Source organism: Nymphaea colorata, chromosome 5 (genome assembly GCF_008831285.2).
Source record: "Nymphaea colorata isolate Beijing-Zhang1983 chromosome 5, ASM883128v2, whole genome shotgun sequence".
NCBI lineage: Eukaryota > Viridiplantae > Streptophyta > Magnoliopsida > Nymphaeales > Nymphaeaceae > Nymphaea > Nymphaea colorata.
The window spans coordinates 7620977-7692519 of NC_045142.1; the positions used below are offsets into that span (position 1 = coordinate 7620977).

The 71543-nt window shown below is 37.8% G+C and overlaps 4 protein-coding genes and 1 long non-coding RNA gene across 12 annotated transcripts; 4 read left to right on the forward strand and 1 right to left on the reverse strand.

Moving 5' to 3' along the window:
* Positions 1-1701: 1701 nt before the first annotated feature.
* LOC116254086 (dof zinc finger protein DOF2.1-like) lies at positions 1702-3957 on the reverse strand. 2 transcript variants are annotated; one of them, XM_031629163.2, is made up of 2 exons: positions 3754-3957; positions 1702-2800 (listed from the first exon to the last, which is right to left on the reverse strand). In XM_031629163.2, the coding sequence occupies exons 1-2, from the start codon at positions 3850-3852 to the stop codon at positions 2039-2041; spliced, it is 861 nt and encodes a 286-aa protein (XP_031485023.1). In that variant the 5' UTR covers positions 3853-3957; the 3' UTR covers positions 1702-2038. The 2 variants fall into 2 exon arrangements, with proteins under 2 accessions (XP_031485023.1, XP_049933925.1); XM_050077968.1 differs by lacking the exon at positions 3754-3957 and adding an exon at positions 3244-3708.
* A 10611-nt stretch (positions 3958-14568) lies between these two features.
* LOC126410109 (uncharacterized) lies at positions 14569-19100 on the forward strand. The gene is made up of 4 exons (XR_007573497.1): positions 14569-14696; positions 18159-18218; positions 18305-18372; positions 18980-19100. It is a non-coding gene; the product is annotated as an uncharacterized LOC126410109 (long non-coding RNA).
* Positions 19101-21621: 2521 nt separating this feature from the next.
* LOC116254105 (arogenate dehydratase 2-like) lies at positions 21622-34655 on the forward strand. 7 transcript variants are annotated; one of them, XM_050077796.1, is made up of 14 exons: positions 21622-21955; positions 22621-22790; positions 28869-28956; positions 29050-29135; positions 29213-29280; positions 29490-29582; positions 31971-32171; positions 32596-32676; positions 33170-33265; positions 33424-33501; positions 33723-33812; positions 33898-33965; positions 34132-34213; positions 34333-34655. In XM_050077796.1, exons 3-14 carry the CDS (start codon positions 28904-28906, stop codon positions 34396-34398), a joined length of 1062 nt encoding a protein of 353 aa, XP_049933753.1. In that variant the 5' UTR covers positions 21622-21955; positions 22621-22790; positions 28869-28903; the 3' UTR covers positions 34399-34655. The 7 variants fall into 7 exon arrangements, with proteins under 7 accessions (XP_049933753.1, XP_049933749.1, XP_049933751.1 ...); XM_050077794.1 differs by having other exon boundaries at positions 21623-21955; positions 29041-29135; XM_050077792.1 differs by having other exon boundaries at positions 28869-29135.
* A 4675-nt stretch (positions 34656-39330) lies between these two features.
* On the forward strand, positions 39331-46146 carry LOC116254822 (protein NRT1/ PTR FAMILY 2.7-like). The gene is made up of 4 exons (XM_031630423.2): positions 39331-39491; positions 39568-39785; positions 43673-44211; positions 45023-46146. Exons 1-4 carry the CDS (start codon positions 39380-39382, stop codon positions 45837-45839), a joined length of 1686 nt encoding a protein of 561 aa, XP_031486283.1. The 5' UTR covers positions 39331-39379; the 3' UTR covers positions 45840-46146.
* Positions 46147-59478: 13332 nt separating this feature from the next.
* On the forward strand, positions 59479-66081 carry LOC116254732 (protein NRT1/ PTR FAMILY 2.6-like). The gene is made up of 4 exons (XM_031630282.2): positions 59479-59605; positions 59687-59904; positions 62936-63474; positions 65157-66081. The coding sequence occupies exons 1-4, from the start codon at positions 59497-59499 to the stop codon at positions 65971-65973; spliced, it is 1683 nt and encodes a 560-aa protein (XP_031486142.1). The 5' UTR covers positions 59479-59496; the 3' UTR covers positions 65974-66081.
* Positions 66082-71543: the final 5462 nt, after the last annotated feature.

Below are 71543 nucleotides of genomic sequence, written 5' to 3' on the forward strand. Positions count from 1 at the left end.
CATGGTTTAGCTAAATTATAAAAAGTTAAAGGGTGACTTATAGAATGAATCGTATCTATGCGGCTCATTCGAGTCTACATGACTCGCCTGTGTGTGTAGCTTTGACACCGCACTGGGTGCAGTCACACCTTGTCGATATCATTCTTAGAAATGATGCTTCTGTTATTCAATTTTTTCCTGTTTTATTGCATCTGTTATACTGTCTTAAGATTTTACTGCATACTTTTACAGTTGAATACCAAAAACTATATGCTGCTCATAACTTGATATACTGCACATGTCATATGGTCTTATAGGTATAATGTGCATAATTTTTGTTAATCAGTTATATATATATATATATATATATATATATATATATATAATATCTGTTACATATTTATACAGTAATAAATTTATAATACTAAATATGTAACAATTACTTGTTTAATGTCTACTTATGTTATGAGTAAGATTGAAAAATCTGAAATCAGAATCCAAGTACGTATCTTACATGGAAAAGTAAAATTCAACAGATTGTATAAATATGATGTGACTTTGTTTTATATTATACACAGACACCCTTGCTGCACTCGCACCCATGTTTTTTTGAAATTACAGCATCCCTTACCAGCACTCTCACCCGCACCACCCACACCCATGTAAGTTAACATTATATATAATAAAAAGAGAAGAAAGGTGGTATCTGGCATTATTCGATAATACTGCCATATGAATCATATGAATCAACAAAAACTGTATCTTGGGTTCTAAGATACAAAGTTCTTCAACGTCAATTAGAAGAAAAGCAGCAAAGAAATATCAAGGAAAGACCACCACATGCATGCCATTCTCCGCAGTCCGTGAAAATTATTCTCCCACGGTCTTAGACACTAGGATATGCTTGCTAATTACTATCACTTTGAAAGTTCCTGATATTGTTCTTCCCCAAAGATGACATCAAAAGAGAAGTTGGTCGGACCAACTTGCCAATTTGGGGGACAGAATAAGAGCTAATCTTCTCCTAACAGATCACATGGGCAGGCGAGCCCGCACAAACCATGCAAATTTCAAGAAACTTTACCAGACAGAGCCTTTTTCTCCATATACATTTGAAGAGCAAAATCTCCATTTCAGAAAGGACATGTGCACGTATACTTTCCGCTTATAAAGAATTGATAACATCAATAAGGAGGCAGGCTTCGGGTAGAAAGAAAAGCGGAAAATATATTTCTGGTTTCACCTTATCGATGGAATCTCTCTTATCAGGCGTCATTGTCAAGCTTATCTGCAGTTTTTCAGGACGAGAGAAGAAACTAGAGCACGAGAAGCACAAAGCCCAAGCATTTCTCTTTCCGGGATGCGCTGTACGTCCATATTACATGGAAAAGGAAGCAGTAATTGGTATTCAAAGTAGAACTTGGTCTGAAAAGCAGAAGTTTCTAAGCACCATGAATTATTTTCAGCAAACATCAATCCCCAAAGATACAAATGCCTTAAAACACATGTTAAAAACCACAATCCTGAACCATAAAAACTGTTGGGTAGGGAACTAATTCTTTTCTAGAGATAAACAATAGAGAGAGAAAGTGGGAGAGAGAGGGTACATACAAAAAAGGAAGACATTCCCATACTTAACTCATGATCAGTTCAATACGGCCGACTGTAAAACTCTTGTCATGCACCATATTTGGAAACCGATGCATGATCTCGTATCAGCGGTAAGAAAAAATTCAAGACTTCACATGCACTAGCTAACATATATGATGCCACATCCAACACAAAATCAAAACAGATCTTAGAAACCACAACGTTTTCTGTCATATATAAGTTGGAGAAAGAAAGATGCACAATTCAAGAGAAAAGGAAGCAACCAGGTGTAAACTTTTCTTTTCTGGACACTCTCGACACTATCCAGGCAAGTTGCAAGGTTAAATCAACTGCCAATTTGGTGAAGATGCACGAAGCGAAACTCGAGAACAGAAACAAAACCTTGAGGAGGAACTTGGGTAGTTCATTCCTTGGTGAGAAGGAGATCACATAGTTTGCATACTTCTAGCTAAATAAATGGGCTTAGGGAGGAAGGTCCACAATTATTCACCATCCCATTCCATGTTGCCCCAATTGCACCCCAATAATCTTTTCCTTCTTCAAAGGCGCCCTCTCCTCCACTATTCTGCTGCCACTGTCCCCCAAAAACTCTGGCCTCCCCCTCTCTAGATTTGGAGCTCGGATCCTCTCTAAAACCCCCCAAATTCTCCACTGCAGGCATCGTCATCTGCCGGCCGCCATTGCTTCCGCTGCTCATTCCTTCAAGATTCGCATGGCTGAATGTCGAGCAAGAGTTGTGGAAACTAGACGGAAGGCTGTACAGGGACAGGTCGGTGACCATTCCTGGGAAACCACTTCTGATCGGATCAAGTTGACTGAGGAAGCCATTGTTTGCAGCAGGCTTGGCCAAGAGATCTTGGGCAGCATGTGGGTTGTTCCCCAATAGAGGGCCATATGTAAGGGGCAGGAGAGAGGGAACTGAAATGGGTTGAACTTGAACTGGGTCTTGTGGTTTCTTGGGAGTCGGTCTCTTGTTCTTTCTGCAGCCACCTCCAACTGGAACATTCCTCAGGGACCCTCCTTTGGTCCAGTACCTCCTGCAGGCCTTGCAGAAGTATCTTGGCTGTGAGAGACTGTAATTGTTGTAGTAGCAGAACTTGGTGTTCGTGGAATCACATCTGGGGCATTTTAGAGCTTGTTCTGGCTGGGGTTTCATTCTTCTCTCAAGAATTGATCTTGGGCAGCTCACTATTTCCTCCAAACCCATGGCCTAGGAAGACAAGAACAAAACAAGTGTACAAATGCGTTACATCATGAATTTGTCAAGACTCAAAAGGGACAGGAGGTAAAAAAATATATATATTAAATCTTGTAGAATTCGGAAGATTGAGAATGCATGATGATAGCAAGACCAAAAAGCTTGAAATTATCTAGCTAACTAGCTAGAATTGAGGAAGGAATAGGCTTTGAATGGTCACATGCAAGAAAAAGGTTGGTGGAGAGGAGTCCTCCACCTGCGGATTTTTTCACATTAGTTGAAGGAAGTCAATTGCAAACCATCAGAAAAACAAAACCTTTTGTCTGTCTGTGATTTTTGACTTGCCTTTTGAGAACCCTAAAGAGATTGAACACTGAAAAACTAGCAACACCACCCACAAATAGAGAGAAAAAAAAAAGCAACCAATAAACCGTATGAAGAGAGATCCATGATACCTCCTTTCCCTTATTTTGGGACATATATGAAACACGAACAACGAATCAACCTTTCGCCAACATCTAAATCTTTTCAATGAAGGTTGAGAGCCAAGAGATGGTTCACCAAAGAGGAAAAGCAAAAATGACTTCAACTGTAGTGCAAATGATATCCACGATCTACGACAACTTCAAACATGAGGCTAGCTAGCAGAATTTGAAATACTTGCAACTTCGTCGCCAGACCACTCTCGATGAACTTGAAAAAAGAGGTATCACACACTTTTTTCTTTCAAAAAAAAAACGCATAATGTTCTGCAGTTCAGACTTTGTCACCAAAGAAAAACACTATTTACTCCACAAAAACCAATTATTTCAACTTTTGTCCCATCACTAGAATTACGACCACTCAAAAACCCTCACAAAATCAACTCCGGAAGAGTCTCCTCAGCAAGAGAAAGAACACTAGTTCCAGACAGAAGAACCCAATAAAAAAACTGGGACACAAAGGAGGAAGCCATGACCCAATACCTTGAGCTGAGCGTCTGGGTGATCCATGATGGCTTTGCCTGGAAGGAGAGGCCACTCAGAAAGAGAGAGAGAGAAAGAGAGAGAGAGAGAGACTCTCATGAATGGCAAAAGGAAAGAAGACAGACAATAAATAATTGAGGGACGTCTCCATCGCACGAGAGAGAGAGAGTAGTGTCGGGAGTGAGGGTGGTGAAATCATTACTTTCCGTACTGGATGAACGTTCTCTTTGGGCAGAGCATGGAGAATTCGAGGCCACCTGAAACTGATACATGAGAATGTGCGGACCCCTTTTCATGGACCTACTCCGACCCACTTATTCGCCCAATCTCTCTCTCTCTCTCTTCTCTCTCTCTGGTCTATAGTTGGACATTTCACTAGGAAAATGCATAATACAAGTACCAATCATCATGGCGCTGATAGCCTAAAATTGGGACTTGTGTTCATAATTTAACAATCATTTAAAGATTGCCATACTTGGGCAGGCCGTTTGGCTTGAAGTTGGCCGGCCATGCTCTTTCCTGCAGTGCCTTCAAGGACTCATCCAACATAGGCTCCATGAACTTGGTTGCTCACGTGTAGACTTACTTGGTTAAGTTTTCTTCAAGGGTTGCTAGAAATGGATGTTGGTGCCACTATAAGTCGAGGCTTAATGGAGAGTATAATAGATCACTAAAAACTTCCTTAGAACACATAGTAGAAAGATGTGAAATTGGTAATGTGTTATTTGAACAATAAAACAATGTGTTGTGTATAGTTCGATTGTAGATATTGTGAAGCATTGTGATCCATAGTTCATTCTTCAGCCAACCTTGAGTTTACATGGAGTTGGCTCCATTCCACCATTAGCTTATGCATGTTACTATTGTTTTATTAGCCATGAAATTACAAAAAAGCTAAGCATCTTCTTTGTAATTAAGTTGTGGTACAACAACACATTTCTTGTGAGATTGTCATATAAGGAAAATGAAATCTACATTAATTAAGATAATACACGTGTTATGTGCTATCAATCTCGCATTGATATATTTGAGACAACCGAGGGTAACTCTTCGTTTTCTCATGAAGTAACGCTTACGTTCAAATTCAAATGCATGCACTTACGATCCCCTGAACAGGCCAAAACTTGACCACTGCGGTTATCTGACTAAAAAGTCCGTTACGAAGTACACGTTTTAGGCAAGTAGTTGCAGAACAGTAACAAATGTAAAATCATTGAAGCACCATTCACATGTCTTGCAAGGATACTACATCTATAAATTAATGTTAGAGGAACGTCACACTAACTATATGTTGGTTATAAGTAGTACTTTCAGAGCATTTTGTTTTACTTGCTCTATTTGGCATGTGTGAGCTTGATGTTGAGTTTCATTACCTTAGTATGTGGTTCTACATTGTCATTCTTTTGATACCATGGCTTTTGTTCACTCTCATCATAGTTCACATTTTTGTTTTGTTATAATTGCCACATATTGTAATGTTAATATATCATTTTCTTTCTTAAGGAAAAAGAAGGATATTGGAATGATTGAGATCCATAAGGTATATTTGAATCTTTGGTTTGTCCCATCACTTTAATTTCTTATTATCTCCCTTCTTTTTTTTTTTTTGGTTTGATTTCATCAACATAAAAGGTACATTTGAGATACAATATGAAAACTTTTCCACATTGAAAAAAGGTGGTCATGTATGCAACTTTTTCATAGCACATTTATGAATTTCATGTTTTCATTGACCTAAACTGAGAATGGAGCTAGAAACTTTCGCTACCAAAAGCCTCTAAGGGCTTCAAAGTTGCATTTCCCAAGAGAAGAATTTTTTGGAAGTATGAAACAACATGCTTTTGAAGCTTTAAGGGTAACATAACTTCAATAAATATAAAGCTTGCTCATTTGATTGCTCAAGAAGATTCCTTGAAATAGGAATGTGCTTTCCTTACTCAATAAGCTATTCTTTTTCCTTAGATAGCAAGCTTTTCTTATAGAATTCACACTTTTTGAGGCAATTTTTGGGCAAAGGAGTAAAAAATTACATTGGGTTACAATTCCAACTATTTTTTGATGTTGCTCTTTACTTACATAAATACTTCCTTATCACCTTCTATTATCTACTAATGATTGTCAAAGCCCCATTGTAGGATAAGTTTGAAGAGAAAAGTTTCTTCCTCAACCACTAGACACAAACACACACATATGTCATCTTCTGACATAAATTTTACATGCAATCTCATTATGTTTTTTGAAATGGTTTCATTATGTTTGCAAGTCTAACCCTACCAATGCTATAGGATTGACTTATTGGTGAGTAGCATTTGAATAACTAAAATAAGATGTGCAGCCAGGTTATTTAAGTGATTTAAAACCAACCATTAAAGTCAAATCCACCTGAAAAAAACATGTTCTTTGTTAAAGGACAGAAAGTTCAATATATATTTTTATGATGTATGTTACACCTGAAAAGTTAGATCCAGCCAAACAACTATGTTTAGGAAATCCAAATTAGACTATATGATGTGCAACAAATATATAATAATTTGAAATAGAATTTTACATATTTTAGACCCCCTTTTAGCAAGAACATGATGTATGATATCAATTACTCATTTTCTTTTCAAAGATTTCTCTTGTCATTCGCATGGTCCTAAATGACTTAAGCAACACATTTTAATTTGAAACACACAACTTCTTTCCTCACTCTACATGCATGACTTTTTTCTATGAAAATTAATCATCCTTATAAATATCAATGATGAACAAAGTTATATTGTTTAATATTGTTGTGGATATAACATAAACTTGGTTAGATTTTTTTTGCATCCAAATGCTTTAAGTGTAAAAGCAATACAATTTTATCTTCACTTGTGGCATTGGTGCTTGAAAAGATATTGAAAGCACATCCAAAATCGGATGTTCGACATCTCCTATTTGTTTGTTACTTAAAACAGCAATCCCTCAAAAGTTTCCTAAATGACAGATAAAAACACTAGGGCCATTAAATTTGCTTTAGTTGAATTAACCATGTCTACTAATAAGCTATACTAGGAAAGCAAATTTTGAGTTCACCTCCGGTTTTTTTTATCTTCTTATAATTGTGAAGCATTTTAAACCTATGCATTAAACTCATATAAACAAAAGCCTAGATTTAATAAATATGAAAGTCACATATACTTATAGTGCCTAATTGGCAATGACATATAATCAGAAGGCTTTCTAAATTCTTCACCTTTTTTTTGGACTTTTTCTTCAGTCAATAGTGCCAAATATTTTGTCATCAGCTATATATGCCTTGATGTTGTGAATGAATTGTCTCAATGAAATTGAAACTTGAGCTGGTTTGTAGAGGATGTCCACAATCCTCTCCCTTAGCAAGGGATTGGATGGCTACTTGCCATATGAGGGAGCTAGATTATGTCCTTGATTTGCAATAGGCAGCAGTTGCCTAGATCATCTACAATGCAGATGCCATGTGCTAGATTTGCCTTTAGACTGGAGAGAAAAATATCTTGGTATTCGAGAAAGGGGGAAGGAGAAATTTGGACTTGACACGTCTCATTCACTCCACAATATATTTGGGACTCCTCTTGAAAAATTGTCCAAATATTACTTCGAAATTTATATGGTAGTGCATGCTACTCCATGAGGCAAGATATGACACAAAAATCAAAATTTTGCTGCTCTCAAAGGGGGCTATGAACTTAATGCGTAGTACCCCAAGTTTGAGATATGCAAAGTGGGTTTCATATAAGACTTTAATGCGGTGGTTTTATAACTAACTAAGTTGTAACATTGAATCCTGATCAGTAACAATTTGGTGGATCTAACAAATTCTTTAAAAGTAGCTACATTAAGCAAAAACATGTTAAACCTAACCTCACTCTAGGTTGTGTATCTTGAACCTTCATAAACTGAAGTGCAATTGCATTCTTCAAGAAAAAAAGAGTATTTGGCCTTTCATGTTAGACTACATCCATGATTCTCCAAGCTCTCTCTCAATCATGTCAAAGAGCACTAACTTTGACATGTCTTACTGTAGACTAAAGAGATTTTTTAGATATTAGAACTTTTGGGGCAAAAAAAAAAAGTATTAACTTAGTGAAGGGAAAATGAGTGCATAGTGATGGGTGGTGCCCATTGATCAGAGTGATGAGAAAATTGGATAAGTTTCGTGTTGCACTCACCATGTGGAAGAGAATGGAGCTGGGAAATACAGTTCAAAGAATTGTGAACCAGAATTTTTTCATGGGGGGCCGAATTAAAACTTCTAAATTTTGACTAGGGCCGAAATATCATCTTTTAAAATTTTATATAGAACAAGTGAATTTTTCTAAAATTTTACATGTAACATTTTTTTTTTTTAAAAATTGAGGTGGGGCCAAGGCCCATGCGCCCCCGTGGCTCCGCCTCTGAGCTAGATTCGAGCTAGCTGGTGGAAGTGGATGAGCAGTATAAACAAGTCCCGCATAAAGAGTTGGACCTCACTTTAGCAGATGAGAAAGCAAAAAGCGAAAGGTAGGTGGCTGGCAAAGCACAAACGCAAAACATGGTTTTTCCAAGCTGATGCCAAAGGCAAACAAACTAAAAATTAGGTCACTCAAATTTGTGATGGTCCAAGGCAAAAATTTTGACCCTTCCTTGATTATCAATATCTGCAAAGATTTCTTTATGAATATTCTTGGCTCAGTGGGGGCTCTAAGTAGATGCTAGATGGCATGATAGAGGGTGCTCCAGTCATGGAGGAAGAAGTGAAGAAAATTATAGACAGATGGAGTGCCCAGGGCTTGACAGGTTTAGTAAAGGTTGCACGCGCCGTTATGCCTGCTCTGCTTACTTACCTAAAAGAAAGGGAATGTTTTTCTAATAAAAAAACATATCTTTTGTAGTCATTTCACTTTTTTTATTTTTATTTTTATCTCACCAAAAAACTTGTTTTTTTTTGTATGTGAACGACAGGTACTTTTGTCATTAACCATACTGGCACAAGAAATTTCATGCACCAGTATGACACATATAACCAGCTTTGTGACAAGTTCCATATAAGGTTCTGTTAGGACCATTAGTGTATTTGTAAGCCCGGATATCTATGAGATCATGGATAACTTCCACAAACATGGGGAAAAGGATCAAAAGCTTGAATAGCACGGTGATGGCGCTCATTGCCAAGAAGGAGAAGTCAAGGTTAGTTAGCGACCTTAGACCAATTAAATTATGCAATTTATTGTACAAAATCATCTCAAAATTTTTGGTTGAACACATGAAGGGTATCCTTAATGAAATCATTGATCAAAATCAAGTAGCCTTCATACCAAGGAGAAATCTAGTTTGCAATGTCATACTTAGTCACGAGACAATGTGAAATCAACCCAAATTCTTCAAGTCTATATTCAACATTTTTCAAACAATTTGCAGCAAATTTACAACAATTTTAAGAATTTTGAGCCTCAAGTGTTTTAGTTTTCCTTAATTCTGATCAACTTCTCATCTGATTTCATTGTCGACTCTATTTGGAACTCATGTAGATCTAACTTTAGACTCTGGACTGAAGCTCAACCCTAATTTAGGCTTATTTCATAATTAAGACCTAAATTCAGACCTGGATCCAATCCTTAAACTCATATAGAGCCCCCTCATCCGAGTTCTAGATCTGAAATTAAGCTTCAGATCCAAAACTGGATGCAAATCCCAACTCTGGATCCAAAATCGAGCAAGCTCTAGACCTAAAACCTGAGTGTTGGATCCAAAGAGCTTTAGATCCAAAATCATACACCAAACCCAAAAAACCAGTCCAAAATCCATAATTAGATCCAAATTCAGGATCCAAATCCAAAATAAGACCTAAACCCATATCCAATTTGAGACCCGAGAGGTCGATTCAGACTCTTCCCCATTCCCAAAACAAGCCGAAAATCATTGAAAAACTGGAGCCGAACTTAGGATGAAACCCTTGTGGGACCCACCTAAGTGTGGCACTTTGCCCACTTATTGGCCCAATGGGTGGGCACTTTGCCCCCCTTGGCCAACCCTTGGCAGCGAAATGTTGCTGAGTCCTGGCCGCACATGCCATGCCGTGCCCGCCACATACCTGCTCACCCCTTTTGGGCAAAGACAGCCCCTTTGAGCCCCGTGTTGATCAGTTGGGGGACGTTTAGCCATGCCAGGGCTAAGGGCTAATCTCCATGAGTCAAAGCTTACAAATTAATACTATAAACAAAAAATATTCATAAAAAGTTAGAAAATTCGTAATATGTCTTAAAATTTGATTTTTTCTTCATTTCTCTCTATTAATACCCCTGGATCTTCACGGTTTAGTATGTGCTCACTCTTAGAGTACCCCTTAAACCCTCAAACTAGAATTCTTGAGGATTCCTAGCCTCTCTCTCTCTTTCCTCTGCTCTAATCTCTCTCTCTCGCTCTCTCTTCATCACTTCTTCATTTTTAGCCATGGCGTTCTTAAGCTCTTGGAGACTTTCTTCAACTCTTTGAAGTCCTCATTTGGAGGCCTTATTGATCAGGTGCTATCTTTTCTTTGACTGCACGGTAACACAAGGTATACAGTCTCTTTTTCCTTTGCTTTCTCCTTAGTTTTTTCTCATGGCTGTTTTATCGTTAGTTTTTTCCCATGGCCATGTAAGAGGGCTCTTGAAATCTCATCTTTAGAGGTAAAAGCCACTTTTGAGTGCACTGAGAGCATGAACAAGGTAAAGCTAAATAATCGTTTCTTTTTATCAATCCCGACATGCACAATACGTGTTCCTTTATTTCTACCTCTCCTTGAATGCTTGTTTTACTTATATTTTTACGAAATAGATGGTGTGCAGGTATGGATGGCTGATTGTTCGATTCATAAATGAATGAATGACGAGGGTGCGAGCTTGGAAATAAGATTTACTTTATTTTATATCAAATTTTAAAGTTGGTACTTACCCAACCCAAGGAAAACCCTATGAATGTATACATGTTAATATGCATTTCCATGTCATCTTTATGGTTCTTTTTTACTACATCTTTAACTACTTTGTAATCTTCTTTCCATTGAGAAATCACCCAATGACCATTCTATTATTAGTCCCAAATGAGTGATTTTCCTTGAGAAGCACATCTTCAATGGGATTGGAGCACAACAAGAGCTTTCTTCATTAACTTCCTTTAGAATAGATGTTTGTTCTTCATAGTTTAGGCCCCGTCCCATATCAAACAGTGGGAGGGACATATTTTCTTTTCTTGCAGCTGATAAGATTAAATGGAATATTTTCATTTATGTCTTATATATCTATATATATATATATATATATATATATATTATCTGTGTGTGTGTGTGTTTTCCTTGATTTCTTTTGAATATTGCAAAAATATTTTAAATTAAGCTCTTGAAGAGGCTTTGAAGACTTAGCAGAGGCCTTTCAATGAACTCAAATTCCTCTCCAGCCTCATAAAAGTAATGAAGTTGAAAGTTTTCTAAAACTGTATCTTAAAACTTTATTTCTATAAAAAATTAAGGTATCTTGTTACTAAAGCAAAATTTTTTATTTAATTTATTTTATTTTTATTTTTAATTTTATTTCAGAAATGACTAAGTCTTGTAACGACAGGCGCTTTTTCACTTTGAAAACAAATTTTGTTTGAAAAAACCAAAATTAATTTTGAGATGCAAACACAAAATTGCACTCTTTTGGGTGACTCAATCAGGGTTTTCTTTACCTTAGCCTTGATATCTCCAAGGCTTATAATAGCATTAGTTGAGTTTTTTTTGAGTAGGTACCTCTTTACTCCTTGGCTTTAAAAAGGACTAGATAGACAAATTTATGGTGTGTGTCTATTGCTTCTGTCTCCACTAGTCGAGTAGCACTCGTAGTGAGTTCCTTCTTATGTATAGGGACCTATATGAAGGAGACATTTTATCTCATTATTCATTCCATATTGTTATGGATAGGGACCGAGCCAGGGGGCATAGGGGCCCTGGATCCCCATCAAAAAGAATTTTAAAAAAATTACATGTAAATTTTAGAAAATTTTACTTGTCCTATATAACAATTTTGAAAAATGATATTTTGACCCTTATCAAAATTTAAAAACTTTAATTTGGCCCTCCTCATGAAAAAAAATCTGGCTCCCGTAGATCATTTTCAGGCATTACAGCGGTGGCTCCCCTACAGCCATAGGGCAGCGCAGGGCAGTATGACTCCATGGATCCCACTAATTGGTTAGGGTCCTTGTTTGTTGATGTTTGCTGATGATGTGCTTCTCTTTTGTAGGGCAGAGAAGAGGTCGATTGAATCTATTAAAAGTTCCCTTCTTCATTTAATAGATTGTGCAGCTCATGTTATGGTTGGCATCAAAGCTTACTCAAATGAAGTGTCCAACCAGTCCTCTATTCTTAGATGGGAAATGAGCAAGTGATCCCCAATCAAATATTTGGGACTTCTGCTATTGCAAGTAACCTAATTGAAAACTATTGTGAGAAACTTATTTTTAAGCATAGTCACAATAGACTTTCTTGCATTTTAAACAGCGAGGTGTCTTTCGGGTCTAATATGGTGAGCTTGAAACAACAAAAAAAAATGGTAAATTAAAACAAAAACATTGGTAAAATAAAACAAGCAAGAAACTAATAACACAAACATAAAAGAGAAGTAAATTTACAACAAATTAAAAATGTGAAAAAATGTATAAAATAAAGAGAACGGGAAAAATATGAAAAAACATGAAAAATTCATTTTTTTCAATTTGTTTTGGCTTGATGTAACAGCCCAACTTTGGGACCTACTACTGCCCTAGATGGCAAAGTGCCGACATCGAGGTGCCAAACCTTCAAACTTCTAAAAAAAATCACAACCAAAATGGTGATTTTTTTTTAAAGTTCTAAATGGCTAACTTATTTATCCTTTTCTTTTTGCGTTTTTTCAAAAAAAAAAAAGTGTTTTTTGTGACTATATTTCTAAGATGAACAAATGCCATGCTTCATTTCCTTTGGGCAAGTATTTTAGATATAACAACATTGGGACTTTAAAAGACTTGAAAGAAGGGTCTTGGTTTATCAAATGCTTCTCTTGAGCATTGGATGGTGTTACGCATGATGCCAAGCGGAGAATAGGTAAAGATAACATGAAGTCTTGGCAGGATAATTAAAAAAAATAATAACAAAAAAGTTTTAAAAAATACATGAAACCAGAACTATCCAATTAAAAGATGGAAGGTTCTGCTTTGATGTCTCATGATATCAGGTAAAACCTAGAGTCATGATTCAATGGCTATATATATATGTGTGTTTTCAAAAAAAGCATGAGAAGAGCAAGATTGAATCGAAGCGCATGCAAGCAAGGTTGTGAGGGTAGAAGAAATGCCCACCAGAAAATGCCTCCAAATTAGTATGTGTGTGCAACATTTTGTAATTTGTTCTTATTTATGTGCCTTTTCGTTGGATTACTATAAATCAATTGTTTGAAATACAAGTGCGTACATTATTTTATTCCTTCTCCATCTTTCATTCAATTTCTGATGGCAAAAATGCACAAACGGATGGTAGACCGCACTAGCACATAGCCAACATGACTCTGGTAAGAAGCAAAATGCATGTCCCCCTTTGTTGTGCACAAAAATGACAATTAAGTTCTACGTGTCTACGCAATTTGAGCTAATTCATAAGTCTTGTAACTAGGATGTCAAATTTAGTTTTGATTCATAATTTGGTATAAGATATCAGGATAATGGGGGTGGTAATATCGCCCCACGCTATAAAAAAGAAGGAGGTTTTTAGCGACGGGAGAAAAGCGTCAATAAAAGCATGACCTAGAACAACTAAGCACTAATAAAAATTAAGCAAATGAGCAAGTTTAGGATGCAAAAATATGTAGGCATGCTCTTAGGTTTTTGATGTAAACCACCAATGCATCAAGACGTAGGGCAGTGCTAGCACACTGTAGTCTTGTTTAAGGGTGGGCATCGGACCGGTGAGCCCGGCCGGCTCGGCCCAATAGCCCGGGTCTCGGCCCGGGCCCGGCCCATTTAAAATTAAAAAAAATAAAATTTTAATTATAAAATAAATTTTTAAATATAAATTATATTTATTAATAATAAATACATATTATTAAAACAAAAAAAATTAAAAAAATAATTTTTTAATCTAAACGGGCCGGCCCGGTTTTTCCCAGCCCAATCGGGCCGGGCCGGCGCCTAGCCTTAGTCCTGTTGCTGGGTGGGGCTGCCCCTTGATCTTGTTCATGCCCATGGAAGTCTATAGACATAGTGTTCCACCTTGTCCGATATAAATGATTAACGAAGTGGACAAACCACCCATGCTGGTTAGCTAGTTGTTGGGGTCTCCAACAAAGTTGGCAACTCATGAATTGGATCAAGATTCGTACTAGCTAGGTCCCAGCTGGTTAGCTAGTTGCTAGTTGATGAATTCGGCTACTCGTTCAACTCATTTGACTTACATGGTGTACTTTGTACTATCAAATTAATGAAGAAGTTGAACATATCCATAAAGATTACACCCTAACATGACATGACATGATGGTTAGATTCCTTCTTCCCTTTGCATAGCTCACATACTGTCCATGGTGAGCAGTCTCCCGTAACTTGCAACGTACATGCAAGTTAAATTAAAAAGATTTCAGTGTGGTAGTGCAAGTCAATGTCGGGAATATATATATATATATATATGCCTGGCGTCGGGCCGGGCCGAGATCTTAACGGGTCGGGCCCGGTTATCACTTCTATAGCCCGGCCCGGCCGACGGCCCGTTAGGTCAATCCTCCCGCGCCCTCTCCCCTTGTTTTGCATTTTCCATCGAGGGAGGCAGAGCCGCTGTGCCGCAGAGACCGTGTGCCCGCCACCATCTCCACAGTCCATACCCAGCCAGTCCGCCACCGCCACCGTCTCCACTCCACCACTAGGCCACCGTCGCCCTTTTGCCGCTCCGCCACTGGTCCACCATCGCCCTTTTGAAGGTACACGCTGCTCTCTGAAAATCCTAGGCCTCTTTCGTGCTATTAAGGCCAACAGTTCTGTGAATAATGCAATGGGTGCTTAACAGCTTTTACAAGATACAGGGATAATGGGGGTTATTGCCTATGGTTATGCACCAGCATGATTTTGCTCATACTAGGATTTTTGTCTTACTGATATAGGCTCACCTATCCTAAGATTTGGAGTCCTAGATACCATTCTCACATGATTTTGGTTTCATTTTGTCCATTCATGCTGTGGTACCTCTCAGTAGATTAACTGTCTTGTAATTTACAGCTTGTGGATTTCTCTGGAATTTACAGCTTGACTATTACCTATTCTTGTATCATATGTAACCTGTTCTCTCTGCACTCCTTTGTGACATGCGTCTTCAAAATTGTGGTTTTCTTTGAGATGTGCTCATGGTTTTCTGTGGAATTTACGTGTTTAACCTGTTTCCTGCACTCCTCTTATCTTTAGCTTGTGGTTTTCTGTGGAATTTACTGTTTGACCATTACTTATTCCTGTATCATGTGTAACCTGTTCTATGCACTCCTGTATGAATTCCTGATACCTATGTGTGTTGTGTGCATGTGTAGGTTGAGCTAGGGAGTTACTGATATACATATATACATATGTGTATCATTAATATTTCTGCTAATTTCTTCATTAGTCATTTTCCGCTAATCACCATTTCGGTTTAAATTATTTTCTGGGATGTCGAATGTGGGTGGATGTCATTTCCGTTTATCATTAATATTTAGGAGCATAGATTCCTTGGACATTCCTACTCTCTGGACCACTGTGATAAATTTATTTGTTTACAGTTAATACCATTGCTTTGTGATCCAATTCACTAAGATACCCACCCAATCCAGGAGCATCACAAACTCAGATCTCAGTTTTTTGCTGGCTTCTCCCTATTTGGCTCAAAAAATTGTTGTGTTTAATCAAAATTTCTTCTACTTTGGATTAGTTGCTGGCTATAGGCAGTATTTTCTGATCCATGGCTACCAATCTGCCTTTATCTTTCCTGGCACTTCTTTTTTTAGTTGTGAGAAATATTTAGAGAACCAAAAAACCAAACAGTTGAGCATGTTTTGAATAACTTGTGTAGTAAAAGATAAGTTGTTTGAATGATTTTACAACTCGAACAAGAACAACAAAGCCGAACCATGAATCATGTTTAGAGTCGAGACATGAACATTTTGAGTTTCTATCATTGGTAAATTGAGTGAGTCGATGGAAGGTTGATTAGTAACATTCACATTGCCAATTCTATGTTTTCATACTTTTGCTTTGCTGTTTTCTTATTGCAATTTTATGTTTTCAATTTTTGAAATGTATAACTTGTAAGAGCCTCTAGTTTATGGGAAGTTTCTGTGAATCCCTCTTGTGAGAATTTTTGTAATTGGTTTTCCTATGACTATATGTTTAGGTTGTTATGATTTCATTCAAATAATAAGTCATGTCATATAGCATTGAGAATGAAGAATATCATCTGATGGCAGATATAGAGGAAGATGAATCTTTTACATGTACTGAAAAAGACATTCAATCCAAGAGAAAAGAACTTCAATAGTATGGAATGACTTCAAATTAGTAGAATTTAAGGGAAAAGAGTTGGCGAAATGCAAACATTGTGGTGAACCATTTACTGCACATAGTAGCAGTGGTACGAGCCACTTAAAAAGACATAGAGATACATGTGTCAGAAAACAAATACTTGATGGAAAACAATGAACGTTGTCATTTGAAGTTGGTGAATCTACTGCCACAAATTTAGGTCTACATTGATATGGACACTATAAGAAAAGTTATGACTAAGTTGACAATAATGCATGAACTTCCTTTCAGTATTGCAAAATATGAATATCTTAGCAATCTTCTAAAGATTTGCTATTCAAGGTTTGTGCCAATTTCTAGGAAAACACTTACAAAAGAGGCACAGTCAATGTTCTTGACTGAAAAAAAGAGATATCAAGAAGTTTTAAATAACCAAGTGCAGCGGGTATCATTGACATTTGATATGTAGTCCTCACAATAGACATTAGGGTACTTATGCTTGACAACCTCTTATATTTATATAGATTGACAATTGCACTTTCACATACTTAATTTTATACATGTGCCTCCACCACATAATGCAATTTGTATATGTGACATTTTATCAGAGTGCATTACTACTAAGTGAGAAATTCATTTGAAGTTGTTTTCTGTTGCTGCTGATAACTGTTCAACAAATGATAGTGGAATAAGTTTATTGAGAATGATCATAGAAAGAAAAAATAATATTTCATTTCCATTGAGAGGAGAGTACTTTCATATTCGTTGTGGTGCACATATCATAAATCTGATAGTTAAAGATGGTATGAATGATATGGATGATACAATTTCAAAAATTCGTGACAGTCAAATATGTAAGGGGATCACCAAAACGACTACATGCTTTCAAAGAATGTGTAAAGGCAATGAGTTTGAATGAGAAAAAATGTTTAAACTATGATGTTCATACTCGATGGAATTCTACATTTATAATGTTGAGAGATGCATTATTATTTAAAGATATCTTCCAACATTTGGCATTGTGTGATCCTAGTTATACATGTTCTCATGCATCTGATTCATGTCAGTTCTTAAAGGTCTTCTAGATGCAACAAATCTATTCTCTACCACCAAGCAGGTAACAACTAATCTTGTTTTTGAAGAAATCGTATCAATGAACCATCATTTGTATAGGTATCGTGGAACATCAAATGAACATATAAGGACATTGACATGCAAAATGCAAGAAAAGTTTGACAAATACTTTAAGGGCTATAATATTGTCTTTGCAATTACAGTTATTTTGGATCCTAGGCTCAAGTTGTCATACTTGAAGTATTTGCTTGGCAATTTAGATAAACCTGATGCAATAGTGAAATATGAAATTATAGAGAGTACTCTTCATGAATTGTATGTTGAGTACAAAAATATGTATGAGGATAGTGACACGTGTAATATGCAAAAGACCAATGCATCCACTAGTACCATGATTACGACGAAAAAGTATAAAAGTGTGTCTAAATATGAGTTTAAAGCATATGTCAACTTTGTATCTCCTGTAGTAGTTCATACGGATCTAAACAAATATTTGATTGATCCAATGGAAGAAATTACACCTACTGTAGAGTTCTTGGTGGAAGACAAATGAAAACAAATATAAAATTCTAGCAAAGATGACTCGAGATGTATTAGCTATTCTTGTATTTACAGTTGCTTCAGAACATGCATTGAGTATATCGGGAAGAATTCTTAATGATTATCGATGTTCAACTACTCTTGAAAATGTTGAATCATTAATCTGCACACAAAGTTGGATTCGTGATGCAAGCAACTTACGTGAAAGATAAGATGTTCATGCTTCATAATTTATATATATTAACATAATAGTGTGTTTAAATTAATAAGTGTCTTTGTTACAGTTTTCATGATGCAGAGCACCATTCTGATGAGGAATGTTAATCGAGTGCATGTTTATTATGGTAATTTTTTAATTAATGCTTCGTATTCTATGCTGACAAGCACATGTTAATTTTTATTAACATTTCTTTTTCATGTTAAATTGCAGATGGACATTTCAACCTACAACCATGAACTCTCTATTGACGAGGATCCCTTTTTTTTATTTGATTTTTGGTGAGAAGTCTATCCAGTCTTTGGCAGTCTCAGCTGATGGGCAATATCTTGTAGTGTTTCTGGGTTATGTTGTATCAAAGGTCATCATCCTTTCTCTCTTACGATCTAAGTCTACTGGGCATTTGGTGATCAGATCCTTTTTGTGCTCTTGGCAACCATAAGAAATATGGCTTGCTTGTATCTCTTCTTCTCAGGAAGAAGCCACATCTTTGCTAATTGTTACTTGCAGGCCTATTTCATTAAGTCCATGCTTGAACTATATTTTTCATGCTCATGGTCTATTTTACACCTATAATGAGCTACATAACATTAGCATTTAGGAGTGCCATAACATTAGGATGTAGGAGTGCTATTTCCCTCCGTCAAAAGAAACTTTTCCAACATGTGGTCAGCTTGTGCAGATTCATGCAAAGTATATTGTTCCATGACTGATCAAGAAGAGAATCTGTGAATAAACTTAAGATTTTGTGGCTTATATTTTTAAAGAATTTTAGTTGATGGGACTTGGTCGTTCATTGTTACCTGTTGTGTAATATGTAATTCTCTTGGCTGTTTCTCTTCTTCCTTTTCTTTTAATCTCCTACGTGTGAATTTATTTTCAATGCAGAAATACATTCAGCCATTCGTCTCAAGCATGATAGCACTGGAAGCTGGCCTAGTTCTTCAAGTCGCCAAAGATGCCAGTGGGAGCCATATTCTTGAGTCCTTTATTTCTTCAAATGTTTCTGTGAGGCAGCAAGTCATACCAGTTCAGGCCTAAGCGGAAGTACAAACTGTACTAGTGCACGTGGCAGTATGCGCTTGCACTTAACACCCAATTGATGTGCCCATGTAACCATGCTCATATATATCTTTGTGACTGTACTATCTTCATGTTTGGCTTCTGAATGATTTTTCAGTGATGGTTTACTTTTCCTGTTCATCACTATTTGGTTTCTCTAACTTCTCATCTTGATTTTTAGTATGTTGTCTGTTTGAGTGCCTTTTCTCTCTTGTCTAATGAATATTATTTGGAATGGATGAGTTATGCTCGTTTTTTCTTTTCAAGCTGTGATGGTTAGGAGCCTTTATGCCTAATTATATGCAATAAAGTTTTGAATCTTTTTTATTATGGAACTGTGATCGCAGCTGTATACAGTTCTTTTTTTTCTCAAGCCCACAGCCCCACATATATGTGTAACATTTATTTCTGCAGATTTTTGGGTTCCCTTGAAACGTGAAATAACTAATTGAAGAATTCCATTTTGTGTTGCAAACTTGCAATAGAAATGTTTCAAAAGGTTTCCCTCTTCAGTTTGGTTCCAATTAAGTTCAGGGACCTTCAATGGAAATCAGGCCCGGCCCGACCCGGCCTGGCCCGACCCAACCCGGCCCAATGCCCACCCCTAATCATTTGTGTCAAATTGACAGTTGATTGGATGGTTAAAATATTATTGTTTTTTTCCTTCTTCTTTTTCCTTTTTTTTCCTTCTTCCTCCCCGACTCTCTCCCTTCATCCCTTTGCAATCATTTGACACAAATATATATATATATATATATATATATATATATATTGAATAGTTACTGATTTTTAAGAGTTATCCAACCATTTAATCATGATCATTGAATGAATTATGATAAACGATTAAGAGAAAAACAATAAAAAAAAGTGTTGGGTTATCCAACCATTTTCATTATTTTATATTAGTCAATACTTTTTTCTGTTTGTTTTTCTCTCCACCATCTATTGTTTTACATGTATTGTCTTGATTAGATGATTGAGAAAATCCAAAGTATATATATATATATATATATGTCCTCCAACAGCGACTGCCCTAATTACTTGCAGAATATCATTTGAAAAAAATAACAATGGGGGAGGTGAAGGCTCCCCTCAGCCGGCCCACACATGCAGTTCCAGCAACGACCCACATAAGTTGCTTGTGGCTGCTAAAGTTAATCAAATATCAAATATCTATCAGTTTGGTAGAACAATAAAAAACTTATTTGCCTTCTTATTCTACCGGATTTTCTTGTTTTGGAAGGAAAACTATATATCTAAGATTAATAGATGTTACACACTTAGATGAACAATTTTAGCCCTTGATCGTTTTTGAGATGGACAGTTGAAAAACAATGAGACAATGATGTGGGAACTAGTACTACGCAACTAAAATGCCTAATCACATTTTTCTCTCAATTATCGGTAAAAAATCAAGGTCGAAATTGCTCGTTGTTCATCAAACATTTAAGTGTCTAGCACCTACCAATTTCATTGTTTCATATCCGTCCAATGTCTAGCACCTACAAGTTTTTATTTGTACAAATTTTTTCATTCGAAGCAAAAAAGTTAGGTATTGCATTCTCCTGTTCATCCCATTCTCCTGTGTCCCAACACTACTAAACTCAAAAACTAACTTACAACCTTCAAATTGATCATGATTAAACCCACTGTACGCCCAGGAACAAATATGCATTGGATGAATTTTGACTATTAGCCCAAAAGAAGAGCATAGATAAAAGTTCTCATCAAAACAAGAACTTTTTGATTCTCATTCATAAAATCTTAGACCTTCTACATCAATCGCGAAATGATTGATGGATACCAAATGAATGAAACTGTCTTGGTGCATATAAATTTGCTAACATATTTAAAATCAACAAACCGTTCATGTGATGCAGACCTAAACCAACCCTTTCCAACTAAGCATGTTGCACTCTTCACTCTTTAAAAAAAAAAACTTTTCCCCCTTCTGCTTTGCCCTTATATGACATGTTTTCATTATTTTGCCAAAGCGTGAACATGTTTTATACAATGTTCATTGTTTTTATTATTTTATTTTGTGTATCTTCTCAATGTATTTTCTTAAAAATCGACAGAATTATAGAACACCAATTTTTTAGCTGATTTATGAGTGACACAATTGCTTGAGGGGAATAATGTAACCAAATGGCAAGGCGATTCACATAAAAGGGGTCAATGTTTTAAATTCTATGGCCGTTTCGGTGCATTATTTTCTGGGTTGTAAATGATGGTAAACTATAGGTTCGTGAATTATAGATCCATGCAAACCCTAAAACAAACCAAAAATTTGCACTCTAGAGTTATTCTTAAAAACATTTACCTAAAATAAACGTTGGAAAAATGATACAATTAATTTAGAGGATGGGCTGAAGGGGAGGAACAGAGCTGGTCCGCCGAATATGAGCCGGTTTTCACAAACCCAACCCAAGTCAGCGGGGGCCGTTGGTCCGTCAATTTTTGCAGGGCCCAGGCCGACGTGTTGTCCGGTCACGTCGCACGCGGTGTCGTCAACACCAACAAGAACCTCGTTCATGGCTGCCGAAGCAGTTGGCCGTCGCCATACACGCAACGCGGTGGCTTCGAGGTTTGCGTAAGCGCATCGCCCTTTAGGTTTTGCTTGGACGAGGTGGAGGTTTCCGTCGCCCTTAGCCATCCGCCACGATCTCCTTTGCAGCCCCTGATGGTCGCCCTTGCCTTCTCCTCATCCTCGTGCCACCATTGCCTCTCCCGGCGAGAAAGGATTGGGGCCTCCTCTTGTCTGATTCCGCTTTAATGGAGTTTTATCCTGCAACCCACCAAGTATTCTCTCTCTCTCTCTCTCTCTCTGTGTGTGTGTGTGTGTGAAACGGGCCGCCAGAGAGCAGCTTGCAGCTTTGGCTGGAAAGGTCGAAGGTTGGCCCTTGTCCAGCCAGCGTGCTCCACGCATTCTCTCTGACTAGAAAATTGAGGGACTAACCTTGGTCATGATTCGCTTCTAAGTAGAGCCTCCTGACACATGCTCTTTTTTCCGTGGGACCTTGTTTTTCGTCATCATCTTCTTCTTCTGTGCTTCTTCATTCTATGGTTGTAAAGGTTCGAGCTTTTTGACGGTCATGGTCTGATACATGATATCATCAAGGTTGTTTCTTAATTAACTATCTGGAGTTTTTTGGTCTTAATCTCGGAAATGAACTAGGTTTTTAATGCTGCTGAGAAAACTAACTTTGTTCATTATCATGTTTTTGATTGGTAATATTTCATTTTGTGAAAGTAGCTGTAAATTTGAACCTGAATTCACAAAATTAGCCGTCCCTTTTTTGGGTATTAGAATTTGAGATCCTAGTAAATTCCTTGACTTGCACGGAAAATGTCTTTCCTGATGTTTCTTCTTCAATAATGGCGGAGTTTTAAGTTTTATAGCGTCGGAATGATTTTGATGGCCGCTGAAACATATTTTTAGCGTGTAACTGGAAATTTGGTTTCAGGCTAACAATTTGTCGGTCATCTCTTCAGAGAGTCCATATCAGCCATTTGTTTCAATGAAGTACTTGATGGGTTCTCATCTGCCAAGTCGTATAGCTGTGGCTTATTGTCATAGTTGAAGTCTTATGCTGTGAAATAGGATATCTGAAAAACGTGGACTTCTGGGTTGTGGGTATTTCTAAATCTCACGTTATACTTTCATGGAACTAAGAATATGCAAGTTCCACCATTGGTTTTGCTCTATGAGACAGATTTCCTATTATAGTTGAGAACTTTTGCTGGAATAAGGAGGTCCAAGTTATCACTATGAAGGCCAAAAGATTTATGAATAAATATGGGGTTTGATGTTAGTGATCGCTGATATTACACTTGCTTGCTTGCTAGTCTCTTTTTTTGCGTGATACTTTCTAGTGAAACATATGAAACCAATATGAGGAATGTGTGTAGCAGTAAAATTTTGAAAGAACTTTACTGGGTCAATTGATAAGTATCATACATTACATCTAAAGGCAAATATATCTTTCATGGTTTAAGTTCATCAGTTGGCTATTAGTAAAAATCCATGTGCTTCATGCACTTGGGATGGTGATTCACTTGATGGCAGTTTAATATTTAACATATGTGGCCGTGCCATAAGTTTACAGACTTTTCTTTTGTAGTAGGGATGGTACCTTGAGGAATTCTACGTTTTGGAAGCCAGCTGTGACCAATGCCACCTGTCAGCCTATAATTAGGATACAGGAACAAGGAGGACTTTCTTTCTAAAGTGCAAAACTAAATGTCATTATCTGAACTAAGAGAAAGAGAAGCTTTCCTGGCTTTCTTCCTTTTCATGTGTAATTTATGATGTCCTTACTTGTATTTGGTTTCATTCATTTTTCTATGAGGTCACATGAGACTTGTAAAAATCGTGAAGATCTCATGAGAAACTTGAAGATATAACAGGAGGCTCTTAGCTTCTTACCACAGATTTAGTTGTGTATCAATCCATGTCCTTTGGGTTCTAAAGTGACATGGTGGTGGTGTTTTTGTCCATCCTCTAGATATCAAGTCCCATGAAAGAAAGATATTAAAATCCTAAAGATCTTATGAGAAACATTGAAATATGATTACGGAATTTTCCTGATAATGAAGGCTCTTATCCATTTGTGATGTTATCTTGAAAATTGGTTTTGTATGAATCCATGTGCTTTCACTTTCTAAATGAACATGATTATGTCATTATGATCGGATCCATTTGTGTTCTTATCTTGAAAACTAGTTTTGTATGAATCCATGTGCCTTCACTTTCTAAATGAACATGATTATGATGCTTCCTGTCCATCCTCTGCTTGTCATGTCTCATGAACCAAGAAAAGAGCTTTTCCTTGGCATAAAAATTTCAAGAACAGCAAATAATTTCTCTCTTGTTAGTTTCATTTTTGCTGAAAATTGCTTGTCCTCTCTGTTAGAAACATAGAATGTATGTGTCCAGATTTATATATTATATATATATATATATATATATATATTTATATATATATTACTTTTTTGTTTTGACCTTTTTGACTTTGAATGGGAGTTGACTAGTTGCCACGGCTAGATTTCTAGCCATTGGAACTAGTCTAACGTCTAGTTCTATGGCTTCTTGTGTAGTCCCCCTGTTTATAAAAGGTGACTATTCACATGCTTTGCAAAGGCTTTGAGGCCTGTTTTTCTGCTGTACTTTAAGATTCAGCAATACAAGTTTGTGCACCTCTAGTTTGAGGTTTTTCTTGTGTAAGTTCTTGGTGAGGCTGGTGCCCTCACGTTTATGATATTGAAGCATCTCTAGCCATTGTTCAGCTCTGGTTTTCATGGTATCAGAGCGATTGGTTTGGCTTTAGGTTTTTGGTCTTCTGAAGGCTTTGGTAAATCAGATCTTGCTGCCTATGACCGAGGAGTACACCAACTGTTCATGAAATTGCTGAGAAGACAATTTACTATTTCTTGTGACTAAGAACCTGCCTTCTTGCTGGAAAACCTACTGATCCAAGCACCTGTTTAGTGGCTTTGGTACTGTCACAAGATTCTTTTGTTGCTGATTTCGTGGATATCTTATCTCCTACTGCTTGGGGGGCTGTGATTATTTTTGCTGCTCGGATAATTTCTTCTTCACGTGGCCAGCAAGCACCTGTTTAGTGGCTTTGGTACTGTCACAAGATTCTTTTGTTGCTGATTTCGTGGATATCTTATCTCCTACTGCTTGGGGGCTGTGATTATTTTTGCTGCTCGGATAATTTCTTCTTCTCGTGGCCAGCAAGCTTTATTTGTCCAAGTAAATGATCTCTCCAAGGGAATTTTAAAACTATAAGTAGATTATCTTGGTTGATCTTGTGCAATGGATGAAATAGTTTCCCGTCTTCCCTTTCCTAAACTTTCATCGACAAACTATATCCAATGGGCTAGGACTATAGAGCATTTCATTTGTAGTAAAGACCTTTGGGGACTAGTTGATGGGATGAAAATTGAACCTCAATTAGTCTTGACCAAAGTTGTTGATGGAAAGGTTGAAGAATGAATGGAACAGAAAAAGAAAAGGTTGTGGCTGAGTATAATAAGAAGTGGGAAGAGTGGAAAGTAGGCCATCACAAAATTATTACATGAATATTGACTTGTGTAGACAATGCTACTAGTGTGCAGATTTCAAAATTAAATGCTGCTCAAAAAACATGAAAATACTAAAAAGAAAACTCACACTATGAGGGACATAGCATATATGCATAATATTCAACTCAAGATTCACAATCTCCAACAAAGAGATAGATCCATTAAAGATTATGTGGCTGAAATAGATCAATTGTACGATGAGTTGAGCATATTTGAACCACATTGGGTTGATGCACAAAATCTTGTTTTAAGGGAAAAGCAAATCTAACGTGATAAATTTTACGAGTTTTTCATTGGTCTAAGACCTGAATTTGATGGTGTTAAAACTTCCATGCTTCATCATCCTAAAATACCATCTATGAATGATGCTATTGCTGAACTTCAAATGGAGGAGGATCGGCTAAACCTTGATAGAGAAAAAAAACTAGCAATGCTCTTGCTACATCTTGACCGGGGCCTATTTAAAGCCTTCGACCTCCACATTTCAACTGATGAAATAAAGGAGAAAAGAAAAAGATTCATTGTTACCATTGTCAATATGAAGGACATATTAAGCCAAAATGTCTAAAGTTAAAAAGTCTTGACAAATGTGGCTGCTCCTATCCAAGAAGAAAAGAAAGAATCAAGTTCCTTTCATCTTGATCAACTCATAAGTGTTCCCCAACCAAAACTCATTGAAGCCATTCAACCATTGCTAAAGGGAGAAGGTACACCTTCAGCATTGAGAGCTACTATTGTGTTTACTTCATCAAGTAAGTCTTCTTGGATTATTGATTCGGGTGCTTGTGGATCCCTTCTTACCGAATGCACAAAAAATAATTCATATTCATTTTACAAACAGCTGATGGAACTCTTCTTGAAATACTTTATTGGAAATCTTGATCAAACATTTGAATCCAAAGTTTTAAAAGTGACCCAAGTTAGAGGTATTCTTAAATTGAACTTGAATTTATTATCTGTTTCCCAAATGGTTGACCTTGGTTTTGATATAGTTTTCTCACAATATAAATGTTTGATACAAGACCATTTGGATGTTTGATACAAGACCATTTATCCAAGAAGACAATTGGGGAAGGTTTTAGGATCCCTACTACAATGATTTTTTGGACCTTTCAAGACTCTCATGCAATACCATCAAGAAATATGATATTCAAACTTGGCACCAAAGGCTTGAACATTCAAATTTAGAGAAAATGTCTCATCTTCTTTTCTTGAAAAAATATTGTCAAAAGATTTTTTGTTGTAATGATTGTATCAAGGCAAAAATGAAGGCCCTACCTTTTGATAATAGAAATTTTGTTGCCCAAATGCCTTTTGAATTGGCGCACTCGGATGTGGGGGGACCCTTACCTATTATGTCTAAAAGAGGATTATTATATTATGTAATTTTTATTGATGATTTCTCAAAGCATGTTTGGGTTTATTTTCTCAAACACAAATAAAGGTATTTGTAAATTTCAAAAATTTCTATAACATGATTAAGACCTAATTGGACACCAACATTAAAGTCTTTAGAAGTGATTCAGGAGGTGAATATATTTCAAATGAATTTAAACAATTCCTAAAAGACAAAGACATCGTACATCAAAAATCTTGCTCAGAGACTCCACAACAAAATGGAGTGGCCGAACGAAAACATAGACACATTGTTGAAACCACAAGAGCACTTCTTTTATCCAAGAATATTCCTAAAAGTTTTTGGGCTGAAACTATTTTAACATAAACCTACTTAATTAATAGAATGCCTACCAAAATCTTGAAACGTATCTCTTCATTTGAAAGATTATAATATTAAGCCAAATTATAATAGACTTAAAATTTTTGGCTGCAAATGTTATGTTTTAACTTTTAAGTGACAAAAATGATGAACTTTCCTCAAGATAAAGTTTTACGACTTAAGAAAGCTTTTTATGGTTTAAAACAAGCTCCCTGGTTTGACAAGCTTAGTAGTGTCATGTTTGATCAAGGTTTCTCATCATGCTATTCAGATACTGCCATGTTTGTGAAGAACACTTCTATGGGCATAATTGTATTGTTGTTATATGTTGATGATATGGTAATTAGAGGCCTCATAGAATTAAAACAATTTCTTGATATTTGCTTTCAAATGATGGATTTGGGAAGACTAACATATTTTTTTTGGAATTAAAGTTGCCTATAGCGAAAGAGGCTATTTGCTTTCACAAATGAAGTTTGCTAGTGAGATAATTGACAGAGCAGGGATTTCAAATGATAAAATTATAGACATTCTAGAAGCTCTAGGAGTAAAAATGAAGATTGATGATAGAGAGATACTAGAGAATCCCACTCCATTTCGACAAATTGTTGGTGCTCTCTATTATCTCTCTATCATTAGACCAGATATTACTCATGCGGTTCATGTTATAAGCCAATTCCAACAAAGACACACTTCAGTACATATGAGGGCGGCAATGAGAATTGTGCGTTATGTCAAGATTCAAGAGTACAATCAACAAAGGGCTTTTCTTATCTTCATCTTTCAAATTAGAATTAATTGCTTATATAGATGCTGATTGTATAGGTAGGCGTCGGGCTCGGCCGCCGATCGGGGCCCGCTACCCGGCCCACAACTGGCCTAGGTCCGGAGGCCTGGTAATATTAAAAAAATATTTTTTTATATATTTAAATTTAATAATACATATTTTATTATTTAAAATACAAATTATATTAAAAAATTTCTTTTATAAATAAAAAATACTTTTTAATTGTAATTGGGCCGGGCACGGGCCCAGGCCCGATACCTGAATATCGGGCCGGGTCGGGCCCGAAACTCAGGCCCGTTGGGCAGACTCGGCCCGGCCTGATGCCCACCCCTACTTGATTGGGGTGGAGATCCTAATAATAAGCACTCCACCATTGGTTTTTGTGTGTTTTTAGGTAATTCGTTAATTTCCTGATAATGCAAGAAACAGAACAAGTTGTCTCTCTATCATCAACTGAAGCTGAATATCGAGCCATGACATCTACAACAATGGAAATTGTGTGGCTCAAAAGTTTATTGGAAGATATGAGAATTCATCTAGTTGATCCTATTAAAGCTTTGTTGTGACAACAAGAGTGCAATTTATATCACCAGCAATCATACATTCCATGAGAGAACAAAGCATATAGAGATGGATTGTCACTATGTTCGTGAAGAGTTTCTTTAGAAAAACATTGACCTCTCCCATGTTCCATCTGAATATCAACTAGGAGATTTTTTTACCAAGGTTCTTGCTGCTACCAGGTTTCAATTTCTTCTTGGCAAACTTTCTATTTTCTTTTTTGTTTTGACCTTTTTGCCTTTGATTGGGAGTTGACTAGTCCCAACGGCTAGATTTCTAGTAGTTGGAACTGGTCCAACTTCTAGTTCTATGGCTTCTTGGTAGTCCTCCTCTATATAAAGGTTGACTATTCACATGCTTTGCAAAGGCTTTGAGGCTTGTTTTGCTGCTGTACTCTAAGATTCAGCAATACAAGTATGTGCACCTCTAGTTTGAGGTTTTTCTTGTGTGAGTTCTTGGTGAGGCTGGTGCCCTCAAGTTTATGATATTGAGGAATCTCTAGCCGCTGTCCAGCTCTGGTTTTCACACACTCTCTCTCTTTCTTTTTCTCTCTCTAGTGAACTTTGATAAGAGCAACTGCTAAGTGTGTGTAATGGCTGCCACTGCTCCATCTGCTCAAAGTGCATCTTCAATACCTTTCTCGAAGTACGCCTCTACACAAGCTATCTTCTTCTCCTGTTCTGACCAACAACCACCTTCTGAAATACACATTAAAGCTTCTGTTTTTAGCTCTCCTAGAAGTGGCAGAAAACTCATGATGAAGGCTTCTGTTAGGGATGAGGTTCATCAACCTTCAAGAGATTGTCCACCTCTGTCCCTTCCAAGTATCTTCTACATCCCCAACCAATACTTTAAATTTATGTATAGATTTCTTTCCTTTTCATTGTGTGCTGTTTTGTAGAGCCTTTGTCTGCAGCAGAACTGCCAGATTCAGACCACCACCGATCCCAATTGAGGGTAGCATACCAGGTTTGGATCAATAGTATTATTTTGGTTGGATTCTTCTTTCTGGATTGGTTGGACAAATGGGGACATTTGATTGATGAATGAAAATTTGGATTTTTTATCTCATTCTTTTCTGGATAAGTAGCTGCAGAGTTCCTCCGATTCTTCAGCATTCTTCTTTGCAACATGCTGGCTTTTGTTATTCTTAATGATTTTCTGTTTCTTCGTTTAAGGGAGTTCCTGGTGCATACAGTGAAGCTGCAGCTGGCAAGGCTTACCCCAACTGTGAACCAGTTCCTTGTGAACAATTTGAAACTGCATTTGCGGTGAGGTCCAAATTCCCTTTATTGCTAAACCTTTTTAACGGATTCGATTTTAATGTGATTATCCCCTTCTCTTTCTATAGTTTTGTTTTCTCTTATTAAGGATTTGCCATTAATGCCATTTATTCTTGTTGAACTGTCATAGTTTGGTATCTGATATCTGCAATTAGTTCTTAATATTTCTTCTTTCTTGGTGCTGAAATCACTGGTACATTGACCTGTCTGATGTTTAATTATTTTCAGTGTGAAGCTGAATTGTTTGAAAATACAATGTCTAAACTCTAGCATATATTATCTTAGTCTGTTGCTGAAGTGCACACAGATTTTCTAAGAAATTCATGACTAAACACCCATTCAACATTCTGTGCTTAGTTGTCAAGGTGTCACCTAGGCATGGACTAGTCTTCTTTTCACATCCCACACCTAAGTCCATCACTTAGGCGTGGGGTGTGGTTGGCGCCTAGGCTGACCTAGGCATGCTGGTGCCTAGTCCATTGGGGCGTTTGGGTGACCTTAGCCTTTGATATTTGATTTGTTTTGCTTCCCAAGACCTCTTGTCCCTTGAGTTTAGCTTAATTTTATTGCAGGGAGTCTGTTTTGACCCGGTGGTTGCAAAATTTATGTTGAAAACAGAGAATTTTTGTTATAAGTATCTCAGAAAATTACAATTTGTGCAGAAATTAGATTGCTTGCAAGGTCTATCTTTTATCTGAATTGATTGAGTTAGGATTGTGGGTGTGATTTGAGTTCTGCTAATGTATGCATTAGACAACTTAAGTCAGAGTCATGTAGGCGTCTTTCACAGTCTTCCAAATTTGTTCATATTCAGTTGCCATCTACCATAGGTCCAGTTTAGGTAGCACAGATTTCAAAGTAGGTATTATTTGGGTTATTTTCTCTTTCATGTATGTTGTTTAGAGCTTAGTTTCAGTTCTACAATGAGAAGTCTATCATCTAGTTTGTTCGTCACTAAACTTTTCTTATGCTGTTTTATAAGTTTATTTTGACTAATCCTAACTTTCTAACATGCTAACTTAACACATAAAGCATAAATCTAGCATGTTAGAATTAAAAATAACTAAGCAAAATTGCAATGATTTTTGGACGCCTCTCTAGGCTAGGCGCGACTAGGCACCAGGCGCTGCTAGCCTAGCTGCCTTGATAATAGCTGCCTTGATAACTAAGATTCGGTGGCTAGATTGTGAGTCGGACTTGATTATTTGTCTCTGTATCCATGCTTTTTCTCTTTGCAGTTGCTTGTTCTGTAGTCAAGACGAACCCTCCTCAAGGAGGAGAATGATGTTTAGGTCCGCATCAGCATCTGGGAACTACCCCAAGGAGACTCTATTTGTTGATTTTGACTGGAAGTTTGAATATCATCATGTCGTCTTATGGAGAAATCAAAATATCTTGATATTACTTATTCTTCACCTGGTCAGGTGGGTTGGCTTAAAGACCATTAGGTTGGTGGAAGTCAAAAATTCACTGTATAGGGTGCGCCATAATCTAGTAAGAGTTGGCTAACCTTGATTTGCCAACCCAGATAAAAAGAGGCGGTCTGTGGACCAACCTTGAACTGCTCCAATGATCTCTTGAATAATCTAGTGAGATCAAGCAGCCTGAGCATTGAACATCATCATGAAGTGGTTGGCACTTGGCAGGAGGCAGCTTCTAAAATTTTTTATGGTCTGACTGTTTTTTATCGTCATTTGTCCTACCAAACAATCCCTTTCTAGTTCAAAGGTCTGAGTTGTGCCTTTATTAAAAATAGTGGCAAAATAGTCCTACTTATTGTGTTCCTTTTTCTATGATTTTTTATCTCCTCAAATTTAGTAACACGAGCAGATCTAGGTCTCAGCTTTAGTATTTCAAATGAATGGAAAAAGTTGTCTGAAGGCTGCTGTCTTGAAAGAGAGCATGGTACAGAGTTATTTTAAAATTGCAATCAAGGCTAGTGAAGTGAACATGTCCAAAGTTACATAGATAAGTATTGCATGTAATGCACTTGATGATATGTAATGTTTTGTGCAAAGCAGCTGTCTTCTGTGTAGGTTTGTATTGTTGCAGCAGGTTTGGCTTGATCAAGTATCTTAGATGGCAGAAATATTTTGAAGGCTGCATTAGTCCTTCTTCTGTTATATGCATTGGATCAGTTTACAATCATCAGGTTCAGGGATCTAGCCACTAGGTGCATGAGTTTGTGTGAATCCTTTCTGATTCAAGTGTAGTCAGAATGCACAAGCCTTAGATGATATGATTCAAAAATATTATGAAGCTTCTTCTTGGACAGTATTCCATGCATGTTAGCGTTACTCTTTTCATGTTGTTTTACAGTGTCCTTGGTCTAAACAAATCTAGTGATATAAGACCTTTGCTGAAACTTTTTCTCAGGCTGTTGAGCGGTGGCTTGTTGACAGGGCAGTGTTGCCTATAGAGAATTCATTAGGGGGAAGCATCCATCGGAACTATGACCTGTTACTTCGCCATCATTTGCACATTGTTGGAGAGGTGCAGTTTGCAGTGCGTCACTGCTTACTTGCAGCTCCTGGAGTGAAATTGGAAGGTTTAAAACGCGTTCTTAGCCACCCCCAGGTAAGTATGATAGTTGGCTCTGTTGTCTGTTTCAATCCTTTCAGCTCATGTTCCTGTGTCGTTATTTTCTTTCAGTTCCAGCAATTTTTTTCTTGTGGGCAGAACATTCTCAAAAGCTTATTAACTCAAAAGAAACAATGCTAACATAAATTACACAAATTTTTTATAATGATTTTAGTGCAAATAAAACTATAAACAAACAAATTGAAGAACTTTTAGATATAAAATAAACAAAAAAAGAAAGAAAGCACATTAGATGTAAAAATGAGATTGTTTTTGTCAATGCCATGAATGTTTTGGTTATGAGACATTGAAATGTTGCTTAATTTTGCTGATATGGTCTATGCTCAAATGACAATATTTTATAATAAACAGCAATAACGGTCACTATTATATGAGCTTATGTAGCCAAGTTGTGTGTCAGGCACTTGCCCAATGTGAGCTTACTCTTTCCAAGTTGGGGGTTGCAAGAGAAGCTGTGGATGATACTGCTGGTGCTGCACAGGTAGAAAGCAGTTTCTCTATCTTAATCCTGTAAGCAGTTGTAAGGGTAAATATGGTGATGTCGATAACTTGGTCCATATATTCTTTTTCAACATATGACATATCAAATGAAAATTACAGCATGTCAGTGGTTTTAAGATAACCATGTTGTTTTAAGATAACATGCCATCACCTGTGATATTGATCACTTGTTCCATATCTTCTATTTTGTTACATGAGATATTATTTGAAAATACAGTATGTCAGTGGTTTCAAAAAAGAAAATAACCATATTCTGCTTCATTTTCGCATTGTTGCATTCTAGCACTTGGAGCATTGCTTCCTAGAACTTGAATTGAACTACCTGGTGGTTTTGTGTTGCATACAGTATGTCAGTGGTTTCAAAAAAGAAGAAAACCATATTCTGTTTCACTTTCGCATTGTTGCATTCTAGCACTTGGAGCATTGCTTCCTACAACTTGAATTGAACTACCTGGTGGTTTTGTGTTGCATAGTTTGTTGCCAACCACAATCTTCAAGATACAGGTGCCGTTGCTAGTGCTAGGGCTGCAGAAATTTATGGGTTGAATGTCCTTGCCAAAGACATACAGGTTAGTGTTTATACACATCCTTCCTGTCAAACATGAAAGAAAAAATACGATATGTATAGGCAGGAAAGGAGAAAATATCAGATATGTATGACTAGGAAATCATATGTTTGACTTTTTTAGGGTTCCATTATTTTCTCATCTTAGATCCTTTTTTTCAGGATTGTTCTGACAATGTTACACGTTTTCTGATGTTGGCAAGGGAGCCTGTCATCCCTGGAGTGGATAAACCCTTCAAGGCAAGTAATTTTTTCCCATGGATGCGATATATATGTCACATCAGTACCAAATGGCATCACAAAATAAAAAATGTAGTTTGCAACTTGTGCCTTAATGTTTGGGACAATCTGACTGGTCTGCTTCTTTCCTGTTGCCTACTGGCATTCCTGTAGATGGTTAATCTGGACCTAGTTCTTCAAGATACTGAAACTTTTTTTCCTTTGATAACAATACTCTCTAGACAAGCATCGTATTTTCACTAGAAGAGGGTCCTGGTATTCTGTGTAAGGCGCTCGGTGTTTTTGCTACCAGGAATATCAACCTCACTAAGGTACCTAGTTGCTGTCACTTTTGTTCTTTGATGTTTCGTAAAAGTATTTTTCTTGATGTTTTGAACATTCAGTCATCTTTTGCAGATTGAAAGTAGGCCTTGGAGACAGCAACCGTTTCGCATATCTGATGATTGTAACAGTTCTTCCCAAAGGTGAATGACTGATGCTTTAACAGTATTTTATGATTTTCTTTGGCTTTTTGTGGCCTTTATTCCTTGGCACATGCTCTTGCATGGTTGCATCACTGCATGTGCTATTATCGTTTTCTCCTCTTAACTATTTTTAAAGATCCAACAATAACAATGTTTTACTCTGCAGATATTTCAATTATCTATTTTATGTTGATTTTGAGGCATCCATGGCAGAAACGAAAGCACAAAATGCCCTGAGGAACTTGGAGGTCTGTCTTGAACGTCAGCGTAGTTGGCATCTAAACTGAAAATCCTTTTATGTAGTTTTCCTGAACTCCCCTTTGTTGTTGCTCAATGCTTATATACTTGTTCTTTTGTGGAAATACAGGAATTCGCAACATTTCTCAGAGTGCTCGGAAGTTACCCAATGGATGTGAATGGTTTTGGTCAGTGAAATGGCCAGAGATTACGGAGGTGGATGAGAATGTCAAGTAAATATCTTGATGAGAAAAAGAAAGTTATTCTTGATGCCATTTTCTCTTATGGAATAAAGTTAGTTCAGTTGATTTTTTTTTGCTTCGCTTTTGACGACCTGTTAATTTTGCTATTTGTGTTTTAGGCATGTTTCCCATCATTTTTTTTTTTGCAGAATTAATTGCATTAGCTACTTCTTGTTTTAGTTAATGCAAAGGCATAGTAAGTTCTCAGTACTGTCTTGCTTTTATGAATGTGTGTAAGAGAGGGAGAGAGAGAGAGATGAAACAATGAGTATCTATGTCACATGGATACTCCTGAAAAGACATTGTGCCGTGTCGACACGGTTCGACGTTGGTGTGGATACGAGACAGCTGAATCACTGCTCATCATTTTTCACAGTATCAAATAGGCGCTGAAGTTTTCTCCTTGTTTCTCAAACAATCCCTCATTAAGAAAAGTTAAAATAATCAACCAAATGACAACAAAATTGACCCTTTATGATAACAAGTATCGACTTAATTTGAAGATTGTAACCTTCCCTTGGCTCCTCTATTGGAATCTTGTTCCTGGGAAAAGCTTCTTTTCACGGATTCTTCTTCTTTTTTCGTCTTTTCTGGTTGTTGGTCTCTTTGCTAGTGCGCGGATATATATATATATATATATATATATATATATATATATATATATAATATGGCTTGTCAGCTATTAGATTACTTTCAAGAAATTAGCCAAACTGAAATTGAGTGCATTTAGCCGATGATTGTAGTGTTTTTTTTTTCTTCAGAAGATGACTCCTCTACCAAGAGACGGCCAGAAATTTTTGTCTAAAAGACGTTAGTAATAAATTTTAAAATTTTAAAGGCATCAACATATAAATGAAAAAAAATTTCCTAAGAAATTAATATAAAAACAAGTATCTTTTGTGGCTTTATATGAAAATTTGCCTATAAGTTGCCCACACCTGCCAACACCCCTGCCCCTGCTTTCTATAGCAGCCTAAACCATGTGGCAGTTTAGTCAGGAAGCCTCACTTGCCGAAAGGTTAGGTTAATTAGAATTTCACCTTTAATGGTCTCTTTCAGTACTATATATTCTTCTTCCTGCGCCCATTTGAAGTTGAGCATTTCTTAGTAAATATTATGTTTTAGAACATATTCCTTCACATTCAATTCTCCCTCTTTCGTGGGGTACAGGGCACGAGCTTACAAGAAGCTGCTAATAGTGGAACTGGTCTTGGATCTGCACGTAAATTCGCAAAGTTGGATCCAAGTCTTGGTTGTATTTTAATATTGCCAAAATAAAAATCATGTCTTACATACATACATATATAATGAGTGAATAATGACTCTGGCTATTAAGAGTTACCCAACCATTTAACCAAGCCAAGGATGATTGAGAAAAAAAACAAAGAAAAGGTGTGAAATATTCATTTTTTTCTTGTTTTTTTTCTTAGTTGTCTATTATGATGAATTGGATGGTCTTGATTAGATGGTTGAATGACTCTAAAAAGCTAGATTCGTCATTCAGTTTTTATATAAATATAAATATAAATATATAGTGAGTGATTAATCAATGTAGCTATCCACATTCATCTAGCCATTTAACCAGGTTCGTTCATCGTTTCAAGGAAAATAAGATATGAACTAATATTAAATGACAAAAAATATCCATCATTTTTTTTCTCTTGTATTCTCATCATCATGCTAGATGATGCTCTAGTCAGATTTGCACGTTGGGTTGATCCGAAATAACGATAAATATTTGACCTGTAATTACAATTATTCTTAGTAGCAACATGTTTGAACCAGCTATTTTACTTTCTTTTTTATATGTAAGAATGTTCGCTTTGTTTTCCAAATTCCATTCGGTGGCCTATATCATCATTGAGTATTTTATAAATAAAAGTCCACCGACGTACTGGTCTTCCAACTTTTTACAATCGAAGGCACACGATTCTCTCATCTTCTGTGGCGTGTCATTTGGCCTGCATTATTTTTATTTTTCTTACATTTAAAAATCTAAAATATTTTAAATTATATATATATATATATATATATATATATATATATATATATATATATATAAACCCACGTATGGTACTACGCTCAATTGGAATCATTTGAACTGAATTGTTGATGTCAAACACAAAGCCGTGAAAATTAACTACCATTATAAAAGTTGATTTTTTTTAAGAATCTGAAATATCCTTAGAAATAAGGAAACAAATGAGTTTTCTTAAATAAACCTATTATATATTTTTAAGAATATTTTATACCTTTGAAAAAACAACTTAGCTTTTATATCTTAAACTTAATTTTATTTTAGTCGTTTTTGAATATGTACCTTGTATGATTTTCATCAAATAAAGAGCTGTCATAAGATCATTAGCAACAAATTATAGTGCGGCAAAGTTCAATGCCATTTATAATACTTATAATAATTCCACAAATTCGTGAACACGATACATACTCATACTCCCATTGGCTTATTTGGACAACTTTCACATGATTTTTTTGAGAAAATGTATTGAAAAATGAGAAAAAATCAAATTAGACCTAGTAACAATGTAATGCAAACCAAAATTGCATTTCGGATCACACAAGACACAAAACTCAATGCATCATGAAAATTTCAAGATTTTCTATTGTTTTCAAATAAAGTTTTCAATTACACTGGTATCATTTCAAAATGTCAAAAATATTTAATTTCTCAAAAAGCAAAGATCTACCCTTTATTTGCTTGAAAGTGCCTATTTTTTTTTCAAAAATTTTCAAGAAACCATCATAGCCCTCTCTTCTTCGCTCATTTGCTCCGTCCCTTGATCTTCAATCTCTCTCTCTCTCTCTCTCTCTCTCTCTTTATCTAATCTCTCTCTCTCCTCCCCTCTTCTCTCCCTCCTTAGCCTCCAAGCCAAACTCCCTTAGGTAAGCTTCCCTCCCTTCAGTTTGTTCTTTATTTTATTTTAATTTGTTTTATTGTAATTTTCGTCTTCATTATAAACTTTATTTTATTTATTGAACATGATTAAATTAGGTTAAATGCCATTAGACATTAAAAGGGTAAGATATGTTTCTCTTTCTTTGTTACACAGGATTTATTTAATCAGTTTGCTTAAATAAATTTAAGAGCCGTTAATATCTTAAATAAAATAATGAACATTCTATTTTGTGTTTATTTATTAATTAGTAGTTAGGTATGTCTATGTCTCAAGCTTAGTTGTTAATTTATCTAAACAATACAAATACCATGTGTTATTAAAGACGATCAATCCTTTATCCTGGTGCTAATCTTAGATTAATTTTTTTTATTTATATTTTTGTCTCACCAAAAACTTATTTTTTTTTTGTGTAAACGAGATATACTTTTGTCATTAATCATACTGGCGCACAAAATTTCGTGCATCAGTATGGTGCAGGTTATATGCGCCATTAGAATCTTGAAACCTTCCATTGGCTCTTCTACTGGAATCTTGTTCAGGGGAAAAGCTTCTTTCAAGAAATTCTTCTCTTTTTTGGGCAGTACTGGTTGTTGGTTCTCTTTCATAGTGCGCTTACCTCATATATATATATATATATAATATATTATATATATATATATATATTATCAAATTATTTTTAAGAAATTGGCCAAACTGAAGTTGAGTGCGTTTGGCTGATGATCAAATAGTGTTTTGCTTTGGGAAGATGATTCATTTATCGAGGGCAGAGCTAAAAATTATTAACTAAGGAGCACTTAGTAATAAATTTTAAATTTTTAAGCAACATCAATATGTAAATAAAAAAATTACCCAAAGTATTAATATAAAAATAAATATTTTTAATACTAAGTGACAATTGGCAACACCTGCCTTCTCCTCCGGTCCTGCCCATACTTTCAGTAGTCCATCCTGCACTTAGGCCGAATGGTTACTTTAATTAGAGCACAAGCATTAACGGTCTCTTTCAGGATTATATGTAGAATCTATTCTTTTTGCTGCGTCCATTTAAAGTTGTGCCCAATTAGTATTTCTTATTAAATATTATATGTATGTGGAGAATATATTCCTTCATGTTCAATTCTCTGTGTCTCCCCCTCTTGTCAGGGCACGAGCTCATAAGAACAGAATTAACATCCGGCTAAATCTCTAATCGGAAGAATATGGATATACACTCTAACTGGACCCGAGTCACCCACCTCATGTAAACACACACATATATATATATACATCTATATATATTATATATATATACACACACATACACACACTACATATATATATATATATATATATATATATATATAATGCCTGTTTTGTAAAAATCATTTTATGAACTGAATTGGTGAATTTTTTTTACTTTAAATTGGAAAAATAAATTCATGGATCATTTAAAACATCAATTATAAAATATAGAATAAGAAAAATTCTCAAAAAACAGACACATGGGACACTTGGATTGGCAACTTGAATTTAAGCCATATGGAACGAAACATTAGGTTCTCATGGCAGAAATTGGTTACACGGACACTCTTGTGCACAAAAAATTGTATGCGAGTGTGCAATAACCAAAATAGTAAAATACTCCTGACAAAGTAAAAAAAAAAAGTGTTTAGAAAGACAAAAAAACAGAATTATGAAAATGTTAAGAGTCAAATACATATTCTTTATAAAAAAAATTCTAAAAATACTCAATCCCTTTTTTTTTTCCTTGAGTGTTTATACCCTTCTACATGCAATTCAATCTCTCTCATGGGTCCTGTTGAAAGGACTTGATGTATGGAAAGACCCCGAGCATTTTAGGGCACAAATATTACTCGCCCGAACATGGGAGTCTCGTGTTGGGAGCTTGAAATATTAACTATGCATTTATAATTAAAAAGGAAATACTACCTTCTTATTGGACCTTATAAACTGCACTCCCGCAGCAATCAAGGGACATATTCCAGCTTGTGTCTTCAAAATAGCGACGTTATCTCCTAACATGCTCTCCGGCAGCCCTAACATGCTCTCCGGCGAACTTCCCGGCAGCAGTGATTCGTCGATGCGATCTAAACGGAGAAAGGGTGGGTGGGTCACCTTCCCCTTCATCATAGGTGAGCTCAGTTCATTTTCATTGGCTGATAGTTGCTGTTCTGCTGATACTAACGGTGCATGCCGCCATTAAAACAGGAAGCTCTGGGCTGTTGTGCCTGGCTGCGTATGGCTCAGTCGCCAACCTCATAGTCTACCTGGTTCAGCAATTCAACGTCAGCCGGATCGCAGCGGTGCAGATCTTCAACATAGTCAATGGATGTGGAGCCATTGCGCCGCTCGTCGGCGGCATCATCTCCGACTCCGCCGCCGGTTGCTTCTCTGTTATTTTGGCAGCCTCCGTCATTTCTTTCCTGGTTCGTTCCTACCCTTCCTGTAATTTCTTTACCAATATGCAAGAGGAGCTAACAGGTTAGTAATAATACTCTAAAGCGGGGTCCCTGAATTTTCAGAAAATTTAATATTTTACTAATATTTTTGAAAATTTATTTTTTAATATGCATAGAAAAGGGAGAAGTTAGGGCAATTTGAATTTTGTTTTAGAAAAAATGTTTTTGGATTTTTAACTTTTTTCCATTATTTTTTGGTCGTGTAACGAGCAATCCCCTTTTTACTAGGCATTCTCTATCATATTAGTGATTATGTGATTAAAATGCTCGGTTCATTAAATAGAACACCCCTCTTTATACTTATAAAAGCAAAAGTCAAAAAAAAAAAAAAAAATCCTTTACCTCGACTTGGGCCAGCTCGACTCAGCACAAAAAACTTAAACTTGAGTCCAGTTTGATAGAACAAGCTTGTGCTCGACTGGACGATATAAGGTCGAGATTGAGTTTGACTTGATTAACTTGTTTATGTTAAGCATGTCTCATTTTTTAACTCGCTTAGTTCAATTAACTCGTGCAATTTTTACTACTTCAATTATTTCCTTATTATAGTTCAACATTCATTGTGTCTAGTTGAGTATAACCCAAATTTTTTGGTACTTACATTTAAATAAATGGTGAGTGTTCCCCAACCAATGGAGCCAATATGCATAATATCATATACACTAATCGGAGCTTAACCAGTTAGGATGAGGACATCATGTTCGAATGCTCAAGTAGGGGCAAAGACAGGATTTTTTTAAGGGGCGGGTCAAACGGTCCGCGGGTCGGGCCAAGTGGAGCGACAGGTCGGGCCAAACTAAAAAAATTTGATTTTTTCAATATAATTTTTTTTTTCCTGCGCTCACCCGAGCCATAGCCCAGGCAAGCCCTTCCCCTCCCTCCACCCCTGGCCTCAAGTGGTGAGCCCCGAATAATTGGAGCTAGTGACTAGAGGCATCCCCTCACGGGTTCAAGTGGCACGGGCATCCACCCTTTGCATTATAGATAAAAAGGGATGTTCTAAAATATTGTGTAAGCTTGGACATCGGAGACAAAGATGAAATTGTACATCTGCTCATTCAAGACATCACATCTAACTAGATGTAAAAGTTGATACCTTCCTAGGCCAAAACTAAAATAAAGGTAGGACTGGGCTGCCATCAACTTGGTATTTCACATCCCTGATTTGCTCCTGCTCCTCAATATTATTTGCATAAAAGTGAAGCAGATATGGCAAGAGCTAGATCAGGGGGTTGGCAGTCGGAGTCAGACTAGTAACGGAGCCAGAAAAATTTGCTGGAAGGGCACTTGTTTAAAAATACTCAATTCTGATGGGTCACTATATATATATATATATATATATATAGAACTTTTAAGAGACTGGTGTGGGTAACTGTCCACACCAGTCACAATGTGACTACACCACAAAGTCGGACAAGCTTTAGAAAGAAGACACTTGGACTATGGTCGGACAATGTAGTTCACCAACCTTTTCCCTTTGAAAATGGTCACATATATTTGAGTTTGATAAGGACGGCACTTTAGTAATTTTGGATACCCAACAATTCCAACTTTGGCAAGAATCCTATTCTTTTAAAAGATCCTTAGAAAGCTTTCCCTTCCACTTGATTTCTTTGGCTGGGAGGCCGAACATTCAGACAATTGGCTGATTTTAGCTTTATATATATATATATATATATATATATATATATATATATATATATATATATATATATATATATATATATATATATATATATATATATATATTGAAACAACATGATTTGTTGCACCTTTTAATAGTTGAGTTATCCTTTTCAGTTTTTACACAAGTATTTAGCTTATGAAAGTATTAATTTGAAGGTTTGTTAGGCAACAGCAAGAATACGATCTTGCACCCAAAAATTAGAATAAATTCATGAAAGAGTAGTTGCAACACTATATTTTATGAGTTTAGCAACTTGTTACTATTGCCAAACATTTCTTAAAAATATATTGACAAAAATGTATTGTTATAAATATATACGTAAAATGGATATAAAGATACGATTGAAAGCTGGGTATAAATGAAACTTGCTGTCACACATAATTAGGTTTCCAATTTCATCGGTTGTCTCCAAAGAGAAAAATGAGAGTAAAAGGTTATAGGTTAGCCAGCAAAGATAGAAACAGGCCTCAATTAAAAGACCATGTTTTGAAATCTTGCTAAAATCTAAACAGTGTCTTAGAAACGAAACAAGAACTTATTCTGGTTAAGCAAAAAATATTTCTACAAATTTCAGCTATCGATTGTTTTAATGGATATATTATTTAATACAGGGGCTAAGTTTTTTCCTAAAGCTATATGACGCATATCATAGGTTGGTATTCTCGTAAGGACAATAATTTTATGGTTAAATGACAAACAGCGGCCCAATTTAAAGTTTATTATTTTTGGAGGACATGAATTTTGAGCTTTTTAGGTAGACATTTACTTAGTTCACCAGTCGTTTGAACTTTGAAATTTAGAAAATACCCTTAAATGTGAAAGTGAGGTTCGACTCCTGGAGATGTGAAAAAGAAAAAAGATTTTTTTTCGTAAAAATGATTTAAAAATATATGTATTTTTAAAATACCAAAACTACCCCTTTTAGAAAAGCCGCTATCTGTTCACTAGTAGAAAAGTGAAAGGTAAATACGTGCTACTTCTTTCAGCCTAGATGATTTATTTAGCTTACTTTAAGGAACAAAATTACACACAGCCTTTACTGGAAAAATGACAACAAAAGGTGGATCCCTCGTGAAAAATTTCTACAATCGAAGCATTTATAATAAAATTATTGCAAATTAAATTAAGGTAACCGTCTACTGTTTGGCAGGACTACTAGATTTAGGAAAGAAAAAAAATAAGAAAAATATTTTCTTCTATCTAAACTTTTTTGGAGAAAACTCTCTAAATTTTCAGAAATACGGCATAAGGTGTTTGAACTTTAGGTCTCAACCCTTTTACTTTGAGTGACGAGTCTTCTCTCGGTGTTCTCTGTTGGTGTGTTTTCTTTTCTCACAAAGTTGAAAATGTCGGGAATTAAAAGAATTTTATTTTGACAAATTATGAAACTAAGAGTTCTATACAGATTTTCTCTAAATACATTGACGAACATTTGAAATAAACAAAAAATGTTTCATGATAGTGTACACTAAAAATATTTTAAAAAGATATTTTATGCAATTAAAACATGGTGACACGAGAAATACATTTTTGTCAATATTATTTAAATATCACAAGATTTTCCCCTCAAAAGAAGCATAGGCGGTTTTGGCAAATAAACACACGTTAATTTGAAAACATGTCCACACTTGCCACAATGGAATCTCTCTCTCTCTCTCTCTCTATATATATATATATATATATATATATATATCGAATGTTTGTTGGATAACTAAAAATTAAAAATTCATTGTTCAAAGCATCATAAATCATTGCTACAAATTTAATGAATGGTTACTACATTATAATTCTCGCTACTCATTGAATGGTTTTTTTGTAATGATTTTTAATTTAAATCACCTGGCAACATTCAACACACAACAACATCACTAACAGTAGAGTCATCATATATATATATATATATATATATATATATATATATATATATATAGGATTGCATTTTGCAAGTTTATTTGATTAATTTGCAGCAAGGTGTGAGTCAGCATCTATTGAGGTCCAGTTTGATGATGAGAACCTGTACAAGACAATGCCTATGATGGCGATGAGACTAGCGATGATGTATCTTGTTTGTGTAGCCAAATTCACCAAGCATGTTGCAATATAACAGAAACGGCTTTGCCTTATACACGAAAATCTGAGTCATTCGCCTGACTGTTGCATGCAACAGGGACTCGTTCCAATGACGCTGACTGCAATATTACAGTCCCTCAGGCGACCACCATGCACTTCATCAAGCAACTCATGCAAATCGCCTTCGACTTTTCAGTACGCAATCCTTTATATTTCACTGGCTCTCGTCAGTGTGGGCATCGGCGGCTCACGGTACACAATGGCCACATTTGGCGCGAACCAATTTGATGATCCAAAGAGGCAGGAAACCTTCATTAACTGGTTCTTCATAGCACTCTATGTTGCAATGATCCTGGCCAGCACAGTTGTTGTTTTCGTGCAAGACACTGTTGGGTGGGCTTGGGGTTACGGGACCTGCCTAGCAGCCAACGTGATCAGTATCGTCATCTTCCTCATTGGCAAATGGCACTACAAAGAAGTGAAGCCTCAGGGGAGTCCGTTCACTGGCATTGCTCGAGTGGTAATTGCTGCGATTCGAAAGCGAAAACTGGCGTTGTCGACCAATGTCAGCGATTACTTCTACGAAGATGATCAGATGAACTCAAAGCAAATGTGCCAAGTGACTTCAAAGTTCAGGCAAGATTTTCTTCCCCTGAATTCCATAAACATGATCATCTCTTTGCTAAGAACAGACTAATGGAATAACATGGCAAGTCTGAACCAATAGATATCAAACCAAATGAGCATGTTAGTGCTCATCAGATATAACCATTATTACCTTTGAAGTAAGCACATACAACGCAAAAACTATAACTTCAAGTCCATATGCTCGAAAACAGCCCATACCCAAAGAAGTATGCTTATATATACGCTTCAATGGGGCTGAACACGAGCCGAGTTCAGCCAGCTCGAACTTGGGTCGAGTACCTTAAGCCATAGCACAAACTCGAGCTCGACTTGGCGAATGGGTTGAGCTTAGCCGAGCTGGCTATCCTTAGCCGGTTAAAAGAAGCTTGTTTTATAAGTTGAAGGATGACAAGGGGACTTGGAGACATGACCTTAGGATTGTAAGGCACATAGAAAACCTACTTAAAATACATTTCTTTGTGAATCATATTATGCATATTCCCATCACCATTATGAGCCGGGCTTGCTTGAGCTCGAACTCAACTCAACTCATTTACTTGCCCGAGTTAATTTCTTGACCCAAACTCGACTCATTTATTAAAAGGGTCAAACATAAACGAGTCGATTTTGACAAGTGAGTTCAAGGCACAACTTTGTTTCTTTTTAATATGTAGCTCTTTAACTTTATAGCCCGTACAATCATTAAATTTCGATGCAACTCAATTTCTTGCAATGGAAAGATCCTGCTCGGATCTTTGGGCTCAGATTTTGTGGCCTTCGTGTTGCTCAGCTTTGATGTTCTCCTCCCTTCATATTGCAGTTGCCTGAACAGAGCAGCCATAGTAACAGAAGGGGACACGAACTCGGATGGGTCATTAGCAAAGCCTTGGAGATTATGCACCACTCAGCAGGTAGAAGACCTCAAGACCCTCATCAGTATACTCTCAATTTGGTCGAGCAGCATATTCCTCTGCACACCTATTGGGGTCCAATCCAGCTTGGCCGTTCTCCAGGCCCTCACCATGGACCGCCACCTGGGTGCCCACTTCAAAATTCCGGCCAGTTCCTTCCCCGTCTTCGTTCTTCTAGCTGCAGCAATTTTCATTCCATTCTTGGACCATGTTGTATACCCAGTTTGTCACAAACTATTACGGTGGTCGCCTACACTCCTCCATCGGATCGGCGTCGGCCATGTGCTAAACATCACCGCCATGGTTGCCTCGGCCCTAGTTGAGGCAAGGCGACTTCATATAGCTCACGATCATAATCTCACAAACCAGAAGGATTACGCAACTGTGCACATGTCTGCCATTTGGCTTGCGGCTCCATTGGTGATCACCGGTGCTGGCGAGGCGTGCCATCTTCCCGGCCAAGTGAGTCTCTACTATGAAGAGTTTCCTACATCTCTAAAGGGCACGGCAACGGCAATGATGTCTGTGTTAGTTGCAATTGCATATTACCTCAGTGCTGCTATAGTGAATGCTGTGAAAAAATCGACTGTTTGGTTACCTAATGACATTAACCAGGGGAGAATGGACAATGTGTTCTGGATGCTTGTGGTGGTGCAAACTTTGAACTTTTGCTACTACATTTTATGTGCTAAGTGGTATAGGAAGCAGTTGTTCAAGTGTACTTGAAGGACTCCTTTCCATAAACCAGAGGGTTTGGTTTTAAGATGGCAATAGTTGATGAATTGATAGCAAAGAGGTGAATTATGCTTTGTAAAATGGTTCTTCCAAGCAGCAGTTAATAAATCAATACAAAGCTTATCTAGGTAGGAAAAATAAGCAACGTGTTGCTTATGTCAAAAGGAAATGTATTTTTCTCATTCTGTCATAGATTATGGCAACAAATTTGATATTTATTCTGCTGCACCTTGTTTCTATGGAGAAATCAGAATGTAAATGATGTTTACAATAGAATGTTAAGTGTATTATTGCTAGAGTTAAGGCTTATCACAGGGATGTTGTTTTCTTTGGTTAGAAAACTTATCCTTGCTTTTGTCAGATAAATTTGGAGCTATCAGCTTCCAAACAAACTGCCAGCAGTCAAATTTTATGTGGCCACACATAAATATGGCGGCGGTTTCTGTGTAACGCAGTTCTGTGCCAGAGATGACAGTTTCGGGCGAAATCCTTAGTGCCAGAGGTGCCTTTATAATTAATTTTTATAATAGTTTGACTTTGACATCATTTAGTACAAGCATTATAACCTGCTTATAACTTTCTATGATCCGATGGATCAGCTACGCCAAAAAAAAAAAAAAATGGTAAGAGAAGCTCAAACGCCCAACCTATTTTTGGCAAAGGCAATTAGGAAGATCACACAGTATTACCATCCTTTCTGGATGCCAAAATCCAGGTTTCTAAATGTGAACCATAGAATTATACATCAACCATCTCAAGTCGAGAAAAATAATCTTCATAAAAAAAAAAAGAAGCACATTCTCAAGAGAGGGGGCAGTACGCAGAGACCTTCAAGAGAGAAGGAATCCATGGCCACCCTTTCAAGCTCTTAATTGGATCAGCAGGTTCCTGTCTTCTAGACCCTAGAGTTCATCCGGTTTTTGTCTAGTTTCTGTCTGCTTATCACAAGAAAAACGGGAGATCACAGCCACTAGCGCTTGAACACTCAGTATTCAATGCACAATAACCAGCTAAACAAGCACGAAAACTGAAAAAGAAAAGGCAAATGAGCACAGAAATAAAGTTAACTCCAGTTTCTGCACTAAAACACATTAAAATCAACATGTCAATAAGCATGGAAACTGCAAAGAAAAGAGAAAAGAGAGAACACGATGACCTTCTTATAGAACCTAGGAGGCAAACTGGCTTCAGCATTCTTCTACTGAAAGAAAACCTTGAAGTTATCGAGCAAGGTCCTCTTCGTTTTCGGCAGCTCAAAACAGAAGTAGGTGAAAAGAAAACCCGCACAGAGGAGAATCGCCATTCTCTGCTCTAATCCCAAACCAGACGTCCTAATCCCAAATCGAATGAAGAAAACCCCAATCTAATCCAAGCTAATCGAACATTGTAAAACAAAAAATAAATGTCAAGAACAAGAAGTGGGCAGACAGAGAGGAAGAGAAAAAACCTTGTGCGTGATCGACGGACACTACCCTCGGATATGGAAAAACAAAAGAAAATCAATGAAGAAGAAAGAACTACTCTCGCCCTCCTCTATGGACGAAGGTAACAAAGGAAGTCGTGAAGAAAAATCTAAATGGGCAATGGCAGATGCCTATAGCCTCTCGGGCTTGGGAAGAAAGCCAGACGCTCATGGGTTAATGAGGTTGAAACTCCAGTGAAGCTCTTCGTGGTTGGTCTCAAATGGCAAATGACAGATTCAGATTTGCAGCAATAGCAGCATTTTATAGAGGAGCAGCTCTTTCTAGTATAGACTACTCTTACATTTTTGAATCCTTGCCAAGGTTTTTGCAGTTGGTTCTCAAGAAAGTGTGGTGGATAGGTAGACACACTCATAGCGAGCAGATGGTACACAGGAAATGAATTGAAAATAAAAAATGATTAGTAGGTAGAAATATGGATTCATCTCCCACACACACACACACACACATATATATATATATATATATATGTTTGTTAACTTGGAGCCAGTTTTGTGAAAATCATTTTATCAACTGAATTGGTGAATTTGCAAAATAAATTAATAGGTCATCAAAAAAATCGAATACAAAATATATAATAATAATAAATGTTAAAATGTTTTAAAACTTTTTAAAAGCAGACATGGGATAATTGGATCGGCCACTTGAATTCAGGTCAAAAGGGAACGAAACATTGGAACGAGTTGCGTGGACAGGGGTTTGCACAAAACAAATGTAAAGAAGAACAAGGAACAGGAAGGTTTTAATGTGGCTCGGAAAGAATTCCTACGTCCAGGATCTCAATCATCAGATCCTTGATCATTGGTTTCCTTATTAATTGAATGCTCTCCGTTTGCTGGATGCTTTCTTCATTAATGATCACATGAGCCTCATGCTTTATCGTCTTCTGATTTAGTGGAGAATTATTAGGTCCGTTTTTGGTGTAACTATTTTTGATTGATGACACACCTCATAACGTGCCCGTAGTCCCACCCATTAAACGATGGCTCTTGAGGCTTAATGTACCAGTTGCAATCCATGGTGGAGCCACATATAGAATCAGAAGACGATATACCAAAGAATCGGGTATCCAACCGAACTGTTCCAATAGAATCAGATATGGACAAACATTTAGTATCCGATTAACAAATCAAATCAGGCTCGGATTTAAGAAATGACATTTGATCTTATCCAAATTCTGGTCAAATTTAGCTTTAGACAGATATCATATCTCCAATCCTCTTAATTACAATTCAAAAATCAGTCGAATTCGACTCAAAATTCATGTTGGATATGAAGGTAAAAAGCAGATTTAGAACGAATATGGATTGTAAAATCAGGTTTCGGAGTCCCATTTAAATATGACTTTTCTTCATCCCTATTTGAATATGAATTCAGATCCAAGTACATGAATATCTGTAAAAGGAGAGATGTGGTTTTAAGAGTACATCTATTCTATTGACATCCCTATGTATAGTAAAAACTCCTACCAAGGTAAAAGGGCAGACTTTGGCCATCTTTATAACAGTAAAAAATTGTGAAACCAGGATTGATCATCAGTTCATTGACTTAGGAAATAATCTCACTGTATGTTGCTCATACACGCTTTGAAGCACCAAAGAAATGCTATTCTTCAACCACTTATATTTTTGTACAAAACAAAAAGTAAATATAATTGGGGTTTTTGGGGGTGAGATCCATGCATATGTGTATAACTCATTAGCCAACTAAGATCAGGTCACAAGCTGAACCAAGCTGGGTGCCATTTTGATCCTTGTGCAGAGTTCAATGTACATTATGGTGGTATATATAACGAGCACGAGTAAAGGTCAGGCTTACTTTTACAGACTTTGTCGCTTGTTGGGCTGCTTTGTCTCTTACTTTTGTTGGGGGAGTAGGAGAAACAATTCAATTTGTCGCCCAACAAAAGACTTTAACCAGTCAGCTCTAACAAATCATTGATATCATCACACATATATAGCTGACAGGTAAAAGTTAAAAATTTATTTCTAAAAACAGTTGTCATGAGACTATTAGCAATAATGTATAGTGCACCACTGTAGACGTCGTCCTTAGGGGAGAGGTAGGGCTTCGGGTGAGCGAGGGGGGGAGCGAGGTTGGGCTTCGCTTCCATAGTCGGCCCCCGGCTACTGCTGGGGGGATGAAAAGAAGCGATGGACCTGGAGGATGTTTCAGCCTTTCCCCATCTTGGAGCACATCAAGTGAAGCAGGGGCTTCAGCGAGAGAGCTTAGCTTCCTCGTCTAGCAAAAATCAGGGGCGGCAAGGGACAGAGGCCGATGTTGGCGATGAGAGTCCTGAGGGCGACGCTTCAGCAGCATGGAAGGGATTGAAGCAGTCTCACCCAAGTTAGGGCATTCTGGCTCTGTTGGGCAGCATAGTGTAAGGAGCGGAGGAGTTTTTCCCCATCTTGGAGCACATCAAGTGAAGCAGGGGCTTCAGCGAGAGAGGTTTGCTTCCTCGTCCAGCCAAAACCAGGGGCGGCAGGGGACAGAGGACGATGTTGGGGTTGAGAGCCCTAAGGGCGACGCTTCAGCAGCAATGGAAGGGATTGAAGCAGTTTCGCCCAAGATAGGGCATCCTGGCTCTGTTGGGCAGAATAGTGTAATGAGCGGAGGAGATGGTATTCAAGGCAAGAGCTGGGCAAATGTGGTTCACGGAAGCAAGGCAGAGGAGGAGGTCGATTGGCCGGCGGCCTCACCTTTCCCAGTGAAGTATATCAGAAAATGGAACAGAGGTTCAGCTTCTCAGCCATTGCAAGCTTGTATGGGGGGCGCCATAATGTTGGTCTCGATTTCAAACATATCTTTGAAGAGCTGAGAAGAATGTGGGTGTCAGTTGCCAATCCGAGATTCTCCATCATTGGCAATGGTCGTTTCCTGGTGAGGGTTTCCTCGGAGGAAGAACTGCTGGCGGTTCTAAAACGTCGAACATGGTCAATTGGTGGTCGGTTTTTGATTGCAAGCAGGTGGAAACCAGGAATGCCTATGCAAGTTAATGAGGAGGAGTCTGTGCCCATTTGGATTCACTTGCCAGCCCTTCCTTCAGTTTTTTGGTCTGATTGATTACAGTTATAGATTTATTGCACAGGCATTGGGAGGGGTTTTCGTGAGAGCTGATAGTTGCACCCTCCAGATAGAGAGGCTGGGATATGCACGCATTTGCATAGAAGTGCCTCTGAGTTTTAGACCGACTTCTAATATCTATATTGTTGTGGATGGGGTCTGCAACCATAATCAGGAAGTTTGGTATGAGAACCGTGTTCGTTATTGTCACAACTGTGGGACTACTTCCCACTTCTCCAACCAGTGTAAACTTCAAGGCGATAAGAGTGAGGAAGACATTAACAGGGATGAGTGGACCAAGGTCAAGATTTTAACAAAAAGCTGGATGGGAAATCGGCACAAGCCTCCTAACCCAGTTGGGACTGAGGTGAATCGGTTCTCAGTCCTTAGAGGTGAGGCTGAGCAGGAAAGGCAGCAGGATGTTAGAACCTCATAGACTCATGATAGAATTGAATATGAAGAAGTCACAAATCGATCCGCTAAGAGAGCACCAGGGAGGAGACAAAGCAAGGTTGGGGATCATGAAGCCACTGAGCGAAAGGGCAAAACTGAGGTCCATAACAACAGCCGTGCTTCTACCAGTGCTGCCTCCAATCGGCGGGCAGGAGGTAAGTCAACTAACCCAAATCCTTTTGCTAATTTAATGCATCTTAGCCCGAACTGTAATCTAGACAAGGATGGGCCTCCTGGATTCTCCTCAAACCTGATCGGGGAGGAAGTAGCTAGCCCCAACAAGTCGTCGGCGGAGAGGGAGACCTCGGTGTTCAAATTCTTGAGCGTCTCTAAGGACTCTGAGTCTTTATGCAATACAAAGTATGTCAATAGTAGGCAAGGTCAAAAAAAAGGTTTCCGATACATGGGTAGGGGGAAGAACGGGAGACCCCCTCGAAGGATACCAACCTCATTGAGCTTCTTATGGCTCACTCACCTGGTTCTAAGGAGGAAGATGGTGGTCAGGACAGAGGGGAATGTTGCTCAATTGGAAAATATTGAGAAGGCCATTTCTGCTGAAGGGGAAGGCTCCAAACGGTATAATATGGAGGCCTGCGAGCCTCATGATAACAACCCTAATTCTTTTCCATGAAAGTTCTGTACTGGAATATCCGGGGTCTCGTTAGGATGGAGGCCCAAAAGGAGCTGAGAGATATTATGGTTCAAGCGAAGCCTGAGATTGGGTTCGTTTCTGATTTTATGGTTGATTCTCATAAGTTGCATGCTACTATGAAAAGCCTTACCGATTATGATTTTTTGTCTAATGCTAATGTGATGAATGGTAGGGGTAGAATTATGTCTTTTTAGAGGAAGAATGTTGTGTAGGTTCTTAATTACATTGTGGACACATATTGGGTTGGTATGTGTTTGAAGGATCTTCGCGATGGCAGAGAAACAATTATTTTTGGTATCTACTTGCCTACGAGGCTTGTGGATAGGCTGGAGAGCCTTATTAGGCTTGAGGCAGTGGTCTCCAGGATACATGGACCATGTATGGTCATAGGGGATTTCAATGCTATGATGGGTAGCTGGAACAAAACGGGAGCTCCTCCTGTAGCTAGATCTTCGCTGGCCTTCAATCGCTTCATTACATCTTTTCTTTTGACTGAAGTGGAGGACCCCTCCAAGAAATTTATGTGGTCTAATCATAGAAGGAGATCACATGCTGTGTTATGTAAGCTTGACTGGTGTTTTGTGAATGGTAAGTGAGTTTCTGAATTTGAGGGTAGGGGAACTCTCAAGGTATCTACTTCCTCCACTTCTGACCACAGCCTTTTAGTGTATCAGACGTCCACGAATGGTATTCTGAACAAGGGTCACCGTCCCTTCAGGCTCTTCAAGCCTTGGATCATGGATTCAGATGGGTTGGATATAGTCAAGAAGGAATGTGGCTCCAATGTCACTAGCTGCCCCATGATCAGACTCCTTAAGAAGCTAGGGTTAGTTAAAGCTGCCTTGCTGAGATAGAATGCAGAGAAGTTTGGTCGGCTAGAAAGCAGGATCGAGAACCTGCGTCTTCGCCTAGACCAGAGCAGGCTCCTTGTTGAACGTGGGGACTGAGGAGCCACTAAACAGGAGTATGAGATTAGAGGTTTGCTCAATGAGGCCCTCCGTATGGAAGAAGTTATGTGGAAGCAAAGGTCTCATATTAGATGGCTTGCTGAGGGGGACAAAAACACATCTTTCTTCCACATCATGGCCAACTGTCGTAAGGCTAAGTGGTATATTAGATGCGTTGAAGTTGATGGGGAAACACATACAGAGGAGGCCAAGATTTTGAAGGCGTGTACTTCCCATTTCCAGCAGCTTTTGGGGTCTGATGTAGCAACTGGAGAAATGTTTGAAGATATAGAAGATGGCGACATGGTCACCGATGAAGAAAACCAGTGGATGCTTCGCCCAATCATGAGAGAGGATATCGTTATGGCAGTCAAGAGTCTGGACAACGCCAGTGCCGCTGGCCCAGATGGCTTCTCAAACTATTTCTATAAGGACTGTTGGAGCATCATAGGAGATGATGTGGTTGTAGCTGTGCAAGATTTCTTCATAAAAGCAAAACTTGTTGGCAGTGTTAACCACACCATGATCTGCTTGATAGCGAAAAAACAGAATGCCATCAGGGTTGAGGAATATAGGCCTATATCCCTATGCAACACCATTTATAAGATTATTGCAAAAATTATCGTTATCAAGATGAGGGGTGTCATCATGCGACTGGTTCAAAGGAACCAAGCTACTTTTTCTAAAGGGAGACAAATTCAAGACAACATATTATGGGCGAATGAGATTGCTAACTCTAAAGATTTCTGGTCGAAAGGGGGCTGTTTTCTTAAGTTGGATCTCTCAAAGGCTTATGATAGAGTTTCTTGGAATTTTTTGCAAAATAGTATGCATGTGATGAGATTCCACCCCAGATGGATAGAATTAGTGATGAAATGTGTCACTTCAGTGTCGTATGAGATGGTGATTAATGGTCGCTTGGAGAACAGGTTCACCGCTTCGAAAGGACTCAGACAGGGGGACCCGATGTCCCCATACCCTTTTATTCTAGTTATGGAAATCTTCAACTGCCGTATTCAAGTGCAGGTTCGCAACAAGACCATCCAAATTCCCAAGATCCAGAATGTTTCTCATGAGACTGGGGCGGTAATGTATGCCGACAATGTTCTCATGGTTTCTAAGGCTTCTATAAGTTCTTTTTGTGCCATTAAAGATATGCTTGAGCAATTTGAGAAGTTCGCTGGTATGAAAGTGAACAAAGAAAAATCTGTTGTTTTCTTGGAAAAAATTCTAGATTGCACGGTAGAGGATCTCAGCAACATCCTTCAATGGCCGATTGGTTCCCTTCCAGCAGACTATCTTGGAGTTCCCTTTTTTTGTGGTAGACTGACTGAAGACATGTGTTGTCCATTGATTTCTAAAATGGAAAGTAAGTTGGCAAGATGGAAAGCTCGCATTCTCTCTTTTGCTGGGCGTATCATCCTTATTAAATATGTGTTGTCTACCCTCCCTCACTATTGGATGATGGTCTTCCGTCTTCCTCGTAGAATCAATAAAAAACTTGAAAATATTTGCAAGAGATTCCTTTGGAATGATGGTGACTCTACTCGGCATATCCACCACATCAGTTGGGATAGACTTTGTAACCCTTATGATCTTGGGGGCATTGGCCTCCCAAAAATGGAGGACCTGAACTGTGCGCTGTTGGCTAGCAGGTGTTGCAGGCTCTTGATGGATGATGGCATCTGGGACAAGGTGTACAAAGATAAGTACCTACAAAAGAATAGTCTTTGGACCCTTAATGGATCAATTAGAGGTAGCTGGGGCTGGAAGGGGCTCATTTGGGGCTGCAGGTTTATGCAGGATAAGACAGAGTGGAAGCTTGGGGATGGGAACCATTGTCGCTTCTGGCTTGATCCTTGGCATGGTAGGCCACTTATCCAACGGATAAGTGAGGAGAGTTCTGTTAATATTGTTAGGGAACTCAATATATCAGTTAATAATAAGGTGCTCTTGAGCAGGGGGACACGAATGGTTTTGAGGATGTGTGGATAAGCCTCATTGGCAACCTAGACTCCATCCCCCTATCTAATGAAACTGACCAGGTTGTTTGGAGAGACAATCATCAACCTTGTACTGGGGTTGGAGACATTCTTGACCATACTAGGGGAGCAAGGGAGAGAGAGAGTTGGAGGAAATACATTTGGCAAGAAAAAGCTCCCTCTAGTGCTTGCTGGTTCAGCTTCCTTGCCAGCGAGGGCAGATTACCCACTTTAAACAGAATCAAGAAACTCGGTTTTCATCTTGCTAATTGTTGTTTCTTTTGCAGGAAAGCTGAAGAAACTAATGATCATGTTATCCTTCATTGTGAGGTAGCCAGAGAAATCTGGGAATGGATCTCAGTCAAGTTCGGCGTCATTTATTCACCCACTCGTAATTTCCAGTTTGAAATCCAAAAGTGAATGCAAAAGAAGGTGAGTGGCGGGTGGCTAAGGGTGTGTTGGAGAATTACTTTCCTTATTGTTTGCTGGCGAATCTGGTGGCATCGCAATCGGCTAGCGCATGAAGACCAATCTAGTGCAAGTATCAACCTTAAAGAAGATATTTGGTCCACATGTGTAGCCACTTTCTTGGGTCTCAAATGGACAAAGGAAATGGAAGACACTGTCCATACTTGGGCCATTTCCAATCTGAGGTGTTCTGTTAGGCGCCAAGAACCGGCTAATATGCTCTTTTTCGAGGTTACACATGTTGAAGTCGTTGGGAAGTTGAGGGTTGCTGGAAACTCCTATTCCAGTGATGGAGTGAATGGTATGGCTATATTGTTGAGCCATATGGGCAGGGTACTCGCTGGTGAGCTGGAGGTGATGGAAAAGCTGTTCAGATATCATAAGGAGTATGGCGGTCGTGTTTCTATTTGCACTAGGATCGAAGCCCTTATTTGGAAGATACAACAACATTATGACGGTAGCAGAATATGGTCGGAGTTCCACATGCTAGTCAAAGATTTCCACTACAATGTCAAGATTGAAAGGGATCATCCTACGGCAGATTTTGGGTCCTTTATCACCTCCCACGTCAAGGAGTGGAGGGATGTTTTTTTGTGTGCGTTCATTGTTTTTTAGCTTTTTTCTTGTATCTAGTGTCTTGTAAGTTGTTTTTCGGAAGAGCTGAGTCAGCCTTTGGGTATACTGTGTTTGAAGGATAGCAGTTTTTTGTTTCTTGCTATCCTTCCCCTTTTTGTATAGCTCATTTTGTTTTAATAAAGGTAGGGGGCTGCATCCCCCAGCAAGCTGTTATTGCGTACAGTGCACCACTGTCCAAGGCAATTTATAATGCTTTTAGCCACCCAATCCCGCAAATCCTGCAATTGACTTATTTGGACTGCTATTACATGACTTTTTTTATTTTTAAAAAATGTATTGATTAATGTGTCATATATATATATATATATATACACGATGCTGTCTTACCCCCCATCTCTTCTATGGCGCCACTCACAGGGTCATCTTTTCGGCAGGCTTAGCCAAACTAAAAAAAGAAAAAAAAGTATTTACTAACGTGTGAAAAACATGTCCAAGTAGAAATTCTTTTGTATAAAGGTTTATGACCTTCAGTGATGCTTTTCCATATCCATCAATAAAAGTTCAATTTTTTTGATGTCCTATGCTTTTTTAAATATTAAAAATGTAATCATTAGTGGCCCTCCCCATAAATCCAATCAGTGATAGTTAAATATTTAAATTCCCCCCAATCCTTCATTTTCTGCACAACTTAAACTTTTAGTAACGTGAGAACAGTGAAATCACTAAATGTTTAGCCGGGTTTAAAAAACAGGCATGCCCTCCTCTTTTTCACACTTTCTCTTCTTTGCTTGTTTGCTTTTTAAATCTTATCCGCCTAAAGGTATGTTCCTCCATTTCCCTCTCCTTCATTCTCTCTCTCAACCCCCTCATTTTCCCTCTTTTTTTAATCTCCCTATCTCCCTTCATTTTTTTTTTCTCTTTATCCATGTATTTTATGTGCTTATTTTTGATTTATCTTTATTTCTATTATATTGCAAAAAAGAGGATTTCCAATTGCTACTTCAATATGGATCAATTTGGTCATGAGTTCTTGTTAATTTTTTTTAATTCTTTCTCTTATTTCTCGTTGTCATTAGTTTTATTTAGTATTTTTATCTTTCCTTTTCTTTGGCTTCTTTTTGCCTAAGCTACAAGTAGCCGAAGATCTGAACAACCGTTACGAGGTTCTTTTTTTCTAATAATCTATAGCAGGGAAAATATTCACCGTATAGGTCTATCACTTTTAAAGACACTTTTTTCATGTCAGTGAAAAGATTTTTTACTGACAAAAGCATTCCGCAGTAAAACTTGTACAGCTCTAGTGATCCAACGTCTTGTAACAAGTTTTCACGTTCACTTTTTTTTGGAATTCGTTTTCTGTTTAATATGAATCGACTGCTAATTCTGTTCAGGTTCTACCATTTTTTAGATAGTTTATTAAATTAATAAATCATTTAAAATACAAAATGTAAAATATTGAATAAATATTTTTTCAAATTCTTAAAAGTAGACACATGGGACACCTGGATCGGCCACTTGAATTCAGACCAACTTGAATTCAGACCAACTTGAATTCAGACCATATTGAATGAAACATAAGGAGGTCGAGTTGCGTGGATAGGGGTTTGTACACAACAAATGTACTGAGAAAGAAAAAAAAACGTAGGGTAGTATTTGAGATTTTTTTAATAAAGAAATGTATATTTTAGACTTTTAGCTTTTTATAACCCTTTTTTTATCTTTTCGAAAAGATATTTAAAAAAAAACTTAATTCAAGGTATTTTGGTCATTACATATCCTTCAACACAAGTTTTTCGACTGCACAATAACCAGTTTCAAAACGTTAGGCTCTTACAAGCCCCATTAAAAGGACTTGATGTGTTAAGGAATCCGGAATCCATGACATTTTCAGGTACAAATATTACTCCAACATAGGAGACTCATGTTGGGTGCATAAAATAAAAATGCATTTATAATTGAAAAAGAAATACTACTTGTCATGATCTGTCCACTTGCAATATTGGCCAAGAGCTCTAGTGTACATCTCAATCCTCTTCCTAGCAGTTTTGGTTCATTCTCCAAAACAATTATGAATCAAGACAACAAATCACATAATGGCCTTTTTTATAAGTCTCCTTAGATTTCTTACAACCACTATAGATACAAAGATACAACGTCCACAAGAATTAAATTAGAGACACTATATGACATGCCTGTAGCCCCCACAGATTATATTATGCCCCCTTGAGGCATATATAATTTTTGGGGAGATTATTTTTCCCCGGCTGCGGAAGACTGATATGATGTGCCAACTACCTATGAGCAACCCAGTTTTTTCTATGGTCTCCTTTTGGGTTCTTCTAACGATCACCACAAGTTGCTTAGTGAGAAAGGGAGATCTAAAATATTTAAGCAGGCATAGTTTTCTATTCACTTTTTGTTCTTAATCAAGGATGGAAGACAACTCCCAATAGGTTTGCACCGCGTATAATTAAGTCCGGCTTTGAAGAAATTATACTAACAAATTACATGTTTTAACCTTGGCCTTTACGCTTTCTCTCAAAATTAATATTATGTAAGCAGCATGCAGCTAGGGTTGTCAATATATCTGATTGAATTGGATATCCGATCAAACTGTTCCAAAAGACTCAGAACTGAACAAAAATTTAATAAATGATTAATAAATGAAATCAGACTCTATCCTACTTCCAATCCTCTTACATTTTGACAATTGGTCAAATTCATTTCAAAATTTGGAGTTGGATATGAATGTAAAAGTCGGATTCATATTGAATGTGGATTGTAAAATTAGATTTCAGATTCGCATTTAAATATGGCTTTTTTCATCTATATTCGAATATGATTTTGAATCAGAGTATATGAATATCTAAAACACGAATGTGATAAATGATACATCCAATCTGTTGACATCCCTATGTGTAGCTCAAACTCCAACCCAGACACCAATACAGCCCTGAATCTACAAGGTAAAGGGCTGGCTTCCACTATCATATGAATAGCAAGAAACGTGAGACCAGGCTTGACCTTAAGTTTATACATTTAGGAAATAATCTCATTATATTTAGCTTGTACACGCTTTGAATTAGTAGCAAAAGAATGCTATTCATCAACCATTAGTTTATATATTTGTAAAAAACAAAAAATGGATATAATCAAGTTTTTTCAAGGGCGAGATCCATGCATATGTGTGTAGCCGGTTAGCCAATTAAGGTTGGAACGTCACAAGATGAATCAAGCTTTGTGCCACTTTCTATTCTTGTGCAAAGTTCACTGTAGGTTATGTTGTCTATTATATGTACTAAGTACAAAACAGGTCCGGCTTAAACTGAGAGGCTTTGTCACTTTCTAGTCTGCATAAAGCTTTAATCACCTATTTTTGTTCGGTGAGTAGGAGAAGTATTTCATCATTTTGCTTAATAAGAAAGTCAATGACCCCACTTTTCAATTTATCCCTAAGGTGCTAGACTTGTTTCTGATGCTGACTTAGGTAACACTACTGTTATATTTCAACTTACATATTGGTATCCTTAGTATTGCATATTGATGTCCTGAGTCCCTTATTGAACCGTTGGAGTTGTTCAAATAGACAAAAATACTCCCCTTATAAAACAAAGTTTTTAAGCCCGTGACACTTGAATGGGCCACCTACAATAGTTAACAAATGTGAAAAAAAGGAAGATAAAAGAACCGTAGATGTAGTGCTAGGGAGCTCATTGCTTCTTAATTCATTTGGTACTTATACTCGACCTATTTAAAACCGGTTTTGGTAGAAGCATACTGAATCGTGACTACCACGTGCTAGTTCTTAATATTTTTTAAAAACATTTCAATTTTTTTATTATTAATTATTTTTTAAAAAAATTAATTTTTGAATATTTTTGACCGGTTTAAGTAGAACAGATGAATCGATCAGATTCGTCAAATCAGCATTAAAGAAAGAAAAGCAACCTAACAGTCCAAGCTCAAATTATAATTAGTCGCACTCCGGCAGCAACCAAGCACCATCTTCCAGCCTGCGTCTTGAAAATGACGACGTTGTCTCCTGAGCTCTCCAGCAAACTTCCCCGCAGCAGTGATTCGTCGATGCGATCTAAACGGAGAAAGGGTGGGTGGGTCACCTTCCCCTTCATCATAGGTGAGCTCAGTTCATCTTCATTGGCTCATATATAGTTGCTGTTCTGCTACATACTAAAGGTGGATGCCGCCATTAAAACAGGGAGCTCCACGCTGTTGGGCCTCGCTACGTATGGCGCAGCTGCCAACCTTATAGTCTACCTGGTTCAGAAATTCAACGTCAGCCGGATCGCAGCGGTGCAGATCTTCAACATAGTCAACGGATGTGGAGCCATTTCGCCGCTTGTCGGCGGCATCATCTCCGACTCCTTCGCTGGTTGCTTCTTTGTTATTATGGCAGCCTCCATCATTTCTTTTCTGGTTGGTTCCTTCCCTTCCTGTTATTGCTTTAACAAGACGAGCTAACAGACAAGTAATTGTCCTCCCTGAATGTTTCAGAAAAATTAATATTTTGACTGATTTGTTCCTGAATATTTGTTGTTGCACAACTTCTTTTTTGGTGGTTCTTCTTTTTACTAAGGATAGTCTGATTATTAAATTTTTTTGGTACAACGAGCAGTCCATGTAACCAGCTTCAGATCTTATCTAACGAGCTTAAGATATATAACTTGTACAAGTCATACATTGTAGCCTTCAACTAGGGATTACGGGAAGCTCGTTAGATGCACACCTCTGCACAGGGATATATAATGATAAAATGCTTTAGTTAAAGTACAAGAAGAAGAGTTTTCTAAAAAACAAAAAAAAATTAAAAAATATTAAATGACTAAAAATGGACATACCTTTACAAAAAAATTTCTAAAATGTTCCACCTCCCTTTTTTCTTCCTTGAGTGCATATTTGTTGCCTGTAAGTGTAAGGCTAAGTCAAAATTTTTTTGCTATGAGGTACTGTTATAAAAATTTTCAATTTTAAGGGGCACAATACATATAAATAAGTAAATAATTGTAAATAAAAATAAGTAAAACTTTTGTTGTTGTTGTAGACAATTGCCCATGCCAGCCTATATATAACGAGTTGCCCATGCTAGCCTATATATAGCCAGTTACCCACGCCAGCCTGTATATAGTTACCCTACCGTGTGCACAGATGTCCACACAAATCAATCTGATGATTAAGTGTTATGGACTGTAAATAACTAAATTCCACCTTTTAGTGAATAGAAGACCCCCTTCATATAAGGGCGGAAGTAAAACTAAGAAAAAAAAAAAAAACTCATTCCCCTTTTTAGTTCCACTTTTTGGAGTTTTCCCAGTCCGAGTGGAACCAATATTGCAAAATATTATATATTAATTGATCCAAATTATGATAAGGACATCATGCCTAAACGTAGCCTTAAGTGATGGGGGGCAAATAATTCGAGCTTTTTGTACTAGAGAAAAAAAGAGACGCACATAACAACAGAAAAAAAGAGACGCACATAATAGATAGTTACTATTTTGCTCATTTTGTTTCATTCCTATATTGCACATAAAAAAGAACGTGCAGTTCTCATTTGGGGAAACAACTCATTTTTTGTCAGTCAAGGTAAGATACTGTTATATCCAGAAATTGTTTGCTATATGTTACAGATAGTTCAGTTCAGTTTCAGAGATAAGATGAAATACTTCACCTGTCTCACCTTAGACATCCTACTAAATGCAAAAGTTGATACATACTTACACCAAAACTAGAATAAAAGTAGGGCTGGACCATGATCAATAGTATTCCCATCAAAGTTAAACACATGTGGCAAGAGTTAGGTCAAGCCATTAAAGTTAAACACATGTGGGAAGAGTTAGGTCAGGGGTCGGGTCATATTCAGACAAGTTATAAAGAGACTTCGACTATGGTGGGACAATGTAGTTGTCCAACCTTCTCCCTTTAAGGTCACATTTATTTGGGTTTCATAAAGAGGGTGCTTTAGTAATTTTGGGCACACAACACCCCCTACCCCTTTTTTTGGATGGATCCCTAAAAAATCATTACCTTCCACTTGATTTCTCCAGCCACCTAGATGCAGCATAATGCAATTGTGCTTAGAGCTTCACAACTAGCTGAGCCAACTTAGGCTCGATTCACTCAAAAAAACTCGGCTTTTGCTCGATTTGTTTATAAACAAGTCGAGTTCGAGCTTACAAAGATGCACAAAATGATAAACGAGTCGAGTTTGAGTTTCAAGAAGTCGACTCAACTTGACTTGCAAACTGGTACTCTATATAATACTGTCAAAACCAGTTATCGGTTTCAACTTTTGGGGTAAACAAATTTTCAAAAGTTGCACGAGTTAAACACTTACATGAGTTAAACGAATTACATGAGTTAATGCTTACATTAGTTAAACGAGTTAATGTTTACGAGTTAATGCGTAACGAGTTAAATGGGTTAAACGAGTCGAGTTCGAGCTCAATTTTGTGTAGTTGAGTCGAGCTCGAGCTTGCTATAAGGAGCTCGACTCGAATTCGAGTTTTTTAAGCTGAGTCGAGTCGAGTTGAGCTGGTTAAGCTCAGGCATGACTCAGCGCATGTGCAGCCCTGATTGTGTTGACTTAGATGCGTGAGATGCTAGATCATTCAAGCTGGATGATTTCAGCTCTTTTAATCTAATTCAGCTTTCCTTTTCAGTTTTCAAGAATTATTTAGCTTATGGAAGTAATAATTTGGGGTTCCGTTTGGTAACAGAAAAAATATGCTATTGTCCCATGATCATGTCCTCAAAAATTAAAGTAGATTTATAGAAGGGTGTAACACTCTATTCTATGAAGCAGTCTCAATTTTTGACGCAGGTACATGGAACTGCTTTGTTAAACAACCCGTAAAAATAAATTCAAAAGAATATGCTGTTAAAAAAGTATATCTAAAATAGGTATAGGGACGTGATCCAAAGGTGGTTCTCCATGAAACTCATTGTCATACATACTTTAACTTAAAGGTGAGAAGGACTGACAACAAATAGTGCCAGTAAGCTACCGTGGGGCACGAGAAATACCTTTTTGTCAATATTATTTAAATATCACGAGATTTTCCTTTCAAAATCAGCGTATGTTTTGGCAAAAAACACTGTCCACATGACTTGCCAGAATGGTGTATATATATATATATATATATATATATATATATATATATATATATATATATATATATATATATATATATATAAACTTAAGGATTGCATTTTGCAAGCTTATTTGATTAATTTGAAGCAAGATGTGAGTAATCATCTGTTAAGGTTTAGTTTGATGAAAACATGTACATACAAAGGGAGACCTGAGTGGGCTATGATGGGGAGAAGACTAGGGATAATAGGATCATGTACCGTGGCCCAATGCACCAAACATGTTGCAGTATAACAGAAATGGCTTTGCCTTGTACACGAAAAGCTGATTCATTTGCTTGAATGTTGCATGCAACAGGGACTCGTTCCAATGACCTTGACTGCGATATTACAGTCCCTTAGGCCACCACCATGTACTTCATTAAGCAACTCATGCAAACCGCCTTCGGCTTTTCAGTATGCAATCCTTTACGTTTCACTGGCTCTCGTCTGTGTGGGCATCGGCGGCTCGCGGTTCACAATGGCCACATTTGGTGCAAACCAATTTGATGATCCAAAGAGGCAGGAAACCTTCATTAACTGGTTTTTCGTGGCATTCAATGTTGCAATGATCCTGGCCAGCACAGTTGTTGTTTTTGTGCAAGACACTGTTGGGTGGGCTTGGGGGTACGGGATATGCCTAGCAGCCAATGTGATCAGTATTGTCATCTTACTCATTGGCAAATGGTACTACAAAGAAGTGAAGCCTCAAGGAAGTCCATTCACTGGCATTGCCCGGGTGGTAATTGCCGCGATTCGAAAGCGAAAAGTGGCGTTGTCAACAGATGTTACCGATTACTTCTACCAAGATGATCAGATGAACACAAAGCAAATGTGCCAAGTGACTTCAAAGTTCAGGCAAGATGTTCTCCCCCTCACTTCCTTAAACATGATGTTCTCTTTGCATATGAACAGACCAATGGAATAAAATGGCATGTTCAAGCCAATTGATATCCTCACCGATTGAGCATGTTGTTGCTAATCAGATATAACCATTATGACATTTGAAGTAAGTACATACAACACAAGAACTATAACTTCAAGTTCATATTTCCCAAAAACAACCCTTACGAAAAGATGTAAGTTTATATATACCCTTCAATAGGCCTGAACACGAATAGAGTTCAAACTGAGTTGAGCCAGCTGGAACTCGGGTTGAGTACCTTAAGCTATAGCTCGAGCTTACCCGAGTCGGCTATCCTGCGCTGAAAACACTAGGGGTAGGCATCGGGCCGCTAAGACCCGGCCCGGGTCGGCCCATCGGGCCTGAAGCCCGGGCCCGGCCCGATAATATTGTCGGGCCGGGTACCGGGCCTGGCCACCAAAAGTCAGGCCCAGCCCGGCCCACCGTGAAAAGGGAGACGAGAGACGGGAAGGCAGAGGGAGAGGGAGACGGGGGAGCGGAGCAGGGCTGCGGGGGAGCAGAGTAGGGCTGCGGGAGAGGGAACCAGAGAGGGGAGCGGGGCTGCGGGGGACGGAGGCGGAGAGGGAGAGGGAGAGGAAGCAGGGAGGGAGAGGGAGAGGGAGACAGGAAGGGAGAGGAAGCAGAGAGGGAGAGGGGGAGCGGAGAGGGAGGGGAGCAAGCGGGCCAGGCAGAGAGGGAGAGGGAGAGGGAGACGGGAAGAGAGAGGGAGGGGTTAGGGGAGCGAGCGGAGGGCGGAGGCCGCCCAACCGCCCGACCGCCCGAGGGCGGGAGTCGGGCCGGGCCGGGCCGCCCTATGCCACCCGGGCCCGGCCCGGCCCGGCGGAGGCCCGCCCCGATGCCCAGGCCTAGGAAACACAAGACTTTAGGTTTGTAAACCACATAGAAACCCCACTTGAAGTAACTTTCTTTGTGAAGGATATTATAAGTGTTCTCATCATGATTTGCGAGCTTCATTGAGTTCAAATAACCCTGGCTTGCTTATCTTCAATTCAACTCATTTACTTGATGTAGTTCATTCCTCGGCTCGAAATTAACTCGTTTACTAAACGAATGGAGCATAACAAGTTGAGTTTAACAAGTGAGTTCGAGGTGAGCTCAAGTAAGCTCGATTCATGGAACACTCTTACCAGTGGCAGAGCTACATGGTGACTTGTGTGGGCAACTGCTCACACCAATTTCTTCTTTTTTTTTTTTTAATTTTTAACAGGGCATCTTTAAACATACATACATATATATATATATATAAGTATTTTTAAACAGGTGCTCCAACAGCCAATTTTTAGAACTGTGTTTCTTTTTCCGGGTAAGCAAGGGGTATTAATCCCACCGCTCGAAAAAGGCCCGAAGGCCCCCCATTTCCCCTGCCTCCAGGGTCTTGAGCTGCGTCGGTGTCAGCGATAGCAACGGTGCACCCTTCAGCTTGGATGCCTTCAGCCAATTTTTAGAACTGTGTTTCTTTTTAATATGTAGTTTTAACTTGTATAGTTCGTACAATCATTCAATTTCAACGCAACTCATTTTCTTGCAAAGGTAACATCATGCTCACATCTTTGGGCTTAAATTTTGTGGTGTTCGTGTAGCTTAACTTTTATGTCATTCTTACTTCATATTGCAGTTGTTTAAACAGAGCAGCCATAATAACAGAAGGGGACACTCACTCAGATGGGTCACTAGCAAAGCATTGGAGATTATGCACCACCCAGCAGGTAGAAGACCTCAAGAGCATTATCAACATACTCCCACTTTGGTCCAGCAACATATTCCTCAATACACCTATTGGGGTCCAATCCAGCTTGACCATTCTCCAGGCCCTCACCATGGACCGCCACCTGGGTGCCCACTTCAAAATTCCGGCCAGTTCATTCCCCGTGTTTGCTCTTGTAGCCGGATCATTTTTCATTGCATTCCTGAACCATGTTGTATACCCACTTTGTCGCAAACTATTGGGGTGGTCGCCTACACTCCTCCTTCGGATCGGCGCCGGCCATGTGCTAAACATCACCAGCATGGTTGCCTCGGCTCTAGTGGAGGCAAGGCGACTTCATGTAGCTCACGGTCATGATCTCACAAACCAGAAGGATTATGCAATTGTGCCCATGTCTGCCCTTTGGCTTGTGGCTCCACTAGTAATCGTCGGTGCCGGCGAAGCGTGCCACCTTCCCGGCCAAGTGAGTCTCTATTATGAAGACTTTCCTACGTCTCTGAAGGGCACGGCAACAGCACTGATGTCTGTGATAGTTGCAGTTGCATTTTACCTAAGTGCTGCTATAGTGAATGCAGTGAAGAAATCGACTGTTTGGTTACCTAATGACATTAACTATGGGAGAGTGGACAATGTGTTCTGGATGCTTGCGGTGGTGGGAACTTTGAACTTTTGCTACTTCATTTTATGTGCTAAGTGGTATAGGAAGCAGCCGTCCAAGTGTACTTGAAGGACTCCTTTCCATAAACTAGAGGGTTTGGTTTTAAGATGACACTAGTTGATAAAATGACCACAAGGAGGTGAATTATGTTTTGTACAACTGTTTCTCCAATGCAACAGTTAATAAGTCGATACAAAGCTTATCTAAGAAGAAAATAAGCAAACTGTGCTTGTGTATGAAAATAAAATGTGTTTTTCCCGTTCTGTGATAGATTATGGAAACAAACGTCTGGTTTATTTTGCTGCAACATGTTTTTCAAGAGAAATTTGAATTTAAATGATGTTTGCAATAGAATGTAAAGTGTGTTCTTCCTAAAGCAAAGGCTCATCATATCTGCTGTTTCGAGATGCGGGGATGTTGTGTTCTTTGGTTATAAGATTTATCCTTACCTTTGTCGGATAGATCCATCTTACTGCAAGAATGTCATAAGTTAAAAGCCTGCCCTCTTTGTCTTATGTGATAAACAAGAGTTTGAGTAAGAAAAAAGACATCATTGTTATCGTTTGGGCAATTCCATTTGTAAAGGATTGCCTTTTGGCACCCTAATTATAATCCATGAGTTTTCTTGTGTTTTTTACACATGTGCCTCGATTTTTTTTTTACACTCCCAAGTCCGAAACAAGCACCTAATTTTCGATTGCCGATGTCATCGTGATGAAGGAAATGATGGTGATGTCCTTTATATTTGCATAGTAAGTGGACAACTTCTAACTTAGAAGGTGCAGTCCTGAAAATAATAATATTAACTTTCAACATGTTAGCATCTAACTGATCAATGCTCCTTTCTACCAATTCTCAATGAAGTGGAGGCATATACTAGAAAAATAAGAATCATGTGACTGTATTTTTGAATTATGGGCAAAAGGTAGTTGGTCATAATGGAAAAGTCCCTATATTTCCTTCCTATAGTAGATCACATAAATTTTAGAGCTGCTCTTTTCTAAACAAACAATAATCAGTCAAATTTACGTGGCCGCACATATATATGAGGGCGATTTTGTGTTAGGGACATAAGAAGGGAGTCTGTCTTATGCTGCCTTTCCGATTTACACATTCCGGAGTAGGCCGATCCTAGGCTTGCCCAGGCATGTGTAATTTTTTCTTTTTATTTTTTGGTGGTGTGTGTGTGTGTGTGTTGGCTCTCATTCCCGCGACTTCTTATCTGTTCATTTTTTTCTTTGCTAGCTCTCAACCATATCCTTTCTTCCAAATTTATATTGGTTTAGCTTCATGGTGATTCTCATTTTTTTTTTCATGAAACTTCAAGTAACTGCTTAGCATCTGTAAATTTAAGAAAAATAGCATGCGCTCATAAAATAATTCACATACAAACCTTCATAATGAAAGTACTTCTAATCATACTTTAGAAAAAACAAAAAAACTAGTTTGAAAATATCCAACTTAAAAGAATGAAAGTTTGACTCCATTCGCCCTCTCTTTATGGACAAAGGTAACAAGGGAAGTGGTGAAGAAAAAACCCAAAAGGACAATGACGGATGGTTGGATGGCGGCGCACAGCCTGCCGGGCTGTGGAACAGAGCTAGACACTCATGGGTTAGTGTGGTTGAAACTCCCCCATGGATGGTCTCCCGGCAGCAAACATAGAAACGACGGATGATGGCCTGACAATAATGATTCCTCAAGTGGCGTCTGACAGATTAGTGGAACCATGAAGATTTGCAGCAACAGTAGACTTTTCAAGATGAGCATCTCGTCCTGGTATGGAGTTCATTTTTGAATCCCTGCTGTTAGCTCAAATTTTCTGTGAATGGAACCGGAAGATTCGTAATCCATGTTGCAGCAGAAAATGAATTGCAGCTGGTTCTCAAGAAGAGAGCGTGCATGGCAATTGGCAGGTAGGTAGACCCATGCTCATAGCAAGTACGTGGGAGATGAACTGAAAATAAAAAATGATGAGCATGTAGAAATATGGATTCATCTCCACAACTTTTCAGCAGAGCTCCTGAGCAAAATATACCTTTTCGACAATAGCAAGGGTGCTACGACCACGGGGAACATTGTGGAAGAAGACCCATGCACCAAAATATGGGGAAAACTGTGTTATACTCGAACAGGGATCGATGTCCCTGTTGGTTTCTCTCCTAAACCACAAGTATCTACTAGATTGGGTGGAAATAGGGTGTTGTGATAGGACATTCACTATGAGGCGTGCATCCTTTTTGCAGATGGTACATTCAGGCCAGTGAAAGCAATGAGGAAAAGATGAGGATGATGATGCTCTACCCTGTGGGAGGCAGAAACCACTGTTTTCAAAGGGAAAGGGCCTCTTTGGAAAGATGAATGTAAGGTCTAGCAAGACACCCAATGAGCAAACAAGAGACCTAGCCAAGGAGGGTAGGGGGGGTATGAAGTTTGTACACCAAACGCAGGTCTGAAAGCGGGAGCTACAGTCAAGGCTAACGAAGGATCAGGAAAAGGCACAACCAACCCATCAACGAGCATAAATTATGCAGGTCCCGTCTTATCCTTACCTTTAGCTAATGCCTTTACTAGCTTGATGCCAGAAAATGATAAGAGGGAAACCGAGTTTTCCCCAGGTCTTGCCTTTAAGGTGGGGGTAAATCTAAATATTTTGAAAGGAGAGGCAAAAGAATGAACTCTGCTCGTAATGGAGGAGAACAAAGTGCTATAGGGTTTCTAGAGGATCCCTTAGGTTCTAGCTAATGAAGAGCTTGGGTGGAAGGAAACCCCTTCAACGTTCCATTAGTTTGAGAGATTCAGAGGAAGCCTAGATTGTGAATTTTTTATCAACAACAAAAACCAAGGAAGAATGGAAGTAAGGAGAGTGTCATGTGAAGAGATGGAGAAGGACTGCAGACGCGATTTAACAACCATTCCTATGCTTTCATCTGATCACCATTAATAAAGCAAACAACATACCACATACCAAGAAGATCGATACTTTGTTTTTCGAAATTTTGGCATCTTGCTGATTATACAAAAATTACAATAGAGGCAGAGTGACAAAAGCAATATTCAGGCTGCATTATGCTTAAATTTTTTTAGAAATTTCAAGCTGCAAGAAAGAGTCAGTTCATGGAATAAAAGATGCCTCAACAAACTAACTGGTAGAATATCTTCCCTTGAATAGCAATACTATGTTGTTTATATGAGAATATATAGATGTATGTTGTGGTAGAAATACTCTTAAATGAATATTATGATAGAAACAAACAATTCATGTTCAAACTTATAAAATCACTGCATTTATGTATTCACACACTCACAATCACTTGTAAAATTTATGAATAATCACAAACATTTTTCTAAAAAACTTAAACAAGATGAAATTGAGCTCTCACTATGTAATAACCAAATTAGAGCAATATCTTAAACTCACTTAAGGTTCCAAGAGAACAAGAAATATTCAAAATACTAGGCTTCACTTCAAAAAATTTTCAAGGCTATTTGCAAAGATTTCTCGAATCAAAATACATTATTCACTCAAAAGTACTTCGAAATTTTCTCATATAAAGGTTTATGAAATACCAATCTTCAAAAATTTTTGGCCAAGCATTACACTGCATCAGGATAAAAAAGATGTTTAAATGAACATATAACTTATCAAGAGTAAACATAGTTTTTGAATTAGATACCTCTTGTAAAGCCGCAGGGAATGGCCAATTCTTATACTGAGAGACGAGTTCCCTTTTCCTCTATAAAATTTTTTAAAGCACTTTAAAAACCAAAACAAACTTTAAGATGCAAACAACTAAAAATCTAATAGTCAATGTGCTAATGGATGAACCTAGCTCTCAACTCTCATTTGCATTGGAAACGAGCATAGGTGTTAATGCATGACATGCAAATGACCCTCTTTAGGAGAAAAATTGATGACATTGACCAAAAATGTAGATATTGAAAACCTCTTATTTAAGATGACAATAGTTGATGAATTGATCCCAAAGAGGTGAATTATGCTTCGTAAAATGGTTCTTCCAATGCAGCAGAAATCAACACAAAGTTTACACAAAGTTTATCTAAGTAGGAAAAATAAGCAACATGTTGCTTATGTCAAAAGGAAATGTATTTTTCTCATTCTGTCATAGATTATGGCAACAAATTTGAGATTTATTTTGCTGCAGCGTGTTTCTATGGAGAAATCAGAATGTAAATGATGTTTACAATAGAATGTTAAGTGTTATTCTTGCTAGAGTTGAGGCTTATCACAGGGATGTTGTTTTCTTTGGTTAGAATAATTATCCTTGCCTTTGTAAGATAGAAGTCATGAGTATCTTGAAGTTCCTGTATCCATCAACCACTAGATCCATCTTATTGCAAGAATATAATATGTTAAAAGCCTGCTCTCTTCATCTCTTTTTATAACATAAACAAGAGATTATGAGATCAACAAAGAGTTTGAGTAAGAAAAAAAAGGCAACATTTTTATCTTTTGGGCAATTCCATTTATGAAGGACTACCTTTTACCTTTAACCCCAAATATATAGTCCATAAGTTTTCTAAATTTCTGGACTTGGGCCTCGGTTTTCTTGATGCTCCCAAGCAAGCACCTTGTTTTCGATTGCCGATGTCAGTCACAGTCATGAAGGAAATGACAGCGATGTCATCTGTATTTGCATAGGAAGTGAACAACTTCTAAGTACTTATAAAGGGCAGTCCTGAAAAGAAATATTCATTCACACTTTTCACCATGTCATCATCTAATTGATTGATGCCCCCATTGTCATTGAAATTTGAGGCAGAGGCATATACCAGAAAAATTAGAAACATAAGACCGTATCTTGAATTATAGTTAAAAGGCAGGTCGTAATGGAAAAGCTTTTATATTTTCTTTCTATAATAGTTCACATGAATTTGGAGCTATTAGTTTCTAAACAAACAGCCAGCGGTCAAATTTTATGTGGCCACACATAAATATGGGGGCGCTTTCTGTGTAACGTAGTTCTGTGCCAGAGATGACTATTTCGGGCGAAAGCCAGAAGTGCCTTTACAAGTAATTTTTATAATAGTTTTACTTTGACGTAATTTAGTAAACATTACAACCTGCTTATAACTTTCTATGGTCCGATGGACCAGCTACGCCAACAGAAAAAGAAAATGGTAAGAGAAATTATATAAGAAACTGAAAAGAAAAGACAAACAAGAGAACAGGCTCACCTTCTTATAGAAGCTAGGAAGCAAACTGGCTTCAGCATTCTTCTGCTGAAAGTAAACCTTGAAGCTATCGAGCAAGGTCCTCTTCGTTTTCGGCAGCTCAAAACAGATGTAGGTGAAAAGAAAATCCGCACAGTGGAGAATCGCCATTCTCTGCTCTAATCCCAAACTAGACGTCCTAATCCGACATTTTTGAATCCTTGCCAAGGTTTATGGTCATGTGCTGTATATGCCAAATTTTTTGTGATTGGGACCGAAAGATTCCTAATCTGTGATGCAGTAGAAGATGAATTGCAGCTGGTTCTCAAGAAAGTGTGCTGGGTAGGTAGGCACACACTCATCGCAAGCTGATGGTACACAGGAAACGAACTGAACATAAAAAATGATGAATAGGTAGAAATACGGATTCATCTCCCCATCTTCTCACTACCAAACGAAAACTA

Bases quoted from the DNA above. Each gene is read 5' to 3' on its own strand.
- LOC116254086 (XM_031629163.2), bottom strand. From the start codon at position 3,852: ATGAGAGTCTCTCTCTCTCTCTCTTTCTCTCTCTCTCTTTCTGAGTGG. The intron at 2,801-3,753 runs GTATTGGGTCAT...TTGTCTTCCTAG, and splicing joins ACCCAGACGCTCAGCTCAAG to GCCATGGGTTTGGAGGAAAT.
- LOC116254105 (XM_050077792.1), top strand. From the start codon at position 28,904: ATGGCTGCCACTGCTCCATCTGCTCAAAGTGCATCTTCAATACCTTTC. The intron at 33,966-34,131 runs GTGAATGACTGA...TTTACTCTGCAG, and splicing joins TGTAACAGTTCTTCCCAAAG to ATATTTCAATTATCTATTTT. The intron at 34,214-34,332 runs GTCTGTCTTGAA...GTGGAAATACAG, and splicing joins ATGCCCTGAGGAACTTGGAG to GAATTCGCAACATTTCTCAG.
- LOC116254822 (XM_031630423.2), top strand. From the start codon at position 39,380: ATGCTCTCCGGCAGCCCTAACATGCTCTCCGGCGAACTTCCCGGCAGC. The intron at 39,492-39,567 runs GTGAGCTCAGTT...CCATTAAAACAG, and splicing joins CACCTTCCCCTTCATCATAG to GAAGCTCTGGGCTGTTGTGC. The intron at 39,786-43,672 runs GTTCGTTCCTAC...TGCATGCAACAG, and splicing joins CCTCCGTCATTTCTTTCCTG to GGACTCGTTCCAATGACGCT.
- LOC116254732 (XM_031630282.2), top strand. From the start codon at position 59,497: ATGACGACGTTGTCTCCTGAGCTCTCCAGCAAACTTCCCCGCAGCAGT. The intron at 59,905-62,935 runs GTTGGTTCCTTC...TGCATGCAACAG, and splicing joins CCTCCATCATTTCTTTTCTG to GGACTCGTTCCAATGACCTT. The intron at 63,475-65,156 runs GCAAGATGTTCT...TTCATATTGCAG, and splicing joins CAAGTGACTTCAAAGTTCAG to TTGTTTAAACAGAGCAGCCA.